Genomic DNA, 69,796 nt, shown 5'->3' on the forward strand with positions numbered 1-69,796 from the left:
TAAGATGTGCTCTTCCCTGGGCATATGCCAGGCCTTTGGGGACTGGAGGACAGAGGGCTCATCCATACAAGTTGTACAAGTGCAATTTGGAAAAGACTACCAGTTTCTTCATTGAGTAAAAAAGTCTGTTTTTCGGGGCTCTTTAGAGAGACAGAGTGTGTGTGCGAGCAGGGAGGAGTAGAAGGGAGGAGGAAAGAGAGAATTTCGAGCAGGCTCCATGCCCAGCACGGAGCCTGACACAGGACCTAATCCAACAATCCTGAGATCAAGACCCGAGCCAAAACCAAGAGCCAGACACTCAACTGATTGAGCCACCTGGTAGTCCCTCCAAAGTCTGATTTTTTTTTTCTTTTTTCTTTTTTTTTTTTTAGACTTTAATTTTTTTTATTTTTTATAAACATATATTTTTATCCCCAGGGGTACAGGTCTGTGAATCACCAGGTTTACACACTTCACAGCACTCACCAAATCACATACCCTCCCCAATGTCCATAATCCCACCCCCTTCTCCCAAACCCCCTCCCCCCGGCAACCCTCAGTTTGTTTTGTGAGATTAAGAGTCACTTATGATTTTTAATAATACACTGAACCCAGCTAAAAGGCTGTTTCCCAGCCTTCTTTACAGTTAGGTGTGGTCCTTTGCCTAAGTTCTTGCCACTGAGTTATTAGAAGTGTTGTGTGGAACTTCCAAGAAGTCTATTAAATTGAGAAGGGGTGAGCACTTCTTTTTCCTTTACTCTTATTCTGCTGACAGGAACACAGATGTGATGGCTGGTGCTTCAGCTTTTATACTGGGCCATGAGGACAAGGGCTACTCTAGGATTGGTACTAGAAGAGGACGGGTCTCTTAAGTCTTTCTGCAGCTGACAAAGACAATCCTGGCTACCTTGGACTACAAACCTTCAGGCTGCTCTTAGGCGACAGAGAAAGAGAATTCTGTCCTATTTATACAACTACTACCTAGAGTTGTTCTATTACACACAGTAGAATCCAGTCCTGACTAACTGGAGTTTCAGCTTGTATCAACTTTATAGCAAACTAAAATTTCTATTTTCAGTTTTTGATGACATTTTAAGAGGAAGTTTTTCAAACTGTAATTAGAGTAACTTAAGAGGCAAAGGAGAACAGCAATATTACAAAAGCAACCATTAATTTGGCCTTCTTCTTCCCTTTTGTTCCTCTCTATCCATCATGTTCTCCTTCCAAGATTTATGATGGTCAGTATCCCTCTTCTAGTGGTAGAAGTTGGAATAGTGGTTATCTCAGAGGTGAAAAGTTTGCTCTCTGAGCAGGGGCATAGACAGTTCTTGCAGAACATTGAAAATGGTCTATATCTTGACCCATATGGTGGTTACACAAATACACATGTTAATAGTCATTAAGTTGTACCTCTAAGATTAGTATTCTTCATTGTATGGAAGTTACACTTCAATAAAAACAATTTATTAAAAAAATACTTTCTAAAGTCCCACATCTTTTTTTGGAGTTTTTAAAAAAATATTTATTTTTTATAAGTATTAACACAGTTGACAAACAGTGTCATATTAGTTTCAGGAGTATAACATAGTGATCTGACAATTCTATATATATTACTTAGTACTCACCACGGTAAGGATAGTCACCATCTGTCACCGTACAACATTATTACAATATTAACTATATTCCCTGTGCTGTACTTTTCATCTCTATGACTTGTTTATTTTATAACTGGAAGTTTGTACCTCTTAATCTATTTTACCTATTTTGCCCATTGGCCCCCCCACCCACCTCCCCTCTGGCAACAATCAGTTTGTTCTCTGCATCTGAGTCTGTTTCTGTTTGCTTTTGTTTTTTAGATTCCACATATAAATGAAATCATATAATATTTTTCTCTGTCTGACTTATTTCACTTAGCATAATGCTTTCTAGGTTCATTCTTTTTGAATGCCTGAGTAACATTTCATTGTACACATATACCACACCTTTATCCATTCATCGTGACACTTGGGTTGCTCCCATATCTTGACCAGGGTAAATAATGCCTCAGTAAACATCAGCGTGCATGTATCTTTTTCAATTAGTGTTTTCAATTTTGGGGGGTAACTACCCAGAAAGGGAAATGCTGGATCATATGGTATTTCTATTCTTCATTTTTTTGGAGGAAACTCCATACTGTTTTCCATAGTGGTGGCTCCAATTTACACTCCCACCAATAGTGGATAAGGGCTCCCTTTTCTCCATATCCTCGCCAGTGCTTGTTTTTTTAATACCAGCCATTCTGACTGGTGTGAGGTGATATTTCATTGTGGTTTTGACTTGAATTTCTCTAATGATGAGTGATGTTGAGCATCTTTTCTTGTACCTCCTGGCCAGCTATATATCTTCTTTGGAAACCTGTCTGATCAGGTCTCTGCCCATTTTTTAATTGGATTCTTTGTTTTGTTTCTTTATGTATTTTGAAAATTAACCTTTTACCAAATATATCACTGCAAATATCTTCACCCATGCGCTAAGTTGCCTTTTTTGTTTTGTTGATGGTTTCCTTTGTTGTACAAAAGTTTTTTATTTTGGTGTGGTCCCCACAGTTTATTTTTTTATTTTATTTATTTGACAGAGACAGAGATCACAAGTAGGCAGAGAGGCAGGCAGAGAGAGAGGGGGAAGAAGGCTCCCTGCCAAGCAGAAAGTGGCTTGATCCCAGGACCCTAAGATCATGACCTGAGCCAAAGGCAGAGGCTTAACCCACTGAGCCACCCAGGTGCCCCTCTAATAGTTATTTTTTTCTCTCTTCCCTGGCCCAGCACAAATGCTGTGAAGCGTCATGTCCAAGAGATTACTGCCTATGTTTTATTTTAGGAGTTTTATGGTTTCAGGTCTCATAGTCAAGTCTTTCAACCCATTTTGAATTTATTTTTGTGTATGGTGTAAGAAAGTGGTCCAGTTTCATTCTTCTGCATGTAGCTGTCTATTTTCCCAGAACCATTTGTTGAAGAAACTGTCTTTTCCCCTTTGTATATTCTTGCCTCCTTTGTTCTAGGTTAACGAAGCATGTAAGTATGGATTTCTTTCTGGACTCTCCTGTTCCATTGATCCATTTGTCTTTTTTTGTGCCAGTGTCATACTATTCTGATTAGTACACCTTTGTAGCAGTCATGAAATATGGGATTGTGATACCTCCAACTTTTTCTTTTCTCAAGGTTACCTTAGTTATTCAGAGTCTTTTGTGGTTCCATACAAATTTTAGGACTATTTATTCTGTTCTGTGAAAAAATACTGTTGGTATTTTGATAGGGATTGCACTGAATCTGTAGATTGCTTTGTAAAATCTTACCCCTTTTTGTGGTCATCATAGATATTTTAGTTTTAGAATTACTTTTCCTCCATATGTGCTCTTCAAGATTTCTATAATTTTGGCATTCTCCCCTCCCTCCTTACCCAATTTTGTCAGGTTGGGAAAATGCCTGGTTAATAATCACTTTCCCAGACAGCCTTGTAGCCAGGAGTTGTCATGAGATACAAGACTAGTCAATAAGAAATGAGAAGTCTGCTGAATAGGGCTTCTAGAAAAGCTGTCATTATCTTGATTTATAAAGGGATAGATGTGGCTGATAATGATGTGTCAATTTCAGTTCATAGATAGTAACGAACATATCATTCTGGATGACGCAGGAGGCTATGTGTGCATGGGGTGTAAGAGAAATCTCTGTGCCTTCTGTGTAATCTTGTTGTGAACCTAAACCTGCTCTAAAAGCCTCTCAAGGTTTAGATTCAGCTCACATGCCGCTTTGCTCTTTCCACTCTCCACCCCATATTTTTCTGCTTAGAATGTAAATGCTTTGTAAGATCATGAAGCAGCAAGTCAAATCTAGGGATGGTGGAGAAGATAGCTAAAAGCCAGGGCTGCTGAGAGCTCCTTCTGAGAAGCTTCCCTGGCCCTGTCTCCTTCATGTGACGGACGAAAAGAAACCCGTGTATGTTTAAGCCCCTGTGGTTTGGGATTCTAGGCTCAGGTGAGATACAAGGCTTTTAGTTTTATATATGACAAAGACTTCTTGAGACACAAGGGGAGGCTAAGGTGTTAATTCACTGTGGCTTCCTATCATAGCAGAGCAAGGGCCCAGGGGAGAAGAGGGAAACCCCGAAAACCAAGACCCCATCTGCATGCTCCCAACCCGTTCTCTTCCCAACAGCCTCACTGCTTACTGAGGGACCTGAATTCCTCTGGAGAGGAATGGAAGGAGCTTAGGGTGGGTAGAGGGAGGGTGCTCAACATGCAGAAGATCTCAGTTCAAATAAACTTCTCTGAGAGCTAATAGTAAAGGATTACATCAACTGCATCACTGTTTCTCAATCTATTTTTAACCAATTTCCTCTTTTGATAAACAGAAATTCCACTTTCTACAGTTTGCATTAAGAAAACCAGGGCTTTCCCTTCTCCTGGGAAATTCCAACTATTAAACCACATGTACTACTGCTTTCCCCACCCAAGAGTTTCTGACACTTTCCCCCAAGCCTCTGGAGGATCAGTGGTGTAATCAGAGTTTTCCCGAGATTCTTCAAACTGGACGGAAACCCGGGCAGCTCCTGTGATGCCACATCTAGTAGGGGAAAGAGGAGTGGCCTATGTGACAGAGGCAGGCAAAGGGGAGGAAAGCAGAGGGAAGGCTGGGCTGGGAAAAGGAACATGGAGCATCAGTTTGGCCCCGAGTCAGCATAGCTTCTGCAAGATCAGCTACCACCAGATTGCAACCACATCCAGTTTTACAGAGGAAATCTGTACGACTTTCATTTCTGAAGACTCTCTGCTCTTCCTCCTTTGCTCAGGGCTAACACTGAAAGGCAGTCCGAGCCAGCTGCCTTCTGCTGTTTCGAAGGAGGCCTGTGCCCCTGAATGCTACCTGGTGTCTTGGCTAGAAGCTGTGTGGAGCCAAGGGGACAGAGGGTGGGGGGATTTTCAGTCCTGCTCTGGGTCTGAAGGTCAGTTTTGTAGGGACAGAGGATAGAGAAGGGGGCAGGGGGTCAGAACACCTCGTCAAGATTCCAGGAATAAAGGAACAGTCTCTTCCCAAGTTCTGAGTCCTATTTCACCATCAAATCCAGATCTTTATTAGTATTCATGCTCATAAGTGCTAGATGACACAGAAAATTAAGTAGAGAGCAACAGAAGATGCTCCCTCCCCTGTATTCTCCTGCGTTTCCAAAGTGGTTAAAGGCAGGGAAGGAGGAATGGATGAAAGACGACCACATCTGACAGGGGCGCCTGGGTGGCTCAGTTGCTTGAGCATCTGACTTGCGACTTCCGCTCAGGTATGATCTCAGGGTCCTGGGACAGAGCCCCACATCAGGTTCTGTGCTCAGCAGGGGAATCTGACCCTCTATCCTGCTTTTGCTTTCTCTCTCTCAAATAAACAAATAAAATCTTGGGGGGAAAAAAAAGAGAGAGAGAGAGATGACAGCATCCAGGATCCGGGGTGAGAGCATGAACTAGATCATGTGACAGGTTGAGAGTTGCCAGGATCCTAGGAAACTGGTGTGGAAGGTCATTTCCTCATGGGTTCAGGCAAAGAGTGAAGGCCAAAAGCAAGAAGCCTGGAAACCATGCAGACATTCCTTGCGGGAAGCAGATGACATGATCTTACACCCTTGCCTATGTCCTTGTATCCTCCTGTGTGGGATCTATAGGACTTTCAGGGGTTGTTGGGGGAGCCAGTTCTCACTTGGAACTCCCTCCCCTGGCACAAGGCAGAGCAGAGTCCAGTGGTGAAGATGGTCTGGCTCCCAATTTCATATTTCAGCTCTTCCATTTACCAGCTGACTTTAGGCAAATTATTTAACTCCATCACACCTCAGTTTTCTCATCTACAGAATGGGGATGAGTGTGCCAAACTCACAGAATTCTCTTTATTACCTATATTCCCTATGCTGCACCTTTCATCCCCGTGACTTATTTATTTTATAACCGCATGCTCCTACCCCTTAATCCCCTTCACCCATTTCATCCATCCCCACACATCCTCTCCCCTCCGGCAACCACTAGTTTGTTCTCTGTGTTCATGAGTCTGTTTCATAGAACGTCTTCAGGATTAAATGAGTTCATCTTTATAAACCTCTTAGCACAGTACCTGATACACAGACTCACAGAATGAGCAGAAAATGTTGGCTGGTGTGCCCATTTCCTATGTCCATTATAACACTTTATCACCAATGCAGTGGCTCAGCACAACATAAACTGAGCCTCTCACCGTTCTGGAGGCCAGATGTCCAAAACCAGTATCACTGGTCTGAGGAAGACCCATTCCTTGCCTCGTCCAACTCCTGGTGGCTGCTGACATTCCTTGCCTTGTGGCCACCTCATACCAGTCTCTGTCTGTTGATCATACCATCTTCCCCTCTGCTGTCCGAAATCCCCCTCTGCCTCCTTCTGGCAGAATATCTGTGATCACCTTTAAGGCCCACACAGATTATCCAGGAAAACCTCCCCATCAAAAGCTTCTTCACCACACTCAACAGATCTTTTTCACCATAAAGAGTGACAGTCACAGGTTCCAGAGATTAGGACGTGGATATCTTCTGGAGGGGGGGGGGACAATTACCCAGCCACCACAGCTGGCATTATTGACCAGAAGTGGGATCTGGTGAACAGCAAACGGCTGGACAGAGTGAAAGAAGGAGAGGCCTCTGCAGAGGGAGGTTGGGGCACGTTACAAGCAGTGAGCCGCAAAACCCACGCTGCCCACTGAGAAGGCCAACAGGGATAGGCCTGAAGAACATTCCCAAGGAGCTAGGCCTGGGCTACTCCTCCTTGTTCCTCCTCCTCAGTGGTGCAACAACGCTGGGGATGCAGGTGGCAAGGGTGTAGAACTGGAGGCCACTACTGTTGACTGGAACTGTGGGCAAGGCTGGGCCAGTGGCAACTAAAAGAGGACACACAAGGGGGTGGTGGTCATCAGCTGTCACCTCCACACCTTCATTAGGCCACTGAAGGAGCTCAAAAAGGGTAACACACAAATGGAAGGACAGTGAACTCTGCTGGCCCAGGAGAGTAGAGACATCCGAGTCCACCTGGATGCAGACTACTGGTCTACAACCATCTCTCTCACTCCCCAGAAGAGTTCCCTGTCTCTCTGGCATCCTGTGCTCTTCATGCAGTGGCATTTATTTAAAGTTACAGATCCCAAATCCCAGCCGATCTTCTCTGCCTACATTGCCACATTCTCCTGAATCCATGCCATCATCAGTCCTCCCCTGAATGGTCACAATGCATTTCTATTCTCTCTCTCTGCTTTCAACTTCTGGAGACCAGTCCTTCTGGAGACCACTCCCCACATCGTCCCAGTCTTCTCATATCATAAATCTCATCACGTCACTCTCCTCTTATGGCCCAGAAGGGGATTCTCATTGCTTATAGATGGAATCCCAAGTCCCTACTGAAACCCACCTAGTCTTCATGGTCACAGCCCTGGTTTACCACACTCCGGTCATACCTGCCTTTCTGTCCCCTTCCCCTCCCCCTCCAGAGGTGCTTTCTGCCTTCTTGCACACCTGCCAGCTCCACAGGCCAGATGACTCCTCTGCAGGAACTTCACAGTGGCCAGCCCCAGAATTCAGCCCAACCTCTCAGACGTCAGCTAACAGTAACCACCAAGATGACTTCTCCGATGCCTCTGGCCAAAGAAATCCCTGCCATGCGGTGACCACTCTCCCTGCCATTGCCTGGCTTCATTTCCTTCAATGTCTCTCTCTGCAAAATGACTCCCATCTTCGTATTTGCTCGCTTTTGCCCATCTTTCTCCATCAGCATATGCTGGTGAGTGTGAGACCATGTTTGTCTTTGTGACCCTGATATCCTGGCACAGATCCCACCACTTTCAAGGGAATAGACACATATTTGTTGAACGAATGAATGAAACAATAGCTCTTTATTTACCATTAGTGCCATTACTGCTGAAGTCCTGCATTCCCCTTCACTTACGAATATTTTTTTATCCACAATGCCCTTGTACCTGCCAAGCAGGATCTAGGTCATAAAGGTATATTATCCTGATTTATCAATACTGGCGATGAGGGAAGATCCTGGCAGCTTCCTGCAAAAGTAGGAGTGTCTTAATCTACGAAAGAGCTCTCAAGTGATTCCTGCCTGGGATTTCTTAGGACAGTCCCAAAAGACAATAAAATGAGGCAGCTGGAAACCAAGATCTCCGAGCTTTTGAAAATCGATTTCTCTCCATTACAATTCTTCCACTTATCCATCCACACATCCAGGAAATAATTATCAGGTGTCTAGTATGTGCCAGGCTCTCTGCCAGACCCTGGGAATACAATGGTGAGCAAAACAGCCATTTCCTCTGCCACCTTTGTGGAGAGCCTCCAAGGGAGATGCACATTAAGCAAATCCTCACACAATAAATGGATTATAACACTGCGATATGTGCTGTGAAGGAATTGTAAAAGATGCTACAATATAATAATTAGAAAACAAAATTAAAAAAAAAACTAAATCTGCAAGAGCACCAAAAATAAATTATTTAGGAATCAATGTAAGAAAAGATGTGTAAAAGCTCTCTCCTGCTGAGAGAAATTTAACACCTAAATCATGGAGCTATGTCATGTTCCCAGTCAGGAAGGCTCACTGTGATCCTGATGTCAACAGTTCCAAATTGATCTATGGATACAACACAATCCCAATCAAAATCCTAGCAGGCTTCTCTATAGAAACTGCTTTCTATGGCAATGCAAACGACCTGGAAGAGCCAAAGCAATCTTAGAAAAGAACAAAGCTAGAGAACTTACACCTTCTGATTTTGAGACATAAAACTACAGCTGTCAAGATGTGTGGAAATGAGGAAAGGAAAGACAAAGGATTGCTAGAACAGAACAGAAATTCAAGAAACAGTCCCACTAAGGGCACCTAGATGGCTCAGTTGATTAAGCGTCTGTCTTTAAGAGTTTGGGTCATGATCTCAGGGTCCTGGGATCAAGTCCTGCATCAGGCTCCTTGCTTGGTGGGGAGCCTGCTTCTCCCTCTCCTTCTGCCTGCCTGCCTGCCACTCCTCCTTCTTGTGCTCTCTTTCTCTGTCTCTCTGTGAAAAATAAATAAATAAATAAAATCTCTTAAAAAAAAAAAAAGAAGAAGAAGAAGAAGAAACAGATCCACTCAGATAAAATCAATTCATTTGTAGCAAACATATGAAGGTAATTCAGAAAGGAAAATAAAATCTGGAACTGGATAGGTAGGTAAAGATTTCTTAGGACATAAAAGCACAAAACATAAAAGGAAAACTAAATGAATTAGACTCTATCAAAGTTAGACTTCACCAAAATTCAAAATTTTTTTGTTCTTCAAGAAATAATTGAGAAAATGGAAACATAAGTCTTATAGTGGGAGAAAATAGAATACATATATCTAACAGATGAGCAGTACTCAGAACATAATAATGAACTTTCAGAGCTCAGTACTATGAAAATAATCTCATTTTTAAAAAATGGACAAAAGACTCAGTTCACAAAAGACACAGAGATGGCCAATAAGTACTTGAAAATACATTTAACATCAACAGTCATCAGGGAAATGCTAATGAAAACCACAATGAGGTACCATGCCACATGATAAGAATGCCAAAAACTCTAGACTAACAAATACCAAGCGTTGGCGACACTGTGGAGCAACTAGAAAGCTCATACACTGCCGGAGGAATAAAAATGGCACAGCCACCTTGGAAAACAGGCAGTTTCTTTTAAAAAATAAGCAAAAAGATGACCATAGAGCCCAGCTAATATAGGTATTTTCCCAAGAGAACTGAATACAGCTATCTTCACAAAGACTTAAACAACAATGTATGTAGCAGCTCTGTTCACACTAGACAAAAACTGAAAAACAAAAACAAAAACAAAACCCAAAAAACCAAATGTCTATTAACAGGTGAATGGATAAATAAACTATAAAATGGCTATGGAACAGAAAACTATTCAGCAACAGTGCTCTGAGAACATCCAAGAAGAGAATCTAAGTGAACCTAGGAGGTCAGGGACAGCTTTCTTAAGGAGAAGGTGGGTATCTGAAGAAAGGCTGGGGCCTGCCCAGGGAGGTGGAGTAGGTAATGAGAAATAAAGAGCACTGCAGGCAGCGGCTTGGTCAGGAGTCCCTGGCAGAGGGAAGGTGGCACATTCACGGAAGCAAGAGATGGTCTAGCTTAAAGAGCAAGGAGAGAGAAGAGAGATAGGAGTTGAGGCATGGAAGGGCCATGCCAGGAAGCCCTTATAGGCCTTGTTAAGAGTTTTGATGTTTATCCACAAGGCTATAAGAAACATCAGAAAGGGTTCTAAACAAGAGGGTGATATAACTGGCTTGACATTTTTAAGCCCACTAGCTACAGTATGGAGAATTAGCTGTCAGGGTGTGAGTGGCTGGGAAGGAGACAGTCACGGCCCCTGACAACCTCCTGGTAACAGACTGTGGCTTATATTGGGATAGGTGAGCTAGGATGATGGAGATGGGCAGGAATGGATGCCTTCAATGGGCTCTGAGAACTATGTGGGACTGTACTGAGGGGATAAGGCAGAAGACAGTATTGGCACTGACTCCAAGGTTATGGCTCAGGGGATGGAATGGGAATAGTCCATGGCCCAACACACAGAATGCTAGAAGGAGACCTCATTTGATGGAGGTCTTAAGTCAGCTCTGAACGCGCTGAATTTCATGTGCCTGGCAGACATCCGAATGACAATGTCTACGAGGCATTTGGACACATGAATGTTCAAGTTCACAGGAGCCCAGAATAGATTCAAAACTGGGCTTTATGAAGATGGTAATTAACACAGCAGGAATGCATAAAACAGATTAGAGAGAACATAGGACCAGAATAAGAGACAACATGGAGCCAAGTCTTAAGGGACTCAAGCATTTAGAGAATGACCAGGGAAATGTGGGCTAGTGAAGGTCACTAAGAAGTGACTTGGGAAAAGGCTAGGAAACCAGAAGAACATAATATAGGAGAACTCATGGAAGAAGAGTGTTTTCAAGAAGGCTATGGAAACTGTATTGAAGGCTAATAAGAGAGGAAGAAAATGTCCACTGAATTTAGGAGCATAGAGATCACTGCTAATCTTAGGAGGAAGAGATCCTATGGAAAAATAGGGATATAACCCAGATTAGAGTGGGCAGGGGACAAGAGCGTGAATAAGGAAGTAGAGAAAGTGATCATATATAATTTTAAATAATGGGCCCAACTTCCTATTTTAAAGCTGGGTTGTAATGATGATGATGAAAGAAAACAACTTGGACGAGATTGTGAAAGACATCGCCTTTGTGAAAGCTCAGCCCTTGAATTCAGCCCGAGAGGTTGCGTTTCCTTTTCCTGTGACATAGGTGGGTGTTGTGAGTCATGAGTTCAAAGTTTCCTTTATTATGTTACCTTCATAACTACCCCAAATGTGGAGGACGGGGTTCACTGGCCCCTTCAACACAGGTGACATGCCAGTGACAGGAGGAAGGCACAGAGCAGGGGAAGGACATACAGAAATAAAACAGTGGTCCTACTCCTCAGCACCTGTGTGCCAGAAGTTTCTGCTGGGCCATTCAATCCAGATCCTCAAGAATAGTTGCAGAAAATCATAAAGGCAAAATGACACAAATATTTTTGGTAGCAAGCAACAGAGAACGGTCTCTTCCTTAGTTCCCATTTATCTGGGAAGTGCACGTGTGTGCCGGGAGAAGGAGATAAATGCAAAGATCAAACTCCTTGGTTCTAGAGGAGGGTAGAGCTGAAGAGAAACAAAAGCTAAATATTAAGATCTCTGGACCCCAGGGTTCTAGGCTACAAAACTAATGACTGACTGAGGAAATGACTGAACAAACAACAGGGGCGAGTATAAGTGCTGGGGAAAGAATTCTGAGAGCAGGGATCAAGCCACAGATGGCAAAACAGACAGCCATTCCCTAAATCAAGAGGAAAACGTGTTCTGACTTGGTTTCCTCAGATGTGTGTATTTGGACAGGAATTGAGGAGCTTCTAACCTGGATCTCCACAGAGGGGGAAAAGTAAGGAAGGAGCAAGGGTGGCTCAGAGGCTGGACCCAGCCTACAGGGAGAGGGAACACCTGGGGGAAAGACACGGGAGCCTGAGTCCAACTCCCCTGTAGAAAGCCACACAGGCACATCCTGCCTCCTGAATCCCTGACACTCCCCCAAGTCAGACAGCACATCAGTGCCCTCAACCTCTGGATATTTTAGCAAGTGGCTCATTCTCTCTAAGGCTGCCAGCAGGCTTCCAGTTACCGGCACCCACTAAGCACTCAGCGCTGGCCCATATGCTTCATACATGCTATCTCATCTACGCCTCACTGAAACCCTGGGAGGTAAGTATTCCCATCCTCACTTGACCGAAAAGGAAGCTAAAATTCAGAAAAGTCCTCTGCCCCAAGGCCCCAGGAAAGGGACTTGGATTTGAGCCCACACCTGCATGACTCTAAAACCCATGCTATTTCCACCAGAACAAGACTCAGGCTAGGCGAAACCCATCTGTCTCAATCAGGAGAGCAAAAGAAACCTGTTGGGGAGCAGAGGATAAGAGACCACATAAAAAAGAAAAAAACTGAAGACTAAAAGGGAAAGAGGAGACTTCTTTTCTGAAAATGAGAAGAATTACAAAAGAAATTGCCTAGAAAAGAGAATATAAGATCATCTGACTTGAGAAATAGGAAAAATGCCTGGGAATGAAAAAATAGTTCAGGACCCAGAGACAGAGAAGCTGGGTTTGGAAGTCAGAGCGAGGATCTCTAGGGGGAGACTGAAGATGCTGGCGGGTGCCCCATCCTTCAGGTTTGAGAGAAGACAGCGTTCAATTACTGACCTTCCTCTCTCTGGTCACATGACTTGTGCTAGTATAAAAGCTTTCTACCAGCAGGTTCCTTACAATTTTTTCCTGTGTGAAATGGGCAGTAGCAGTGGCTAGAGCGCTATTCCTCTTTCCCAGAAGATTTCAGACTTCCCTTCAGGACTAACCCCAAGAAGCCATCTCTCTGGACTGAAGACAAGGCAAGGTGGCTGGCTCAGTGCTTGTGCTCTGGGAAGTGATGCTAGGATCTGGAGTGGAGGGGGAGGTACTGGGGGGGCTGCTGGAAGCCTGTGAGAAACTGGATGTGAGGCTCATACCTAGAGACAGGAGCCAGTGTAGGTGGGGTTGAGGAAACAGACGGGGACCTCAAGCCCAGAGAGAGGATGGAGGGGCCGGGCTGTGTTTGGGCAGCAAGGGTTACAAGCCAAGTGGAACCTGAGTGACCCCGTTAAGAGTTCTTCTGTTGAGAGTCAAAACACTGGACTTTCATGAATATGCTCTAAAGTCTTTGAGGGGACAAGCCCCAAAAGATAACACAGGTTCACCCTTCCTTCCCTCTGCCCCTCCCTTACACCTCCTTAGCTTCCTCTTTTCAGTACTAGTCCCAGAGTCTGGCATTGGTCAGGGGAGAAAAAGGCGGAGGAGAATCTGTGTTCTGCAAAAGGAGAGGAAGAGGAGGTAGGGGGATGGGTTGGGGGGGGCAAGGCACCTGCTTCCTGGGCATGTGGCAGGATCCGGTGGAGAGCTGGCACTGGGTCTCACGGCCTGGATTCTCCCAAGAGGTAGCTCACGGCCCTCCCCTCGTGAGATGAGGCTTGCCTTTTCTCTCTGCAGATCTCTAGTAAAGAACTTAAGGAAAGGTGGAAGCTGATAACTGTAGCTTCCTGTATCTGTGAGGAGAGGAGAAAGCCAAGGGTTGGTCCCCCCCAGAGACACATGATGGCAAACGTAATAACTACTGCTTAATATCCCGCCCCAGGCAAAGTCAATAATTGCTCTGGGCAGTTCTGGCAGGTGGTGTGAGCAAGCGGTGGTGGGAGCAGAAAGCTTTGGTCTGGGAAGGGAGAGCACCAGGGAGGATGTCTCCATCCTGAACCAGAGCTGGGAGAGGGGGACCGCAGGCTGGGAGTGGGACCTCCTGACCCTGCCCTTTTCCAACCTCTTCCAGAGCCATCATGACCTCCTGGCGCAACCCCCTCATCCTCACGGCCTACATCGTCATCTTCCTCACCGGTCTCCCTGCCAACCTCCTGGCCCTGCGGGCCTTCATTGGACGCGTCCGCCAGCCCCACCCTGCCCCCATCCACATCCTCCTGCTCAGCCTGACACTGGCGGACCTCCTGCTGCTGCTGCTGCTGCCCTTCAAAATGACTGAGGCCGCGTATAACTTCCGCTGGTATCTGCCTGAGTTGCTCTGTGCCCTCACGGGCTTCGGCTTCTACAGCAGCATCTACTGCAGCACATGGCTCCTGGCGGGCATTAGCATCGAGCGCTACCTGGGAGTGGCTTTCCCTGTGCAGTACAAGCTGTCCCGCAAGCCTGTGTATGGAGTGATTGCTGCCCTGGTGGCCTGGATCATGTCCTTTGGTCACTGTACCATTGTGATCATCGGTCAGTACTGGAACTCAACCCGGAATAGCACGAATGAGGACGGCATCACTTGCTACGAGGACTTCAACAGCTCTCAGCTGGATCTGGTGCTCCCAGTGCGGCTGGAGCTGTGCCTCTTCCTCTTCTTCGTCCCCATGGTGATCACCATCTTCTGCTACTGGCGCTTCGTGTGGATCATGCTCACCCAGCCGCATGTGGGGGCCCAGAGGCGGCGCAGAGCTGTAGGGCTGGCTGTCGTGACGCTCCTCAATTTCCTGGTGTGCTTCGGGCCTTACAACATATCCCACCTGGTGGGGTTTTTCACGAAGAAGAGCCCCCTGTGGAGGGCTGAAGCCGTGGTGCTCAGTTCCCTCAATGCCAGTCTGGACCCGCTGCTTTTCTATTTCTCTTCGTCAGCTGTGCGCAGAGCCTTTGGAAAGGGGCTGCAGATCCTGCGGCATCAGGGCTCTTCCCTGCTGGGACGCAGAGGCCAAGAGACAGCAGAGGGGACAAATGTGGACAGGGGTGTGAGTCAAGCAGAGGGAGCTCCGAGTTCTGACTTCACCACAGACTAAGGGTGCTCTAGACCTTTGGAGGCACTCTGGGTGACACAGGCATTGAACAGGCTAGGAGAGGGGGAAACAGCAGGGTTCCCGTCCCAGGGTCAGAAATCCACAGACCAAGCCACTGCTGGGGCTGTAAAAAAATCTCTCTCTGAGGCTTGGTATCCTTTTCTGACTGAAGTTTTCTTCCCAAAGGAGCACAGCTCCAGGACAAGAGGAGAAATGGTTGGGCCTAGAAGCACTCTCAGATTGGGGTTTCGGAAGCAATGTAGCTAACACAAAGGCAGTCCTTGTGAGATAGCTGGGAACTGAGGATGATCAGGCTGAAGCAGAGTCCTAATGGAATCTTGCTACACACCTTGAAACACCACCCAGACACTGGTCTAGCTGTGGATAGTAGAAAGGAGACAACAGGGACGAGATGGATGAGAACACCAAATGAGGTCAAGGAAGACTCAGGAAGACTATGAGTCAAGAGGACTAAGCGGGAGGACTGAGGACTGTGCCTGCTAACGATCTAGGTTTGCACTGTATTGCTTTGACCTGCCGCTTTGTAAGTATGCTCCAGTCATCATGTGTATATCTTGTCTCCCCGTATTAAACCTGCCTGAAGTCTGGGTCTCGTCTTCTCCCTCTGTGGCACCTCCACACAGGTCAGGACACAGCCTGGCCAGTCAGAGGTCAACACAGACTAGCACAGGAGTAGACAAGCTGGACTGGCAGATTGAAAATAAAGATGGCAAAACGCTGAAGCAAGTGTTCACAATTTCTGTGCTTTTCTACAGGTTTGGGGAGGGTGAACATGCAAAGAAGAAGCCGACTCAGCAGCACAGGGGGAGGGTGATGCATGTGAAACCACAGAAGTATTTTAAGGTCAGGGTGTAATGAGTGGAGTTGGGGGGGGGGTTAGAATCCTGTTTCCATTGGTGAACAGAGACGGGACTTAGAAAGAGAGTGGGGGGGGGCGGTGAATCCTAACTTAACATTATCAGGTGGACAGGGGCCTAACCACGTGATTCTCCCACTTAGAAACCTGCAATGTTTTCCTATTGTCCAAAGTTTTGGTCCCAGGAACTCTTATCCTATCATTCCATTGCCTACTTCTATCCAGTCTCCCCACCCAATCCCATCTTCCATTTCTCCACAATAAGGACCCCTCGGGCACTCTCTTGTTAACTGCCCCTAGCCCCAGTCTAGTGGTCTGCAAGAGAGGTCATACAGCAGAATTGCATGCAGACCTACAAAAATAGTACACATGGCCCCCTACAATCTACTGGCTCTTTAAGGGTGGGACAGCAGATGAGCTTTGAAAAGCTTCCCAGTGAGTATGCTAGACAGCTCAGGAAAGGAATCACTGGCCCAGCTCGGAGGCCCAATCTGTCCAAGAAAGCATCCTTCAGAGAGACCCTTCCTGCTTCTAAGTCCCTCCCAGTACAACCCCTTACTCCCTCAACTTCTGCTTACTTTTTCCACTTTCATAAAACCCCACTCAATAGTCATTTTCTCCAGAAGGATTTTCTTTATTATTCCCACCCAACAGAGAGTTCACTTTCGCTGTTTTCCTTCCTCAAACACCACTGGACTTGTGTAAGAGCCCTGACTTCACTGTTGGTCCTGCTTCCTAGCTGGATGGCCTTGAGCAAGTCCCGACCTCCAGCCTCTATTTCCAAACCATAATCACGAGGATGACGGACGCCTCTCAGGGTTACTCTGCAGTGCCAGTCAGACTGTGTATTTAAAATTGCTGAAAAACTTTATAGTAACACTTAGCTTTAAGATAGCGACCCAAGTGAAATACAGTTATACCCCTGCTTAGAAAAAATATAGTAAGCAGAAATTTATTTTTTTAAGATTTATTTATTTGACAGAAAGAGATTGATCACAAGTAGGCAGAGAGGCAGGCAGAGAGAGGGGGAAGCAGGCTCCCCGCTGAGCAAGAGAGCCCAATGTGGGGCTCGATCCCAGGACCCTGAGACCATGATCTGAGCCAAAGGCAGAGGATTGAACTACTGAGCCACCCAGGCACCCCTATAGTAAGTAGAAATTAAAAATGATGGAAATCACATATTAGAGAGCCAACTATATAGGCTGCTTTAACTTAAAAATGTGTGAGAAAGAAATCTGGGATTTCCTGCTGATGTATCTGGGATGTATTACACCTTCCAAAAAAGCTAATTTGATTTTGGATGCCATTAAAAGAAATAGAGTCTAAACAAGTTGAAGATAATCCCACTTCACTAAGGTCTTAAATCAGTAGCATGTTCAGCATCTGAGCAGCACATTTTTAAAGAAGATTTATTTATTTATTTGGGGGGGGCAAGTGGAGGTAGGGGCAAAGGGAGAGAATCTTTCAAGCAGACTCCTCACTGAGTGAGGAGTCCGAGGACCCCACATCCCATGAAATCACAACCTGGCTGAAACCAAGAGTCAGGCACCCAACCGACTGAGCCACTCAGGTGCCCCATGAGCAGCACATTTTTAAAAGACATTAACTCAGGGGTGCTTGGCCTTCTCAGTCCGTACAGCATGTGACTCTTGATCTCAGAGTTGTGAGTTTGAGCCCCATGTTGGGTGCAGACATAACTTAAAAATAAAATCCTTAAAAAAGAAAAAAGGACATTAATGCAAGGAATCAAGCCCAGAAGAATTAATCAAAATGTTTCGGATTTAAAACCATATAATGACAATGACGATTGATGACAGTGACATGTAATAAAAGCCAGACACTGTTCCAGAGAAGTAGCCTGAGATGATTAAGGGAGCTTCTCAAGGTCAGCAAGTGAGAAGAAGCATGAATCCAGGTCTGCCTTTCTCCAAAGTGCCTGCAATTTTCATTGACTCATGAGAAGCAAGTAAGAGAATTCTGGATATGTGGCTGAACCAAGATGAGGTCCATCACACGGAAGACATGTTCTAAGTAGCTCCATGGGGAAGAACAACAACCACCGGCAAAAGAAGCATGGAGCTGCCTCTCAAACAGTCAGGGCTGTTTAAAAGATTTTATTTATTTATTTGACAGAGAGAGAGAGAGATCACAAGTAGACAGACAGGCAGGCAGAGAGAGAGGGGGAAGCAGGCTCCCCGCTGAGCAGAGAGCCCAATGCAGGGCTTGATCCCAGGACCCTGGGACCATGACCTAAGCCGAAGGCAGAGGCTTAACCCACTGAGCCACCCAGGTGCACCCCCCTGCCCCTCCCCCCCCCCGTCAGGGCTGTTTAAATGGAACTGAGCTAACTCAACAAGGAAGTCATCCCCCAGTTCCAGCAATACTGAAATGGAAGATAGAAAACACCCATCTTGGGACATTGAGGAAACACACATCTGGTAAGAGTAGAACCAGTTAACTGCTAACCCCCTTCCAGCTCAGCGATTCCCAGGGTTTCAGAGACACAGCTGCTCTTCCCAATCATAAAAGTGAAAGAAAATTTCCTGACCTGGTTTGAGATTTTCTGGATTAAGTTTTTGCTACTCACTAACAAGTAGTTGGTCTGTAAAAAAGTCACTTGATATACAGCCCATTTCTGGTAAATTAATAATTCATTTGTTCGACAAATATATATTGGTACCTACTATGAGCCAGATACTTTTCCAAGGGCTAGGGATACAGTACATAACAGACAAGGGATCTGCCCTCTTGGGGCTTCCATTCCAGTATGAAAAAATTGTTAATAAGCAAGTAAAAAATAAGGTAATTTCAGAATATGCCAAATGGTATTTACAACTGGACTAAAATAGGAACATGGGAGAAAGTCTAACGAGAGGTTAAGGGAGTTTAGCAGATTCTCCTGAGTCAGTGATGTTCAGCAGAGAGCTGAATGATGAGAAGTTGCCATACAAAGGCCCACGGAAAGAGCATTCCAGAAACAGGAACTGCTGATGCAAAGGGAAGGAGGAGGGAGAAAACTGTAGCTTCCTAAAGGCTGACAGAAGGCTAGTGTGGGGCTCAAGCCATGGTCTACAAACTTGGGCATATATGAGAATCATGTGGAGAGTTCACATCCCTACAGTTTCAGAATGAGTAGGTCTGGGAAGGGACCCAAGAGACTATAGTTCCAACCATCCTAGGTGATACTGATGCTGGTGGCCATGACCACACTTAGAGAACCAGTGCGCTGGAACACAGTAACTTAGGCAGAGAGCTATGGAAGATGAGGTCAAGGAGGTCAGCACGGACCAGACCATGCAAACCTTTTAGGCCATATATAGAAGTCTGAATTTATTCTAAGAGCTTTGGAAGCCATTTAAAAGTTTTTAAGCAAGAAAGCAGAATGATCTAATTTCTGTCTTAAGTCAGTCACTCTGGTATCTGTGCCCACCACTGAATGGAGATGTTTATTAGGATCAAGGAGAGAATGTGCATGCCAGAGCTAAGAACCATACCACACCACAGCGAGCATGCAGGCTTTGCATCAGAGTGGTAGCTCCCTGACAGTAGGGACTGTTTCTTCCTTCACTAGAATTGGCTGTCCAAGGACGAAACGGCCAAGAGGAGGCCCTTCTAAGTTATTATAAATCTATTTGATAAACAGATGTCCCTAGCGTGTGCTAGAACATGTTTAACAACTAGGTTTCAGGATTGGTGGGGAGGGGTTTGGTAGAATGGGTAACAGCAGGGTGGGGGGTGGTGAAGCCCTGATTTGTAGCACTTGCCAGTTTCCGTGGTCTATATACTCCCCTGAGGGCTGGTTTCTACCAACATCGAGATGCTGAATGTGGGTCTGGCAAGTGAGGTTTATTATCAGTTCTTGCAAGCCAGCATCACTGGACGTACCTCCCGGCACGTATGCTCAAGTGGCAGACGGAACACATCCTGTTTGAGAACATTTTCTCTCTCCCTGGCTACCTATAGTACAAGGCTCTGGCATAGGACTTTTGAGATAATAAACACTGGCTAAATGTGGCTCGCTGGGCCTGATCCAAGAGGATCTGGGTGGCTGTGTGATTGTGAGACTTCTCTGAATCCGCTGTAGGATGACAGATGGGTAAACAGAAATATTAGTGCCTGGTTAATGAATAACACAGACGGCAGCCTAGAGCCGCTACCAGGAAACAGGAGTGTAGGGAGCTGGCTTAGCCTGACTTGGGGGCCTGACCAGCAGGAAAGGGGAACCTGGCATTGACTATTTCACTTCCTCTTTCTGGAAAAGATGCTGTTGTGCCCCTTCCTCAGAAAGTCTCATCTGACCACACAGCCAGAGCTCTCCTATAGTAGTGTTGTGTGTGGCGATCGCTGTGGTTCAAGAAGGTGGGGGTGGTCAAGCTGGAGAGTGTCTGAAGGAAAACATACAGCCAAGATTCTAATCACTCCCTTAGACTTCCCTGCCCTTTACCTCCAGGTTTTTGTCAGTTCTCCCTCCCCTTTTTCTTTTTTCAGCTTTCTCTACCTTCTGCGGTTAAATACTTTGGCCCCATTTTTTTTTTTCATTTTTTTTCTCTAGTCACAGGAAATGAGGACATTTCTCATCTACAAATTGCACATTCGACCAGGAAATTGGGCCAAAGATCTCTAAGTCCTCAGTACTGGCAGTCCAGTAACCTACTTGGCAAAGGTTTCAATGTCTAGTAAAGATGAAGATGGGAGGTCAGAGAGGGAAGGGGGTGTGGCGTGGGCAGCTGGCCACCAGCAGCTAACCCAAGGAGGGGCTGCCCCAAGCTCCAGTAAAATCTCAGGCTCCCTCTCCCCAGAAGTTGTCCATTGCCATCTGGGAGGCCGCATTAGGATCAGCCTCAAAGAGACAGGGTTAGGAAAGTTAATATACTGCTCTCGGATCTAGATTTTTTAAAAAATATTTATTTATTTATTTATTTATTTATTTGACAGAGATCACAAGTAGGCAGAGAGGCAGGCAGGGGCGGGGTGGCAGGGGGTGGGGGGAGTAGACTCTCTGTTGAGCAGAGAGCCTGATGCAGGGCTGGATCCCAGGACCCTGAGATCATGACCTGAGCCGAAAGCAGAGGCTTAACCCACTGAGCCACCCAGGCGCCCCTCAAATCTAGATGTTTTCAATAAAAAGCCAGTAAGCACGTACTGTAGTCTAGAGTCTCTAGTGTCACAGCAGACATTACATTGTTACATTACACTGTTCAATTCAACCTTCCACAGGTGTAAGCATTTGTTAACCCACAAAAGTTTGCTGAGACCTACTATGTGTCAGGCCCTGCTCCGGGTGCTAAAAACACAGCAGTGAAGAAGAAGATTCCTGCTCTCATGCAGCTCACACTCCAGTGGGAAAGTGGAACAGGAAGACTAATACAAAGATACTCTGAGGCAGGGCTAAGAGCTGTGAAGACACTAAGACAGATTCAGGGATAGAGAATGACCTCAGGAAAGGGAAGAGGTGGCTACTTTTGAATGAATGGCTTGGAAAGTCCTCTCCAAAGTGACCATCTGAGTTGCAACCAGAATGCCAAGAAGGGATCATGTATGCCAAGCACTGGCGTGCGAAGGTTGGGGAGGGGGGATGACGAATGCTCCAAAGTGTTCAACACAGTGCAAGGCTTGAATAAGCTGAACGTGCACAAAGAACACAAAGGCCAGGGTGACTGGGGCTTAGTGACTGCTAGAAGAGCCAGCAAGAGTCAGATCACAGGGATTCACAAAGGTTTTTGATTAAGCAGCGCCACAGGGGACCACGTGGGTGGCTCCGTCAGTTAAGCATCTGCTTTCGGCTCAGGTCATAATCTCGGGGTCCTGGGATGGAGCCCCGCATCGGGCTCCCTGCTCAGTGGGGAGCCTGCTTCTCCCTCTCCCTCTGCTTGTGCACTTTCTCTCTGTCAAATAAATAAAATCTTTAAGCAGCAGCAGCACAGCAGATGCCTTCTCCCTACTTCACAACAAGAAATGCTGAGGGCCAGAGGGGCTAAGTGTCATGTGTCAACCCCCATCGAGATGGGTGTTCTGACCCCAGCTCTAGGACCCCAGAAATGAGAAGCACACACTCTCTTTCATTCTCTCAATCTGTTACCCCACTGCGGAAGAGAAAGGTGGGCAGGACACACGATCCATGCCGTGGGCTTTTTGGGAGGAATAGAAAGTTGTGGAGGGAGGGAAAGACTGATTGGCAAGATTCTGAGGAAAGATAGGAAGCAGAGGCAGAACAGACACCTAAGTGTGAGAGCAGAGACCGGCATGGAGAGCCAGCTTCTGGGATGGAGCAGTGGCCAAGGAGAGGTGGGATCCCTGGGCTCTGAGGAAGAGATAGAGGTAAAGAGACATCTCATGCTGTCCTCATGTCTGCTGGCCTGGAACAGAAACAGCAGTGTGAGGACAGAATCGTGACACCTTGGGGAATCGTAGAAAGCCTCCAGTCCAGTGATTTTCAACCCAGGCTGCACACTGGAGCCACCTGAGGAACATCTAAAAATGCCAGTGCATTTGGGTGTTTTATTTAGTTAAAGGTCCCCAGGTGCTCAGGAAGCTCAGAGGGTCACGAATCACCGTATCTGGCCCTGATGTTCTGCTGGACAAGCCAGCCGGCTTTCCAGGAAGGCAGCAGGGCACGTGACGGGGTCTGAATTCAGGCTTACACTGTGCACCTCAGCTTCTCCAGGCTGTAGTTTTCTAACTGAGAAGAGTGGGGCTCATAAGTTATTGCAATACCGCAAGGACTGAATGAGTTTAATGTTGTACATAGAAAACAGTTTGAAAAGCGTCTGACAGATGTTCCCACAGTAGGTGTCCACACACGTTTATCTAAGGCCATCTTTTTAAAAGGTTAAGGCCATGTTTCTGCAGAGAAGGATGCTTCTGCCTCCAAATGCTTCTCCTGGCTCGAAGAATCAATCTCCAGCTCTCTCTACGGCCGGCAAGGCCCTGCAGGATGTGATACTCATCCATCTGCCCAAGCTCTTCTCCCTCTCCCATGCCCCCTCCCTCCCACTTCAGCTTTCTGGCTTCAGAGCCTTTGCAGGGATGTTCCCTTTTCCTGAGGTCCCCTTCCCCCAGTTCTCACAGTGGCAGAAACTTCATCTTTCAGGCTACCTGGGACTTACACTTCATTTACTCGCTGGATTTTTTTCCCCAACCCACTCCAAAGGTGCCTCCCTCTGATAGATACCCTCACTCACATTATCCTGAGTTCCTGATTTTACTGCCTTTACCACAATCTAAGATCATCTATTTTTGTCTTACCCGCTACTTTCATGAAAGACACATGTACACTTACTTTAATGAGTCAAATGGTTTGCTATGAAAAACAGTATCCCTCACCCTCTTGCCTCTCCCAGGGCATCTACCCCTTCCTGGAGGCAAGGGCTTTCACCTCTTTTCAGCTAATGACCTATCCCTTGTGTCTCTAAGAAAAACTTGCTTATGTTACTATACTTCTTCATTTTTTTCGTATCAGGTTTTATCTGTGAACTTCCCCTGATGGCAGATAAGGATTAGCACCTTTTAGCACATGCACATTTCTACTCGGTATCTCAGTTAAGTCATAACTGTGTTAGAACAGGGCACCTGGGTGGCTCAGTCGGCTAAGTGTCCACCTCGTGATTTTGGCTAGGTCACGATCTCAGGGTCATGAGATTGAGCTCTGCATCAGGCTCCAGGCAAAGTCTGCTTGTTCCTTTCCCTCTGTTCCTTCCTCCGACCCCCACACTTGCTCTTTCTCAAATAAATAAATAAATTCTTTAAAAATAAACAACAACAAAGTAACTGTGTTAGAATATTCAATGCTTCTATTATTGTGACTACATAAATAGTGGAGCTCTACAAGACACCGGGATTACTCTTCTACCCCACACAACTTTTTCCCAACCCCTATAATTAATAATTACCTCATTTTTCATTTGCTTCCTTTTCTACATGCATATCACTAATTCTAACCAAATTCTTTGCCAATACCTTCAGAGGTATTAGCAAGATATGGATTTCATTTTCCTGAAGAAATCTTTTCCAGAACTTTCTGACCTGCTCCTATGCAGACTGGCGGCTGTTTATGTCAGGTATACAGCTGGTCCCTGGATACTCTTGGAAAGGCTTTTTGCTTTACTGCTCTTCTTTCTCTTCCTTGGTTTATGCTCTCTAACAGCTTCTTTAAATAGTAAATGTTTTAGGGCTCTGCATGTCAGAAATTATTCTACCTTCATGCTTAATTGGTAAGGGCTACGTAAGGAATTCTAGATTGGAAATATTTTTGTTCAGAATTTTCAAGGCATCACGATATTGCCTTCTAGCTTCTGGTCCTGTGGATAATTCCCAAAACACTTTTGATTCCTTGTTTCTGTCCTTTTTCTCATTGGAAGCCTGTAGGTGCCTTATATTTCTGACAACTATTTGAAAATTTCATCTTTTTGTGCTAGGCATTCAATGGGCTCTTTCCATCTGTAAAATAATACCCCTCAGTTTGGGGAATTTCTCTTAAAACATGTTGTCATTTTTTCCTTTCTTTCATCTCTCTTTCTGGAAGACCCATTATTTGGGGCATATTGGACCTCCTAGGCTGGCCTGCTAATTTTCCCTTCTCTCCTATTTTCCACCTCTCCACTTTTTTCTAGAGACAGAGTGAGTGTGTGTGAGAGGGCTGCAGATGGATAAAGAGAGACTCTCTTTCTCGGGCAGACTCCCTGTTGAGTGTGGAGCCCACTATAGGACTTGATCTCATGACCTGAGCCAAAATGAAAAGTCGGACACTTAAGTGGAGCCACCCAGGCACCCCAATCTCTCCACTTCTTTGCCCCACTTTCCGTGGGGGATGTCAAGTCTATCTTCCAAGCCGTTCCATATAATTTTTTCCTTTTTGCTACCCCTTTTCATTTCCAAGCACTCTCCTTTATTCTTGACCTTGTTTCATGGTTGTAATATCCACTCTGATCTTCCTGAGGAATTTTCATCTCCCTGCTCCAAGCTGCTTTTTTGGCATGGGTCTCTATTCCTTTATGTTAGAAGTTTTCATCAGGTATCTGGTAATTCTTGTTTGTCTATTCATCTTAAAGGGAAAGAAATCTTTTTTTAAGATTATTTATTTATTTGACAGAGAGAGATCACAAGGAGGCAGAGAGGCAGGCAGAGAGAGAGAGGGGGAAGCAGGCTCCCCACTGAGCAGAGAGCCTGATGCGGGGCTTGATCCCAGGACCCTGGGATCATGACCTGAGCCAAAGACAGAGGCTTAACCCACCGAGCCACCCAGGTGTCCCTAGGTTACTAATTTCTTTGAAGTATATAAAAAGCATAAAAAGGTAATAGGACATGATTCCATGGTTTACTTGAAAAGCAGAGAAAAAGAGAAGGAAAGAAAGGAAGTGAAGAAGCCAATATAGTAAAATCTCAATGACTCCTGAATCCAGGTGATGGATAAATTAGGTTCTATAGTATTATTCCCTGTACTTTCTATCATCTTTGAAAATATTCAAAGTAACAATGTGATTGTTGACAGGATTCAGTTCCTTGAAGGCTATTAAACTGAGGGCCTTAGTTCCTTACTGGCTGTGGCCTGGAGGCCTCCCTCAGTTCCATACCACGTGGGCCTCTCCACAGAGCTGACTTCCACCATAGCAAATAAGCAAGAGTGGACAAGACAGAAAGCAGCCTTCTTATAAACCTAATCGTCAGCGTGCTCTTCCACCATTTTTTCTCAGCCCTTTCTGAAAGGGAGAAAGAATTACACAAGAGTGTGAATACTAGAAGGTGAGATCACTGGGGCCATCTTGGAGGCTGCCTTCCATAGATACAAAAAAATGAATGAAAGCTATGAGCACATGAATTAGGCTTCACCACAGGGTGATTCTACTGGGTCATCTAGGTGGGGAACCTCCAACATCAACACTAAGGGTTTTTACTCTTGGGCTGATCAAATTTCCCAGAAAAACAAAAAAATTAACAAATGAGTCTTCTAATCTCCGGCCTGGAGGATGAAAGTTGCACTACCAGTCAGTTAGAAGCAAGAGGAGAAGAGGGCTGGGGGTGTCAACATCCAGCATTCCTTTAATTTCCTTTTTACCTGCTGATCCCTCTTTCAATTGTCTGGTGTCCCATGTTCCAAAGACGCTCTGTGTTATCCTCTCCAGAGAATAAAATGTAGGTCTTTTCCTGGGTGAGGAGAACTGAGGAAGAAATCTGGGGATTTTTTAAAAATAAATTTTCAACGAATCTTTATGTTAGTTTTCAAGGTTTTGTTGCCATCCATTCATGAGCTTTATGTGGACTGTGTGGTAAAAATTTGGTTGAGTCCTGGCTTTTCCTGCCATTGGCTTAGGATTCCACTTCCATGGGTCTACTAAATCAGTTTCCACTTACCACTCATTCATCATCTTTCCAGCTTCCAAAATTTTGTTGGCATTGCATCCTATATTATTCTCCCTGTCCTTGTGGCTCTAGGGCCTTTCTTTTTTTTTTTTTTTAATTTTTTAATTAGCATATAATGTATTATTTGCCCCAGGGGTACAGGTCTGTGAGTCATCAGGCTTACACATTTTATAGCATTCACCATAGCACATACCCTCGCCAATGTCCATCACCCAACCACCTTCCCCATACCCCCTCCCCCTGGCAACCCTCAGTTTGTTTTGTGAGATTAAGAGTCTTTTATGGTTTGTCTCCCTCCCGATCTCATCTTGTTTCATTTTTTTCCTTCCCTACCCCCCAAACCCCAACTCTGCCTCTCAGATTCCTCACATCAGGGAGATCATGTGATAATTGTCTTTCTCTGATTGACTTATTTCACTCAGCATAATACTCTCTAGTTCCATCCACATCATTGCAAATGGCAAGATTTCATTTCTTTTGATGGCTGCATAGTTTTCCAGTGTGTGTGTGTGTGTGTGTGTGTGTGTGTGTGTGTGTGTGTGTATCCCACATCTTCTTTATCCATTCATCTGTTGATGGACATCTAGGTTCTTTCTATAGTTTGGCTATTGTGGACATTGCTGCTATAAACATTCGGGTGCACGTGCCCCTTCAGATCACTCCATTTGTATCTTTAGGGTGAATACTCAGTACTGCAGTTGCTGGGTCATAGGGTAGCTCTATTTTCAACTCTCTGAGGAACCTCCAGGCTGTTTTCCAGAATGGCTGCACCAGCTTGCACTCCCACCAACAACGTAGGAAGGCTCCCCTTTCTTCGCATCCTTGCCAGCATCTGCCGTTTCCTGACTTGTTAATTTTAGCCATTCTGACTGGTGTGAGGTGGTATCTCATTGTGGTTTTGATTTGTATTCTCTAGGGCCTTTCTAAAAAATATCTTTACTGTCATTGTAGTGTGATTTCAGGAGAGAGCCAAAGGACTAGGATATGTTCAATCCACCATCATTAGCCTCAAGTATTTCTTCTTTATTATTATTTATCCACTTGTTTGTTGTCTGTCTCCCCTCTTGAATGTAAGTTCCAGGATACCTTATCTATTTCATTCACCTCTGCATCCCAAGAACCATTCATAACACAGGTAGATGTTCAACAAATGACTGAGCCAATTTGCCGAAGACAGAACCCTGCTACTCTCTATCAAAAAGCTGGCAGCAGACCCATGGCTCCTGCCTTCTGTCCAGTGCATTTCCTGCCACAGCATGTGTGGGATGTAGGTAATTTTGCTAACTAATGATACCTAACAGGTTATAAAGTGCTTTACATGTTACAAAGTGGTTTCAGAATGTTATCTCACTTGTTCTGGACAATAGCCCAAGAGCCAGATAGGAAAAGGATTATTACTGGCCCTAATATAGTTATAATCCTTGCCAAGAACTACCCTATGTCAAAGAAATCACCAACCTTGTTCCTGACTTTTAACCTCAGGCTTGTTGCCATTTGGCTTGGTCTCTCCCATAACTACCTCTGCAAATGGAAACTTTAAGGCCTGTCATCTCTCAAGGAAATAGTCCTCAAGGACCAGAACCAGCTCTCTCATAAAGAAGGAAACAGGTGCACACATGGGTAAATAATCCAAGGGCCTTGGGCAAAAAAGATGTCTGAGTTTTGTGACATGATTGGAGCAGGAAAAAAAAGAAAAGTGGGTCTCTCTCCATTTTAGTAGAGCATAGAGAAGAGGTTGGTCCTCCTTAGGTCCTGAAAGGAATGGGAATAAGTCCCAGAATTAATGAGCAGTATATGTACAGTGGGGAGAGAAGGGGAAGGAAATAACCATCTACCATAACCAGAGGACTCCCTTTTTAAAAAAAAGTAATGACAGGGGCGCCTGGGTGGCTCAGTGGGTTGGGCCTCTGCCTTCGGCTCAGATCATGATCCCAGGGTCCTGGGATGGAGCCCCGAATAGGGCTTTCTGCTCAGCGGGGAGCCTGCTCGCTCTCTCTCGCTCTCTCTCTCTCTGCCTTCTTGTGATCTCTGTCTGTCAAATAAATAAATAATCTTTTTTTAAAAAAGGCAATGACAAACTATAATATAACATAAAGCCATCAAAAAACACTCAAAGACAGCAGGTTTTATAAAACGATGACATGAAGATCTTGGGTTCTAAGACTAGCTTGGACTCTGGGGAATCTGAACTCTGTCTGAGGACCCCCAGGGAAAAGTAAAAGCAGGGTACAGGGACCCTTGATGGAAACAAGACGCAACCTCAGAAGTCACACTAAATCCCAAGGAAGGGCACAGGTCTCAAACCCCACACCTTCCCTGTTGTCCTCTCTTGGAATCTGCCTGCCACCTCCTGGGTAGATAACGTTATTACCTGCCTCCAGAGCCTGGTAGGCCCAGGCAGAACAGAGGGTGTGACCCCTGTTACTCACGTGCCGCCAGGAATCTCTCAGAAGGGATGAGGAATTGGAAGTCTGTACCAAATCAAGTCTTGAGTGGAAAGAGGTTCAAGACATCTTATTAAGCTACAAGAGCAGTTGCAGACGGGTGTAAAGAAAACAGTGTTATCTATAATATTAAAATAAATACAGAGGTATACCTCAGAGATGTTTTGGCCTTCGTTCCAGACCACTGCAATAAAGGAAGTCAATTGAATTTTTTGGCTTCCCAGCAGATATAGAAAGAATATTGTAGTTTATTAAGTGTGCAATAGCATTATGTTTAAAAAAGAAAAGCAGCAGCAATGTACATATCTTCATTCAAAAATACTGCATTGTTAACAAATGCTAATCATCATCTGAGCTTCCGGTGAGTCATAATCACTAATAACAGATTGCCATAACAAATATAATTATAAAAAGTTAACGAACCATGAGAAACTATGGATCCCAGGAAACAAACTGCGGGTTTCAGAGCGGAGGGGCGTCGGGGGATGGGGTTAACGGGGTGATGGGTACTAAGGATGGCCCATGTTGTAATGAGCACTGGATGTTATACACAACTCATGAATCATTGAACACTACATCAAAAACTAATAATGTACTAACACAATGGCTAACTGAACATAATAAAAAAAAAGAAAAAGTTACAAATATTACAAGAATGACCAAAATGTGACACAGAGACACAAAGTGAGCAAATGGTGTTGGAAAAATGGCCCTGAGAGATCTGCTTGACACAAGGTAGCCATAAACCTTGAATGTGTAAAAATAAATGCAGTTTATCTCCATGGCACAATAAAAAAGCAAAGAACAGATGAAGTATATGCCTGTATAGAGTAACAGCACCTACGTGTTCAGAGACCTTCGTCCATGCGGACAGTGCTTCCACACACACCATTCAGCTACTCCTTACCAAAGCACAACACTGGTACTGCCTGACTTTTCCACTTACAGAAAGGGAAATTGAGACTTAAGAGTGAACATTAAATCACTTGCCCAGTATCTCACAGCAACTAAGTGGCATGGGTAAGACTAGAACCTGGGCCTGTGTGACTTGGGAATCTGAACTCTCAGCCATTATCTTACACCACCTCCTCAAACAGAGCGTGACCATACACACACATATGCGTGTGTATGTGGAATTCTGAAAGGTTCTGCAACAGTCAACAGTGGTTACTTAAAAAGTTAGGGGAAGGAGAAGTAGGTCAACTTGCATCTGCTACTTAACATAATTCTGCACTGTTTATATTTTTTCAGGGGACAGGCATTATTTTGTGATTAAAAATACAAAGACTTATTTTAAGTGATATTTCTTCTCCCCAAAAACACACAGAGAAGAAAATTCAAATTAGTCTAGCATTTAGGCCCTGTTTACTGAGCAGTTATCATGTCCTACACTGAGGGTTAAGGACTCCACATTTAAGACTTCACTGAATTCTCACAACTGTGTCTGCAAGGAGGTTATTATCGTTCACCCGCTTTACAGAAAAGGAACCTAAGGCTCAGGCATGTGAATTGACCTCACCAAGGTCACGTAACAACACAGGGACTCAACTCAAGTCCGACTGGTTTTAGAGTCCATGCTTTCACCTACTAAGTATGCTAGTCTTGCAGGAATGATCACGATGAAAATAATAACACTTTAAGTGCTTACCATGGGCCAGACCCATGTTCTTCATGCATAATGTCATCAACCCTCCATGGTGGGGCACCTGGGTGGCACAGTTGGTTAGGCAGCTGAATCCTGGTTTCAGCTTAGGTCGTGATCTCAGAGTTGTGAGCTCAAGCCCCGAGTTAGGCTCCTTGCTTAGCTTGGAGTCTGCTTAGGGTTTTTTCTCCCTCTCCCTCTAACACCCGCCCCCCAATTCTCTCTCTCTCTCAAATAAATAAACCTTTAAAAAATCTCCATGGCAATCCCAATTTTATAGATGAGGAAACTGAGGCTCAACAGAGAAGAAGGCACCTATTTGCGCATGGCCACCCAACAGAATTGGGACCGGAATCCATATCACTGTACACATATCCACCAAGAAAAGAGAGAGTGCAAAAATAAAACAAATCACTTAGGGGTGCCTGGGTGGCTCAGTCAGTTAAGCACCTACCTCTTGATTTCCACTCAGACCACGATCTCAGGGTCATGAGACAGAGACCCACAGCAGGCTCTGCACTCAGTTTGTTTGTTTGGGATTCTCTCTCTCCCTTGCCCCTCTCCCACCTTGTAGGCACGCATGTGCACACTCTCTCTCTTTCTGAAACAAACAAAAAACCAAAAACAACAAAAAAGCACTTATTTGCAATTCAGGGATCACAGATTTGGATAGCAACCAAAATTGTGTCCCTCTCCAGGGAACAAAAGTCAAGGGACTAATATATACAAGCATATATTGTTTACAAAAAATTTTGATTGGTTTTCATGACAAAAAACTAGCTGAACTGAATATAATTGCTTGGTAAGGCTATCATTAAGCAAAGCCTCTTACTGTTGCAGGTGTTCAGGCTGTGTCCTTGCAATATTCGCTGTTTGACCCAATTCAGAATTTCACGGGTTTCACCAGTGGGAGTGCATAAGGCCCATCCATTTAATGGCTTCCCAGCTCCATCTTAAAGCCCCTTGACACAAGTGACCCCATGTCACTTCACCTTTCACACATGACACTGGTACCCACCCAGTTGCTCAGGCCCAAAACTCAGTAGTTATCCTTGATTCCTTCCTTTCCTTCCTTTCCCTCCCCATGTCCAATCCTCTACCTCCAGTTGGTTCTAGCTGCCAAGGTACAAGCTCACTTCTCACTATCCAGCTATTTCAGCCCCAGTGGAAGACACGACCAGCAATCATCTGGGCCACTGTGAAGACTCCCCACTGATCTCCATGCTTCCATTCCTTCCTCTCGGTCCCTATCCCATTTACCATCTATACTATGGTCAACATGGTCTTTTTCAACTCTCTTGATAAATATCCTCTCACGCAGCCTTTCTCAGGGTCTTAGAAGAGAATTAAGCCCCCCAGAGAATGGTATGAGTGACTGTTTTCTCAATTTTCCTAAGGATGATACTAGCTAATAGCCTTTTCTCTCTAATCTAATAGATGACCTACTTCATTGTGTGTAATGGATTCCTCAGAGTGTCAGGGCTTGATTCTCTGCAAGAACTGGGTGGAGAAGGCTGCAAAAGTTTCCTGTCACGTTTCAAATACCAATGGCTAGAGCCTACTGGGCCTTGATGACCTACAGGACACCACATTCCCACCTCTGCAGGCTCATCCTACTACTTTTTTCCTGCGAACGAGAGCTGTTTTCCATTTCTCACTTACAGAAGCCTCATTCCTGCTTCAGGGCTTTTGGAGATTCGGCTCCTTCTGGCTGGAGATCCTATGCCCCTGGTCTTCCAGGGTCAGCTCCTTCTGTTAGTCATTTAGGTCTCCGCTCAACTATTACCAGCTCAGAGAAGCCCTCCCTGACACCTTAAAGAGACACTGTCAGTCCTGGCTATTCCACTGCCCTTGTTTTCTTTCTTTTACAGCACTTAATTAATCATGATCAGAAAGTGCCTTCTTTCTGTAATCACTTTCCAATTGTGTGTCTCCCCAGTTAGAGCTGAGTGCCACAGGGCAGTTCTGTTTTCCTCAGGGCTGCATCCTCAATGACCACCAGAAAGCTTTTTCACAGGGGAGCAATCTGCAAAAAAAAAAAAAAAAAAAAAATGCTCAGAGAATTTGTCAGACTTTCATTATGTGCCAGTCACTGGTCTAGGCGCTTTGCAATGTGTCCTATCAACCCAGCACTATCCAATGAAAATATAACGTAAGCTATTTTTAATTTTCTAGTAACCACCTTAAAAGAGAAAAGAAACAGAATTAATAATAACATATTTAATTTAATCTAACATGTTCAAAGTACAACCTGTAACAGACTACAAGAGAGAAAACATTTTTGGTACTCCTCCATCCCTCCTCTCTGCCTTTGGGGTCATGAGGATTTCTGCGCTGTCTCAAAGTATGGGGACTCATAGGCTCCCTCTTCAGGACCGAACCCCCAGTGGCCCGCAGCCAAAAAACGGGGGCTCAGCTTTCCCGCCATTTTTGTACTTTTCCGTGTGCACTCACCCTTCAGGGCCTATATCCCGAGAAAGAGGGCAGGCAGTCCTCAAGTGAAGTCTGAAGACGCCTTCCCGTGGCAGATGCTAAACCCAGACCGGTACAAAACCCGGCCAGTGGAGAGCTCTGGGCCAGCAGCACTCTTAACCGGAAGTGGGCCTGAAGGACTGGGAGCAGGGACTCCAGAACCAGGGAGCATGCGCAGGATAGCTCCAAACGGAAGTGCACCAGGAAAGAAGGGAAGCATCCAGTGAGCTGACTGAAAGCTGTGGTGTTCCTCCCGACAAGAAGCGAATGGGCCCGCATGGCAAAGCTCAAGGCCCAGGCCAGCTAGCAGGGCGAGTGGAAGAGAAGGTAGTGGTGGTGTCCGAAGCCAAGTTGAAACGGGAAATTGACTTCTCCACAGGGAATAGAAGAACTGTAAGTTTGGGTCTTAATGGGAGGGAGCTGGACCTCAGGGATTCTCCGAGGTCGGGAGAGACCGGGGGAGGGGGGGGCATTTATATGGAGAAATGAAGCAATACCAAAGCAAAGTTTGTTAAAACATTGCGCCGTGTTTTAAAAGTTTACATGGAACGAATTACACAAAAGTGTATCTAGGGCAATACGATTGTGAAGTCGATTTTAGTTGTAAGAATTAACAAGGTGGCTTGGTGATGGGACATAGTTTTTATTTTTATTTTTTTAAATAATTTTTTAAAGATTTTATTTATTTATTTGAGAGAGACAGTGAGAGAGAGCATGAGCGAGGAGAAGGTCAGAGAGAGAAGCGGAATCCCCGTGCAGCTGGGAGCCCGATGCGGGGCTCGATTCCGGGACTCCGGGATCATGACCTGAGCCGAAGGCAGTTGTCCAACCAACTGAGCCACCCAGGCGTCCCAGCACATAGTTTTTAAGTAGTACAGTGATGAGATCCCGATCTCTCAATATGGTCAGCCTGCCTCTCAAAATAATCTCATCTGGAGATAATATAAGGCGTCAAAAGTTAGTCTTCCTGTCACTTGTTTGCTTCCAAAGGGGCGGGACCCCAGGTGTCCTGTTAGGAGTTCGTGAGGAGGTCTTTCCTGAGAATAAGATGTAAAGGGGAATCTGTGGCTGGTTGGAGCCCCTGAAGGGTCTTCTCATCAGGTCGCCAGGGCTGGACGGACATTGATCCCTGATGTTATGTTAGGAATGAGTGATGAGCACTGTGTGTGGAAGTGAGGTATGTCATGGTGAGAGAGGGTCTCCAAGACTGTCACAGTGACTCCGTGACCACATATCCTATCAGGAGTTTGGGACATCATGGGGGAGAGACACTCTGGAATTTTAAGGTAGAGATCCTTGCCTATTGGAGAGGGAGTGAGAGAATCATATGAAGGGAGGTTCTTGCTGTGGGAGATGTTTGAGCCCTTATTGTAGGGGCCAGGGTTGAGTGGTACCTTGGAGAGGGGCTCTCCGCAGGAACAGGTGAAGGGAAGTTACTGTTTGGCAGTCTGTTTGACAGAGGCTAGATTGCGTGTGCCCAGATATGGGCATAGGCTTGGACAATAGAGCCAGTCCATTCAATCCACAAGTGTTTTTGAGTGCCTGCTCTCCGCCAGGCACTATGTGCTGGGCATACAATGGGAAAGAATAGAGTTCCCATGAACTTCATGGGACTGATCTTCTAGGCCAGCTCTACTGGAAATGTAATGTGTGCCACATCAGTAATTTAAAATTTTCCTATAGCCAAATTTTGGAAAAGTAAGAAGAAACAGGTGAAATTAATTTGAAGTTTAATATATTTTATTGAACCTAATAGATCCGAAATATTATTTCCATATATAATGCAAAAAATATTAGTGAGATACTTACATTCTTTCTTCTTTTTGTAATGTCTAGAATTTGGTGTGTGCATATTATACTCACACATATCTCAGTTATGGTTAGTCACATTTCAGGTGCTTAGTAGCCACATGTGGCTTGTTGCTGCTGCATTAGACAGTGAAACTCTAGAGTAATATAAAAATAACAAACTGTAGATGTTGTTAGTAATGGTAAATGTGCTGAAGGGGTAGCCTGAGGAGTGCTCTGTCAGCCACAGAATCCCCTCATGGCTGAAATGGCTTTGGGCAGGTTGAAATTAAAGTGTCTTTACTGTCATTGCTTTAAAATAATTGATTATGAGATACTTAATACATAGTAAAAATATGATAAACTGTACTGACAAAGCCTGGTGTACACATTACCTTTATCCATCATAACATTTTGCATAACCTATTTGCTTCAGATTGTTTTAAGAATTCAAACATTGCAGGGGTTCCTATCTGGCTCAGTGGGTAGGGCATCTGACTCTTGATCTTGGGGTTGTGAGTTTGAGCCCTGAGTTGGGCATAGAGATTACTTAAAAAATAAAATAAAATAAAATATTTAAGATTTTATTTATTTATTTAACTGACAGTGAGAGAGAGGGAACACAAACAGGGGAAGTGGGAGAGTGAGAAGCAGGCTTCCCACGGAGCAGGCAGCCCAATGCGGGGCTCCATCCCAGAACCCTGGGATCATGACCTGAGCCGAAGGCAGACACTTAATGACAGAGCCACCCAGGCACCCCTAAAATAAAACTTTTCCCAAAGATTTATTTATTTATATTGGGGAGAGAGAATATGCATGGAAGAGAGAAGCAGAGGAAGAGGGAGAATCCCAAGCACACTCTCCCTGCTGAGTACAAAGCCAGACATGGGGCTCCATCCCATGACCCTGAGATCATGACCTAAACCAAAATCAAGAGTCAGATGCCCAACTGACTGAACTATCCAGGTGCCCCAACTGTATCTCATTTTTACCTCTGAATACCTACCATCCCACTGGATGGATGTACCATATTTTAGTTTTCCATTCTCTTCTTGATGAACATATAGCTGGTTTCCAACTTTAAGCTCCTATAAGCGTTGCTACTGTGAGAATCATTATACCTACTTCTTTGTGTATACATGCAAGAGTTTCTAGCATATCACTAGGAGGATACTGGCGGCACATATCCACAACTTTGTGCCTCACTCTTGGTTTCCTCATTCAGGACTCTGATGAGAAACTTCAGTGACAGCAAAGTAAACCCAGCCATGCTTTGCCCTTTGTTTTACTTTCCTTTGTGTAAAATGAACAAGATAATAGTACTTACTTCATAAAGTTGTAAGAATTAAATAAGAGCAAGAGGTAAAGTCCCTAACACAGTAGCTTACACTTGGTGGGCCCTCAATACCTGGGAGCTATTTATGTCTTATGGAGACAGGGGGTTAAAATGGTTAAAGGTCTGTGGCTTTGGAGTCTAACAACCTGGGTATAAAACTTGGCTCTGCTGTGTCCTCCCAGGCTGTCCTGGGAAAGGCACTTCATTTTTCTGAGCTGCCTTTTCTTTATCTGTTGGAAGAAAGCAAATGAATATAGACATGAATATCAGTTCTGCAAGTATGAATCTGTCTGGGTCCTGATCTGACTGGAGATGTATAGCATAATAAGAATAGCTGCCGGGGTGCCTGAGTGGCTCAGTGGGTTAAAGCCTCTGCCTTCGGCTCAGGTCATGATCCCAGGGTCCTGGGATCAAGCCCCGCTTCTCCCTTCAGTTCTCTCTGCCTGCCTCCCTGCCTACTTGTGATCTCTGTCTGTCAAATAAATAAATAAAATCTTTGAAAAAAAAAAAAAAAAGAGCAGCTGCCATTCGCTAATATGAATAAAGTTGGGCTTATCTTTACTGAATGTTTCTTAACTCCTATAAAGTATTATTCCCACATTACAAATGAAGAAACTGAGGGCCTTGACAGCATGGCCACACGGAAGTCACATAGCTAATAAAGTGGTAGGAATGGAATTTGAACCAGGTCAGACTGATTTTTTAAAAAGCAAACAAAATAAAAACAAAACAACAACAACAATGAAAAAAAACCCAAACCCTGTAATTTAATCACTAGACAGTATTGCCTTAATGTTTTCAGCAGCTGCCTATCATTCATAGCGGCGATTTCCAAATCTTTTTTTAGGGAATGGAAGCATTTTGTCCAATAAATCTTATATGGAACCCTAGTAGGTAGAGCAAATGAAGTTAGAACTAGTGCAGTTAAAGTAGGGGTGATATTCTAGGCATGGGCGAGTTTAATCCTGACTCTGCCAGGTACTGCTGTGTGAGCCTAAGCAAATCATTTTATCTCTCTGAGATTCAGTTTCTTCATTTGTAAAATGGGGAAGTGATGCCAACCTACCAGCGTTGTTATGTGGATCAACTGAGATAATATATGCAAAACACTGGCATACAGTGCGGCTCATGATAATAGCCAAATAAGGGTGGCTATTGCAGTTGTGGCTGTGGCCATGACCACCTTCACTGACCACAGGATGGAGTGGAAATTTCTCAGCCTTGCATTCATGCCCTTCATCATCTGACCCAACCTGCATTTCTAGCCTTCAACACCTACACCATAGCCAAGCTGAATTACAACATCCCAGGCCAGGATCCTGTACTACCAGTTCTGTGTGTATAGCTTTGCCCATGAAGGGGGACCATCTTTTGTCTTTTGTCCTCTCCCTTGCTCCTAAAGTATGAAGATATGCTTTTTGTTTTAAATTTTTTTAAACTGTTATAAGGGAAATTTTCAAAATATTCAAAAGTTAGAAAAGCTAATATAATGAACCCCCATGTATCCATCACTTAGCTTTAGTAGTTACCAACTTTATTTCCTGTATGTACCCCAGCCTACTCATCCCATCCAGATTAAATCCCAGTTTATCACTGTATCTGTAAATTCATCATTATGTTTCTCTAAGGTAAAGATTCTTTTTTAAAAATATAACTACAATACCATTTCACATCAGAGAATGATGAGTAATTTCTCAGTATCAACCCTATCAATGTTCAGTTTATCATTTCATAAATTTTTTGTAGTTGATTTGTTTAAATCAGGATACAAAATCTATACATTGCATTTACATGATTTCTCCTTAAATTTGTTTTTATTTTTAAGGTCCTTCCCCCTTTTCTCTTTTTTACTTACAATGTTTTTTTGTTTTTGTTTTTTTTAAGATTTTATTTATTTGCTAGAGATAGAGAGAGAGAGAGTACACACAGGCAGGCAGAGACGCAGGCAGAGGCAGTGAGAGAAGCACACTCCCTGCTGGGCAAGGAGCCCGATGCGGGACTTGATCCCAGGACCTTGGGATCATGACCTGAGCTGAAGGCAGCAGCTTAACCAACTGAGCCACCCAGGTGTCCCTACCTACAGTGTTTTTGTTAAGGAAACAGAGTTAGTAGGCCTCTAGAATTTCCCTTAGGAAATGCAGGCCTTGGGAGAGGAGAGGGTTTGCTAATTTCTCCCCAGAACCCTTTACCAGGTTCCTCTGTACCCTTTTCCCCCCTGCAAACCGGTGGTTAGATCTAGATTCCAGAGGTTTAATCAGTTTTGGGGTTGACTTGTGGCCAGAATACTTCACAATGGTAATCCATCCCCGCTCTTGTATCAGATCTGCAGAGACAGGTCTCCTCCTAAGTCTTAGTGTTGGGTGGCTCCATGGGTTCACAGAGGGTCAGCCTGACCCACCACTCTAAATGTCCCTGTCAGCCTTGTCAGCCTTGCCTCAGTCCATTATTTTATTAAGTCTTGCAGAAAATGATAGTATTATAATTCTGTTATTCCATCAGCATTTATTAGCTACAAATCCTTGTATAAAGAAAACTTGTTAGTTTGCCCTGAGGCACATTTACATAAGAAAGAGAATAAATGCTTGAGCCATTCCCTTTATTTATCAGTTCTCAAAATCATGAATTGGTTCCTGGCAACCTCTGAAGTTAACCAAAGAGGTTGTTGTTGTTATCATTTTTTTAAGTTTTTGTTAAATTCCAGTTTGTCAACATACAGGGTAGTATTAGTTGCAGGTGTACAATTAAGTGATTCAACACTTCCATGCAACACCTTTGCTTGTCACAAGTGCCCTCCTTAATCCCTATCACGCATCCCACCCACCTCTATTCTCACTACCCTCAGTGTGTTCACTATAGCTAAGTCTGTTTCTTGGTTTGATTCTCTCTTTTTTCCCCCTATGATCATTTGTTTTGTTTCTTAAATTCCACAGATCATGAAATCATTGTTTTTTAGTCCTATCTTGAATACCTGGCTCAAAAGTTACTTCTCCTGGTGCTCTTACCCTGACTCAAGAGGGATTTCTCCCTTCTGCTGAAATTAAACACATCTTTTCTAGTGGCATCCACCACTCTCCATCTGTGTACTTCCTTTATCTTCAGCTGGATCATAAGCTCTTAGAAAGCATTTCTACACAGCACCAAACATAATGCCTCAGGCAGTGCTTCTCAAACTTCTCTGTGCATCTGAACCGTGGGAGGGGGCAAGTCTTGTTAAAATGCGCATTCTGATTCCTTAGCTCTGGTGTGGGCTGAATTTCTCCCTTGCCAGGTAATGTTAATACTACTGGTCTAAGGACTGCACTTAAGAAAAAAAAAAAAAAAAAAAAAAGGGCAGGGTGCCTGGGTGGCTCAGTGGGTTAAAGCCTCTGCCTTCAGCTCAGGTCCTGATCCCAGGGTCCTGGGATCGAGTCTCACATTGGGCTCTCTGTTCAGCAGGGAGCCTGCTTCCCTCTCTCTCTGCCTGCTTCTCTGCCTACTTGTGAACTCTGTCTGTCAAATGAATAAATAAAATCTTTTTTAAAAAAAATCATTTGGTTACCATACAGTGTAATATTAGTTTCAGAGGTAGAATTTAGTGATTCGTCGTTTGCATGTAACACCCGGGCTCATTACGTCAAGTGCCCTCCTTAATGCCCATCACCCAGTTTCCCCATCCTCCCACCCACCGCCCCTCCAGAAACCCTCAGTTTGTTTCCTGGAATTTAGTATCTCTTATGGTTTGTCTCCCTCTCTGAATTCATCTTATTTTATATTTCCTTCCCTTCCTTTATGTTCATCTGTTTTGTTTCTTAAATCCCACATATGAATGGAATCATATGTTTGTCTTTCTCTGACTGATTTATTTCACTAAGCATAATGCCCTCTAGTTCCATCCACATCATTGCAAATGGCAAGATGGCATTTTTTTCATGGCTGAGTAATATTCCACTGCCTATATCTATATTTTTATATGTACATGTACACACCCCACATCTTCTTTATCTGTTCATTTGTCAATGGACATCTGGGTTCTTTCCATAGTTGGGCTACCGTGGACATTGCTGCTATAAATATTGGGGTGCAGGTACCCCTTCGGATCACTACATTTATATCTTTGGGGAAGATACCTAGTAGTGCAATTGCTGGATCATAGGGCAGCTCTATTTTCAACTTTTTGAGGAACCTCCATACTGTTTCCACAGTGGCTGCACCAGTTTGGATTCCCACCAATAGTGTAAGAGGGTTTCCTTTTCTTCACATCCTCACCACCATCTGTTGTTTCCTGAGTTTTTAATTTTAGACACTCTGACTGGTGTGAGGTGGTATCTCATTGCGGTGTAGACCCCACCAATAAGGACCACACTTTAAGTAGCAAAGAGGGGGGTGCCTTGGTTGCTCAGTTGGTTAAGCATCTGCCTTCGGCTTGAGTCATGATCACAGGGTCCTGGGATTGAGCCCTGTGTCAGTCTACCTCCTCAACCAGGAGCATGTTTCTCCCTTTGCCTGTCACTCCTGCTGTTTGTGCACATGCTCGTGCTCTCTCTTTGTATGTCAAATAAATAAATAAAATCCTTTTAAAAAAAGTAGCAAAGAAGTATAGTGAATATATGGGAAATTGATTTCATTCATTCAGTAAGAAGTACCCAATCTGGGGTGCCTGGGTGACCCAGTTGGTTAAGCATCTGCCTTCAGCTCAGGTCATGATCTCAGGCTCCTGGGGTCAAGTCCCGCATTCGGCTTCCTGCTCAGTGAAGAGCCGGCTTCTCCCTTTCCTTCTGTCCCCCCACTCATGCTCTCTCGCTCTCTCCCACTCTCTATTTCAAATAAATAAATCTTTTTTTTTTTTTAAAGATTTTATTTATTTATTTTTCAGAGGGAGAGCGAGAGCGAGCACAGGCAGACAGAGTGGAAGGCAGAGTCAGAGGGAAAAGCAGACTCCCCGTGGAGCAAGGAGCCTGATGTGGGACTCGATCCCAGGACGCTGGGATCATGACCTGAGCCGAAGGCAGCTGCTTAACCAACTGAGCCACCCAGGCGTCCCTCAAATAAATAAATCTTTAATAAAAAAAAAAGTGCACAGTCTCAGCTAGTTCATGGGCTCTGCCCTATTACCTTAAAATGCAAAGTGTTGTTTTACGTTTGTTTGTCTTATTAGAGAGTTTTAGTTTTTTAACAAATTCTTTTGAATATGTAAGAGTGCACAGAATGAAAAAAAATTTTTCATAAAATCCAGAAAGACTCACAATGAAAGTGCATCAGTCCCTAGAGGTGAAAGCTGTTACTCCTTGAGTTTTATTCTAGAGTTGTTCTATGCGTGTCAGAACATCTATTTGTATCATCTCTCTCTTTTTTTTTTTTTTCAACATATTGTTCACACTGCTCCACTGCTTCTTTTTTCATTTTACTATATCTTAGAGACTTTGTTCCATATCTCAACATATATCTCTACATCCCATTTATTGGGTGGCATAGTATCTGCCCAAGATGCATTTGTGGCTTGTGTGAAGTATCCAGTGAAGTGTGACTCCATCCTGACTTCTTCCTCATCCAACACATTTCACAGGGAATAGGGAGTCTCGTCTTCCATTCTTTGAATCCTCTGAATTACCTGGCCCATGTTGGTATGTTTCTGTCAGTTTTATTTGATCTTAAGTATATCCATCACTCACTTACACAAACATATCTATACTTCTTTTTTCCCACAGGATTCCCGTCTTCATAAACTCAAATTATTACTTTTCTCTGTAATTCCCTTATTACTCACAAGTTACTCAAAGATATTCTCTTGTTTTAGTAATATCTTATTGTGAAATGTTACATACATAAGTGTGTATAAAACATATTGACAGAGTTCAGGACATGCTACCCCGTAATATGGTGCCTAGGCATACTCAATATTTCAAGCTGAAGGAATTTGAGAAAACAGGTACAGGAGGGACTCTTTGACCTTCTCCTGAAGCAGGTCCTAAGACCTTCCTGTGAGAAATGCCATCCCTATACACTGAGGAAACGATCATTTTTATCTCCAGGAGGGAGGACACCCCCTCCCAAGAGGAATTTGAATGAACAGGTCTTGCTGAATTTCCCCGTTTACCACACTGAGTTTTTACCTGCCTTGTCCTATCACATTTCTCCATGACTTTCCACTCTTCGTCAAACCCAGCACAAAAACACACAGTTTTAACTACTTCTTCAGGTCTTCATTTCCTTATGAAGGCTCCCGTGTCATATAAAATTTATATTAAATAAATTTGTATACCTTTCTCTTGTTAATCTGTCTTTTGTTACATAGACCTATCCAAAACCTAGGATAGAAGAAGACATTTTTTCCTACACTATGATATATTTAAGGAAAAAATTAAAACATAAACACTAGAAGCCTTCTGTTACCACTCCCCTCCAGGGGCCCTTCCCCTATCACATGATGGTCTCTCCCCCAGAAGTAACTGTGGTCCCAAATTTTACAGTAATCATTAGCTGGCTTTCCTTTTGTCAGTGGTTCTGAAGCTGTAGTGCATCCGAATCATCTAGAGAGCCTGTTAAAATACAGATTGCTGTGCCCACCCCCAGCTTCTGATTTAATAGATGTGGGCTAGTGCCCAAGGATTTGTGCTTCTTACAAATTCCCATGTAATGCTGATGCTGCTGACCTCAGTTCTACACTTCAAGAACTATTGCTTTGAGATAAAAAATGCTCCTGACTTGTGTATGCTGACTCTTGGCTTCCCCTAGAACCTAGGCACTCAATACATACATCTTAAGCATCTCCCTACCTTCTTCCTCTACTCTAGTTCCTATACCAAAATTATGAGCTAAATATTTTAATTGATTATGGTACATGGGCACCCTCCATTTTTTTCTTTTCTGTCAGTGATCCCATTTATAAGTTGCTTCTCATTAGTGTTGTGTGTCTATGATTTTTAGTTACCAAAATAAAGGGATATAAGCAGCATGTACATGTCTTATTTGTCTAGTCTGGAAGCTCTTTAGAAGCAGAAGCCAAGTGAAGGTTCCGAGCATGCCACCCCAAAATACACTGCTTTTTGCATATTCATTATTATTCATATTCATTATTCATTATTTTAAGTTGAAGGCAGTTGAGAAATAGAAGATGCAGGAAGGATTCTGTGACATTGCCCTTTCTACCTAAAAGCAAGTCATAGAATTTTCCTTGAGAAAGGTGCCCTCCCTGTACCAGGAAGAGAAGACCGTTCTTTTTTTTTTTTTTTTATATATATATATTTTTTTATTTTTTATAAACATATATTTTTATCCCCAGGGGTACAGGTCTGTGAATCACCAGGTTTACACACTTCACAGCACTCACCAAAACACATACCCTCCCCAATGTCCATAATACCACCCCCTTCTCCCAAACCCCCTCCCCCCAGCAACCCTCAGTTTGTTTTGTGAGATTAAGAGTCACTTATGGTTTGTCTCCCTCCCAATCCCATCTTCTTTCATTTATTCTTCTCGTACCCACTTAAGCCCCCATGTTGCATCACCACTTCCTCATATCAGGGAGATCATATGATAGTTGTCTTTCTCCGCTTGACTTATTTCGCTAAGCATGATACGCTCTAGTTCCATCCATGTTGTCGCAAATGGCAAGATTTCATTTCGAGAAGACCGTTCTTATCAGCAGAGCCTGGGAGTCAACTCCAGTCTGTACAAACAAGCATACTAAAACAACCCTTATCTCCCATTAGTTTCCCCCATGTATGTCCTAATCACTCCCACAGCTTCTTGTCCCCAGTCCAAGCCCTTTTGTCTTGTCAGATCTCTACAATCTGTCATTCGTTGCGTTAAAAGGTGTATTAGCTTTGGCGCCTAATAGCCCCTTTGAGTCTTCCTTTTCCCTCTGAAGACTCCTGTGTATGTGTAAAAATATATTAAATAACTTTGTATGTTTTTCTCCTGTTAATCTGTCTTATTATGTCAGTTTAATTCTTAGGCCAGCCACAGAATTTCAGAGGGTAGAAGGAAGTTTTTGCTTCCCTACACAAGTTTAATTTCCCTTTGTAGTCCACTTCCTCAAGTAAGCTACAGGCCACAGTTTGCACACTCAGCCACTGATAGAGGCCACAAGGCAGTGTAAATAAGTGAAACTTGCCGAGGGAAATTTTACTGATCTGGAGACCACATCCTGTAAAAAGGGCAGCTGTTGCTTGGATTTAAGCCAATCTCAAGTTCATTGCTCTCCAATTTTCCCAGTTTCCCAGTTGAGAAACCAGAAATAATCTTAACTAAGTCAACATTTTAAGTACCCAGAATAAACACAGAGATTCCGTATAGAGCATACATATAGAACCAAGATGGAATCCATTCCATGTTTCAAGACCTTTGCAGTGGGTGGACGGATGGATGGATGGATGGATGGATGGATGGATGGATGGATGGATTGGTGATGATGTGAGATGGATTAATACCCACATTAATGAATGTGGGTATTGGGGCAGCTCTCTGGGGGAATAAGGGAACATATCATTGCTGAGCATACCTACTGTATGCCCAGCCCTGTGCAAGGGGCTTTACCTACCTTATCTTATTTGACTTTCATAACAATACCACAGAGTAATAACAGGGTAGTTATTATCATTCTTGTTTATTTCCACTCTCCTCACACAGATAAAGAATCAGAGGTTGAGAAAGGCCCAGGATTACATCACTAGTTTTCTTTATTTATAACCTACCTAATTCTTTTTTTTTAAGATTTTATTTATTTACCAGATAGAGATCACAAGTATGCAGAGAGGCAGACAGAGAGAAGGGGGGAAGCAGGCTCCCTACTAAGCAGAGAGCCTGATGCAGGGCTCGATCCCAGGACCCTGAGATCATGACCAGAGCCGAAGGCAGAGGCTTTAACCCACTGAGCCACCCAGGTGCCCCTAACCTACCTAATTCTTTAAAAAAAGGATTTTAGATGAGCTCATATGATTTCAGGTAGCTTGTGAGCCTTGAATTCCAGATAGCTCTCTTATACCAAATTGCCCCCACCAAGGGAATCAGGTTCTCAGAAGGCAGGTGGGGAAGGCACCAGTAGTTCAGGGAAGAGGTCTGATTCCTTGAATATCTTAGTAAACAACTCACAGCATTGTGCCCTCCAAGAATGTCAGCCAGTACCGAGGAATTAAGACACACTGCCATCTTGATAAGCTCTCCCCACTTCCTCCTACGTCACTGCTTACTACCCTCTTAGAATTCAAGATTTCTGCCTACCAGCCTTGGAACCTACTTCATCCTAATTCCCTTCTAGAGCCCAGTGGGATAAGGACAGGCACAGATACAGGAGCTGGTAGGTTGGAAAACATTTTATTGGTGTTACTGAGCCCCAAGAGAGTGCTTATAGAGTGGTGACCAGAGAGCACACTAGCCCCTCTTCCAGTGGCTGTCAGCAGTACTTGGTCTTGAAGGGAACAGTCACTGGGCGTCAGGAGTTGCACTCCTCAAACCCTTCAGCTGGAGGGAGAGAGGATGTGGTCAGATGGGGGACCCTTGGGTGCAGGGAGCTGGAGTCTCCCATGAGTAAGCCCAGGACAGCGTGGGGCAGAGATAGGAATCCCTGCCTTGCTCTGAGTTCTCATTCTCTAAATACAGTAGCTGATACTTCCCGTAGCTCTAGTGAGAGGACAGCTTATCCTCTGTTACCCATCCTCACCCTTCCTCCCACATCATTGGCTTCTTCCCTCCTCACCAACTTCTGTCCTATTGCCTGTCGTCTCTTACCTTAGGAAAGGCATCCCAGTTGAGGAAAGGAAGTTTCCTTTTGATAGACTAAAAGAGGAAAAAAGAACGAGAGTGATGTGATACCGGGCAGGTGAGCGCAGATCAGTGAGTGAGCTCTCCGGAGTGGCAATGGTGTTATCATTTATAATTAGAGGAAGGACGAGTATTTCCTGAGCCTTTACTCTCTGTCTGCCTTATACTAACTGCTCCATAGGCATGCTTTCATTTGGTCTGCACAGCTACCTTTTGAGGTAGGTCCTGTCAAGCCCACATCAAAGACGAGGAAGCTGAGGCTCAGAGGCAGTTGTGTGAAGACACGTAGCGAGCATGTGCTGAGTCATGTGACACAGGCTCCAATGCCCTTGCCCATGTCTGACTTCGCCTTCTAAGTGTGACCAAGACACCCAACCTAGGACCTCAGTTTCTTCATAGATGATAAAAGGACTCAACTAAACTCCTGTCTGGTTAGCTTCTGTCTTTTCTGGAATTGTCTTTGTGGCTCTGCTCCCCCACTGCTGCATTAGGAAAATAGGTGTGGCCATGTCAGTGTTCGGAAGGAACTTTTCTTCTGTCAAGCAGGGCAGTTACTACCTCCTAGAACTTGGGAAAGAACCGAAAGGGCTAGAACTAGAAGATGTTGACCGTCCATTGGAGAGACCGCAGTCAAGGAGAAGAAGGGGTGCCCACACGCTTACCTCAAAGAGGGCATGCCAGTTCAGGAATTCATCGGGCTTAAAAGCCTGTGGAGACAGGGAGACAAGAAGAGGGTCAGTGCCAGGGGAGGGCAGAGCTCATCCCCCAGGCCCTGGAAAAGGTGAGGGGTCCAGGCGGCTTTGCAAGCTATCTACTAAGGCATTGGTCTCCTTTATGGTGTGGCTGTTGGGGTCGGGGCAGCCCTGGAGAATGGTACTTACAGAGCGCAACTTGTCGATGTTCAGGAAGTTCGCGTTAAAGGCCTAGGCAAAAAGACGGGGTGTTAAGAAAATGGTGAAGGAGCACAGAAAGGAGCACAGACATAGGCTGGAGTGTGGGAAAACAGGTTGTTTACCTCAGGGCCTGCTGCATAATTACCAATGGTGGTTTCTTCCTGGAAAGTGAAGGGGAAAAAAAGGATCACATAATGGCAAGTCCTTGTCCCAGACCCTCTCTGCCAGCCCTGCCTTCCTCCCCAGGCCAGTCCCCAAGATTGTAGCCCATTCTCCACTATAGGGCCTCAGATAGCCTGCTCTGTTCCAGTAAGACAGATGGTGGACAGCAAGGCGAAGAGGAGGGATGGCATGTGTGAGACAGAGAAGCTAAAAGTCCAGGCCTGCATCCTTGGTAGGCAGCAGGTACATGGGGTGGGGAAGAGAAGACTCCTCCCAAGAAAATCAGGCTACTGTTGCTGTGCAGTTGACTTGGGGTGTTCTCGAGACTCCTACGCTTAGCGCATAGAGCTGGGTGGGGGAGATTGGCATGCATGTAGGAGCCAGGCGCTGAGGTGCCCTGCCTGCCTTTAATTGATTGAGGTTGGCTTGCTTTGTGACTTTATTGCCACCAAAATCAGAGTCACCATTTCCCTCTCCTGTATAGTCACTGCCCTGGACCTCAGTGCCCTGGACCTCAGTGCACCCCATCTTGTCCCTCTCCCTGCTTTAGTTGCCCAGTTTCATTGTCCCTTATTTCTTCCTTTCCACAACAAAGTTCACAATAGGCTATCCTATAGGCTAGACCCAAGTTTTTAACTCTCAGTAGTTTGGCTTGTTTTTAAGTTTGAGTGAAACATTTTAAATTAGTATTAAATTAATATTAGTATTTAAATTAGAATTTATGTATTCTATAAATCAGATTTCTGGTTTCTCCCAAAAACTTTAAAAAATTAAAAATTAAATAACTTAAAAATTCTGGCCACACTGGGTACATTTTCTGCTTAGCTGCGTCCGATGTACACAGACTGTCCCTTTTTAGATCAGGCAGGTTCGCTCCACCAGCCCTCCTGCTCGTTGACTTCATTTGTTTGGATCCCAAGCAATTGTGTATGTGACCCCATCTCAGACTTTTAAATCTAGCACGGATGCTCTCCCCCAACCTTGGGAGAAGATGGGGTCTCCAGCTTCCTCCTGACTGGAGACTGCCTCCTAAGGGTCCTTGCTATGGCCTAGGCTCCAGAGACAGTAGGGAGCTCCCAGTCACCTGGAAGCCATTTCCTGGGAGACAGACGAAACACAGGTGAAGCTGAGCCCAGATGACGACCTCAGCCTCTCTTGTCTCCTCCCTGGATTCAGTAGTCTAGCCTCCGCCTATACACTCATCAACCCCTCCAGAAATAAAGCATCTCCGTCTACATGTCTTCCTGGGAATGCTTTATTTCCTTCCTCCTTTCTTCCTTTCCTCAGAGCCCCTGCTTTTTTGTTCAGCCTCTGATAATCTCCAAAAATAGGAGCCATGCATCCAGTAATGCATTGAAGGTAAAGAAATGGAGGACTCAGCGAGGTAATAAGTAAGAGAAAGAGAATTTAGGTGATGTGCTCACCTCGGGACTACCCAGGGAAGCCCCCTGAGCAGAGTGGAGCGCCAGAAGAGAGAGAAGAACCACAGCAGGAAGAACTGGGATCTTCATGGTGTCAAGTTTGGGGTGCTCTGAGGCGGGGCCTCACTACTTGCCCTTTATATTCCCAAGGAGGTGGATGTGAGCAGAAGTGGGGTCCCCACCCCACTGACTCACCCCCAGATCCCATCGCCCACCCCCGGGGCTCTGGGAAGGGGAGGTGGAGACTGTTCCCCACTTACTTTGGATTTCTCAATTCACATTCTGCCCCAGGCACTAGGAAGGTGAGATGGCAATGGGGTGCTTCATGCCAATGGAGCTGGGATGGAGACAGGTCGAACCTGTCCCTCCAAAGGGTTGGCAGTGACACCCAAGCAACCTCTCCTTTTCCCTTTGTCTCTTTCCCTTATATCCTTCAATCTACTGTTATAATTTGGACTTTTTCCCCACCCTACCCAATTCTGTATAAACTTCTTAGACTGGCATCGAAGGCTTTCCATGCTCTGGCCTTGACCTGCCTTTCTGACTTATTTTACTCCTTTGCACGTGACACTGCATTCTAGCCAAACTGGACTCCCTACCAAATAAACCCTTCTTGGTCCTCCAAGCATCTTCCCGTGCCCTTGCTTATTCCTAAAATGCCCTTCTGTCATCTCCTGTTTTCAGAACCCAACATCCATCTTGGATGAATCTTCCCTAATTTTTCCCATCATCCCTCACCACCACCCCCACTCCCCATACTGTTCCCTTCTTGGAGTTGCCATGACAATTCATTTGTTTATCTCTGGAGTTGTACCTGGGATAACTTATGCTCTTATTTCTCTCTTAGAATAGTAAGTTCCTTGAAGCCGAGAACTCTCTCTCTCTCTCTCTTTTTTTTTTTTTAAAGATTTTATTTATTTATTTATTTGACAGAGAGAAATCACAAGTAGATGGAGAGGCAGGCAGAGAGAGAGGGAAGCAGGCTCCCTGCTGAGCAGAGAGCCCGATGCGGGACTCAATCCCAGGATCCCGGGATCATGACCCGAGCCAAAGGCAGTGGCCTAACCCACTGAGCCACCCAGGCGCCCCCCAAGAACTCTCTCTTAATCACCTTTATATGCCCCTACACTTTGCCTTAGACAGAGTGCAGGTGGAGCGAGCATTTTTTTGATTGGGTAAGTTAGGGTTTGAACATCCTTCCACCAAGTTGTACACTTTCCTCCTTTGGGGCTGGACCTCTCCCGTTTTCCAGCTGCCCGTCTTTTACTCTTGGGTCTTCAGAGAGATGATTATCTTGAACTACAAAGACAAGGAATAGAGCACATGAGGGTGGAGGGGGAAACTACACAAAAAACACAAAGCAGGTCTTAGAGATGCCCAGGTGGAGATAGGATCTAGGTCCTGAACTTCGAGTGCCTTCTCCATTTCATGGAGTTTATCCCACCCTCTGCCCCATCCCCCAACTCATGAGTTGGTTCACCTCAAAGTGACAAAATATTCTAATCAAGTCACCTTCCCCACCATGAGGTTCAGGTGGCCCAGCCGGTTCCTGGTGTCATAGGGAGGGGCCGGGACGTAGACTGGAGCAGCCAGGACAAAGCAAGACCTTACTTGAGAGCAGGCCTCTTTACCCCGACCTGATGCGGTGCACACAGGTGGCAGGCGTGGGGTGGAGGGGCTAGATGGCACTCATGAACAATCTTCGGGAACTTCAGAAGTTTGTGCTTCCGTTCAGTTCCCCATGCTACCCTCACACCCTACATGTGGCCCCTCTGTTGGCTCAGGAAGCCTCCTCTGTCTTTGTAACAGCACCTCCCACTTGGCAGGGCTACCTGAGGAGACAGAGCTCGAGGAACACTCACTAGCACAAATGGCCAGGTGGCAGGGGCTATCGTGCAGTCACGCTGCTGGAGGGGATGAGCGACAAAATGCCTCTCAAAAGGTTTTCTGGAGGAATGTTTTTATGTGTAATGGATTCTAACTGATTAATGAGCAGTGGCTGAAGGAGCTCATTAGCCACCATTCTGTCAGCATAGGGTCAGCTCTGGGAGCAGAAGAAGAGGAGAATGGACAAAGGAGAACGGATACTGTATAATCACTCCACTTAGGCATGCTAATGGGGGAGCACTTTGGCCTGGAGGATCCAAAGCACCAGATGAGCCAAACACCATCATCTGATTTGCTCTAGAGTTCTTTTGTAACAAATTGACTTCCCAGTGTTTTCCTCTCCACCAAATGCTAATGCTGCTGATAATGTTAGCCAATTTATTGATATGTTATTATGTGGCAGGCGTTGTGCTAAGTGCTCTACATGAACGATCTCATTGAAATAGCACAATGATTCTATGAGGTAGATATTATAATTATCCACATTCTGTAGGCAGGGGAACCGCAGCATGTAGAAAGGTTAAGTGACTCACCCAAGGTCACACAGCCTGTGTGTGGCAAGGCCAGCATGAGAACCCTGGGATTCTAGGGCCTGCACCTGGATTGCACCCATGCTGTACTGTGGCGTCGTGTCCTCCAAAGGACCTCGCCAGCCCACGTAGCACATTGCATGAGTCAGGCCCACGCCCTGAGAGTTGGGGGGCAGGCTGCACTTAGCCCCCATTCGTCCCGTGGCTCAGGTATCCCTTCACAGCATGCCGCCTGCATAGCCAGAGGTGGCAGCTCCCTGCATACATGCATTAATTTCAGTAAGTTAACCTTTACATGTTGGGCAGAATGAACACAGAAAATTAAGAGATTAATGGCCCTCCACGAGCATATGCCCCAGAATGAACCTGCAATTGTCTCGGACTCCAGGTGTTTCTTGGAGTAGGAGCACCTTGGTGCACCAAGTGTGTGTTTAAAGACCGCCGACCCATTCCAGTTCTGGATTTACAGTTCGGGTGTTTAAAAATAAGTACTTCTGTATAATGCCTCTGAATACAATGTGCACAACTGAAGAAATCCATTCTCCCTCTGGAGAAGAGAACTGGCCGTGCTCGACAGCTGTGTTTCCACTTGGTACCTTCCTGATGGACCCTCAAGGGCAATCTTGGCTTTACAAGATTTATGCTTAAAGCGCTAACTTTAGAATGTAGCATCTCTGTGCTGCCTCAGTGGATTGGTTTCCCGAGTGCCTGGTCCCGTGGTTGGGCAAGTAGGGGAAGAAAAGGAGAGGGGAGTCTCACCATTCCAGCAGTTTGGGTAACGGGTGGCAGGAGAATCACTGGATTTCAGCAATGCGTTGGATGCATCTCATAGGGTTAATGGTGTCAGGCAGAGTCACACGGCCTGGCTCTGCATCAACCCATCTCCAAGCCCAGTTAATCTTCTAGTCCCTCCTCGGAGACTACCAGTAAACCCCTGTTTTCCCACAGGCCTGCCCCCACCCCACCCCATATTTGCCAGAACTTGAGTGTGGGTAGGAGACAAGGCCCATCCCTGATTGCTACATTACAGACACACCTAGGGGCTAGGAGCCAGACTCTTGGGTTCAGAAAGGGAATGTGGGATTTTAAGGGATGCACACCAGGGCCTTGGGACCTTGGTGAACACGTAGGTGAAAAGCCTAAAATCTTTGAAGAGAAAAGGTGCTGGGGTGTGGGGTATTGGGAGGCAGAATTCGGGGCATCCTGTCCCTTCCTTTCCTGTGCCTCTCCCAATGTTGCTATCACACCCAAAAAAGCAGCCATGTTGTCCAGCAGGTCTGGTTTCTTCCTTTGCCACCCACTTTTTGTCCCTATGTACCCTTTGCTTATTGAACTTCTCCCAGGAAGACTTCCTGGATCAATCCCACTGAATTCTGATCCCTCCTCCCATTTTCTCATTCACAGATATTGAGCAGCCACTTTGGCTCTTGGTGCTAGGCATTCAAGATTGATAAGGTACCTGTCCTGTGGAACTTGTGTTCCAGTGGAGAAGACAGATCATAGTCTAAATAAAAAAAAGAAAGAAATAGGGAACACTGTAACTTCAGAGAAGGGCAAGTTGTGGGGAGAAAATAAAACAGGTGCAATATGATTGCAATCAGGTAGGTATCCTTGGTTCCACTGGCTGTTGGGGGGACATTTTAATGTAGACTGAAAGCAGTTAAAGCTCCTGTCTTCTGAAGACCTTGAGTTGCGGGGACAGGAAGCAGCAGCATTCCTTGAGAGCGTCTCCCAACAGGTCTGAGTTGACAGGAAGAGGGAGGCCAGAGCCGTATCATCCCCAAGCCACAGTGAGGAGTTGGACTTGATTCTAGGGCTACTAAAAAACTTATGGAGAATTCTGAGCATGGATCCTTCCTGGGTGGCATGGGAGAATGGATTTTAGGGAAAAGTGAAAGTCAGAGGCTGCTTCAGAAGTCCAGGAAGGAGAAAGGGAGATCCTACCCTTTTATTAAATAGTCCTTTACACCAGAGGGCCTTTGCCTGCATCAAGTGGCACTTTGAACTTTAAAGGGCTGGTTCGAGCCCTTTGGACCAGGAATACCCTGAGAGTCTAGAACCATGTTGACCATCTCAGCTTCTCCCACCGTCCCTCAGGGACAGGCTGCAGGAGACCTGAGTTCCAGCTCTTTTTGATTCATCACCCACACTCTTGGCAACCGGCTGTCAGTCAGCCATAGAATTGACGGACTACCCTGGGAGAGCTTGGTTCTCCTCCCTGTGGCTTCCAGGAGGTACTGCAAGGCCCTCCCTACACAGCTGAAACCCAGGACAAGGAGGAGCACACCTTGGAGATACGGCAGGTTGGGTTCCAGACCACCACAATAAAGCAAGTCCAGTGAATTTTTTAGTTTATTTTTTAAATAATTTTTAAAGATTTACTTATTTGTTTTAAAGAGAGAAAGAGAAAGCACAAGCATGGGGAGGGGCAGAAGGAGAGGAAGACAGAATCCTCAAGCAGACTCCCTGCTCAGGGGGGAGCCTGTCATGAGACTCAGTCCCTGAGATCATGACCTGAGCCAGAAACCAAGAATCGGATGCTCAACCAGGCACTCCATTGAGGCAAATGAATTTTTCGTTTCCCAGTGCACATAAAAATTATGTTTATTACTATCCTGTTGTCTAGTAAGTGTGCAATAGCACTATGCCTTAAAAAAAAAAAAAGTACAACACTTTATTGGGCGTCTGGGTGGCTCAGTCGGTTAAGCATCTACCTTCGGCTCAAGTCGGGATCCTAGAGTCCTGGGATTGAGCCGCATAACGGGCTCCCTACTCAATGGGAAGCCTGCTTTTCCCCCCTTCTCTGCCGCTCCCCCTGCTTGTGCTCTGTCTCTGTCAACTAAATAAATAGAATATTTTTTAAAAATATGTTTAAAAAACCACTTTATTGCTAAAGAATGCTCACCATCAAGTGAGCTTTCGGCAAAGTGTAATCTTTTTGCTGGTGGACGGTCTCACCTCAATGTCCATGGCTGCTCACTGATCAGGATGGTAGTTGCTGAAGGCTGGGGTGACTGTGGCAGTTTCTTAAGACAAGCTGAAGTTTGCCACATCAGTTGACTCTTCCTTTCATGAACAGTTTCTCTGTAATATGTGATGCTGTCAGGTAGCATTTTTTTTTTAAAGATTTTATTTATTTATTTGACAGAGAGAGATCACAGTAGACAGAGAGGCAGGCAGAGAGAGAGAGAGGGAAGCAGGTTCCCCGCTGAGCAGAGAGCCCGATGCGGGACTCGATCCCAGGACCCTGAGATCATGACCTGAGCCGGAGGCAGCGGCTTAACCCACTGAGCCACCCAGGCGCCCTGTCAGGTAGCATTTTACCCACAGTAGAACTTCCTTCAGAACTGGAGTCAGGCCTCTCAGATTCTGTTGCTGCTTTATCAACTATAAGTCTAAATCTTTTGTTGTCATTTCAACAGTCTTCACAGCATCTTCACCAGGAGTAGATTCCATCCCAAGAAACCGCTTTCTTTGCTCATTCATGAGAAGCAGCCCCTTATCCCTTCAGTTCAATCATAAAGTCACAGCAATTCAGCCCAATGCTCAGGCTCCACTTCTAATTCGAGTTCTCTTGCTATTTCCCCCACATCTGCAGTGACTTCCTCCACTGAAGTCCTGAACCCCTCAAAGTTATCCTTGAGGGCTGGAATCACAGTCTTCCTAACTCCTGCACATGTTCATATTTTGACCTCCTCCCATGAATCACAAATATTCTTAATGGTATGTAGAGCAGGGCATCTCTTCAAAAAGTTTTCAATTTATTTTGCCCAGCTCCATCAGAGGAACCATTATCTATGGCAGCCATTGCCTTACAAAATGGATTTCTTAAATAATAAGCCTTGAAAGTCACAATGACTCCTTGATCCTTGGGCTGCAGAATGGGTGTTGTGTCAGCAGGCAGGAAACCCTAATCTCACTGTCCACCTCCATCAGAGATCTTGGGTGACCAGGTGCCTTGTACATGAGCAGTAATATTTTGAATCTTTTTTTTTTTTTTTTTTCTGGGCAGCAGGTCTCAGCAGTGGTCTTAAAACATTCTGCAGACCGTGCTGTAAACAGATGTGCTGCCATCCAGGCTTTGTGATTCCAGGTATAGAGCACAAGCAGAGTAAATGGAGCATAATTCTTTTGAGCCCTAGGATTTTCAGAATGGTCAGTGAACAATGGCTTCAACTCAGTTACCAGCTAACAAGAGGGTCAGCCTGTGCTTTGAAGCTGAGAAGTCAGGCATTGACTTGTCGCCATCTTTCCAAGTCCTAGACAGCATCCCCTTCCAATAGATGGCTGTTTCATCTGTACTGAAAATCTGTTGCTTAAGTCCTATAGGAACGGCCTTGACTTGATCTTCTGGGTCACTGGCTACAGCTTCTACATTAGCACTTGCTACTTTACTTTACGATTTTGTTATGTCATGGTGATGGCTTCTCTCCTTAAACCTCATGAACCCCCACTCTGCTAGCAGCTTTTCTTCTGCACCTTCCTTACCTCTCTCAGCCTTCACAGAATTGAAGAGAGCCAGGGCCTAACTCTGGATCAGGCTTTGGCTGAAGGGAATGTTGCAGCTGGTTTGAACTTCCATCCAGACCACTGAAATGTTTTCCCTATCAGCATCAAGGCTGTTTGCTTTCTGATCAATCATGTGCTTACTAAAGTAGCACTTTTCATTTCCTTCATTTACTTTTCTTTTGCATTCTCAAATGGCCAGGGAGCAAGAGGCCTAGCTGTCGGCCTGTCTCAGCTTTCCACATGGTTTCCTCACCAAGCTTAGTCATTTATAGCTCTTGATTTAGAGTGAGAGACACACAAATCTTCCTTTCACTTAAACACTTAGAGGGCCAGTGTAGGGTTATTAATTAGCCTAATGTCCTTTCTTAAAAAAAAAAAAAAAAATTAGAGATGGGAGGAGCAGAGGGAGAGAGAGAGAGAATCCTTAGCAGACTCCCTGCTGAGCATGGAAGCCGACAGCGGGCTCCATCTCCCGACGCTGAGATGGGGATCCAAGCCAAAACCAAGAGTCAGATGCTTAAGCAGCTGCATCACCCAAACACCACAATTTCAATTTGGCCTAATTTCAATACTGTTGTCTCAGGGACTAGAGAGGCCCAAGGAGAGGAGAAAGATGGGAGAACATCCAGTCAGTGGAATAGTCAACACACACAACATCTATGGATGAAGTTTGCTATCTTATATGGATGGCATATAAGGCCGTCCTTATATGGATATATAAGGTGGTGCCCCACAATAATTACGATAGTAACATCAAAGATCAGGGACCGCAGACCACCGTAACAGATATAATAATAATAAAGTTTGAAATATTGAGACAATTACCAAAATGTAACACAGAGACACGAAGCAAGCAAATACTATTGGAAAACTGGTGCTAATAGACTTGCCTGTTGCAGGGTTGCCACAAACCTTCAGTTTGTAAAAGACGTTAATATCCACAAAATGCAATAGAGCAAAGCACAATAAAATGGAGGTATGTCCACGAAGTGGTAGCCCCAATTTAAGGACAAAACTGAGAGGGGAATGCAGGGCAAAGGAATGGTCTTCATCTTTCTCTCGCCCAGATGGGTTTAATCAAGACAGTTTCCCCAAGTCCATTTTGGACCAGGTTTTTTTTCATTTATTCGCCAACTATTTGAGGCCCACCCTTTGTCAGGTACTGTGGTCAGTGCTGAGGATGGAGCGATGATGACCAAGGCAGACAGGAGCTATGCCCTCGGGGAACCTGCAATCTCAGAGAGAATTGCCTAGGCTGGCAGGGTGCTTCCTGCCCTCCTTTTTCTTCCTGGGTCCCTGCAGGGATGTCAGGGATGAGTGATGGGGACTCCCTAATTTGGAGACATTTTATGGCCTTGACGGGATTTTGACTTGGAGACTCTCAGTGCGGACTCTCCAGGCCTGTCTGCAGCGTTGCTAGGCTTGGGATAAGCCTGGGCTCAGCCTGTGCCAAGAACCTCTGCCTGTTTCCTTGGCACATTCATAGAGTAGAAGTCTCCGCCACCCCCTCTGTATTCCAGAGACGCAGAGCCACTGCATACAACAAGGCACTGGGCTGGTTATGAGCCGCTTGCCCACATCTTCCTAAGCACACAGTCTCATCCACGCCTCCATGTGTTTACAAGGCTGGGGCATGTGCTGTGCTAGCCCCTGGCCCCTGTTCTTGCACCTTCCTGACCCTCTGGGACTGGCCTCCTCACTTGAAAACCCTCTTTACTTCCACTTCCTGATGTGGATGACTCCCCTCTTGCCTTTTCAGGCTAGCAGAACACCTTTTAACGCCTCAGCGGGGGGGCATGGCATTCGGATGTAGGCTGGGCCGAGATGATGTCTTACAATGAAGAAACTGAGGCACAGGGAGAGCAGCTAACTACTGCTTGTCAGGACCACCCAGGTCTTACCTCTCTCAATTCCCCTTTTTGGTTTACCACTCTCAGCAGGAAGGCAAATTATCTGCCCCCAGATCACTTCCATCCTCCCTGATCAGGCCATCAGCCTAACATTAAAGAACACAGTGTGGGAAATTGTAAGGAAACAAGATTCATATTTTATTTCCACAAAGAAACTCAAAAGTAGGAAGCTTCTCCTGAAGAATTGTTACAGTGACTTGAGGTCACAAAACGGAGTAGGTGAACAAAGTGGCAGGTTTATCCGATGAGGTTGCTGGACAAGGAGACCTCACAGTTAGAAGAAACGAGGGACAGACAGACCAAGTCCCCAACCTAGAAAAAGCAGGTGTCAGCACCCAGGCCAGGTCTGACACAGGGAGAGAGTTGGGGGCAGGGCACAGATGGTCTCCTTGACAGCTGATGTTCAGGGCATCGGTCCTGATTGGAAGTAATTTTCTAGAAGAAAAGACAAGACCGAATGGTAGAATTCAGCTATTCCTGAACGTGCTGAAACCAGGTATCCTTTCATCCAGCCTCTGCTCTCCCAGTTTTTTGGTGTCCTATCTGTTTCACCTGCGTGTCCCCTTACTCTTGCTTCTCCCTGAAACAGATTTTGTGGTTCTGCCAAGCTAATCTATTGCCCTTCCCCACTGGCTACTCACTTCCTCCTGCAGTTCTCCCAGAACCTTCTGTCCCGTCCCTCCCCTCCACCTTCCCTCTGGCTGTCCCTGCATGGCAGGGGCCTCTGGCAGGCCTTCCATCGGTACTCAGAGGGTGCTTTCCGAGTGTCCTCACTGGTTTCCTAATGAGTCTTTCTCCATTGGGGTCTCCTTCTCCATGCCTTTAGAGCATCCACCCAAAGCAAAGCAAATGCCAAGACCCCAGCCCTGCCCCCTGGGGTGGCTGCTTCTCAGCTCCTGGATGGAGGCCTGCACCACTTGCTCTGACACTCACCTACCAGAACTTCACCCACTGCAGCAGGCCAGGGCGCACCCGGGAAGCCTGTGGGACATAGAGAACATTTGAGTGGTCATGGCCCTGACCCTGGCCCTGCATGCCCTCTGGACCCAGATCCCTTCTCTCAGGAGCCTGATTTTCTTTTTTTCTTTTCTTTTTTTTTTTTTTTTTTAAAGATTTTATTTGTTTATCTGACAGACAGAGATCACAGTAGACAGAGAGGCAGGCAGAGAGAGAGAGGGAAGCAGGCTCCCTGCTGAGCAGAAAGCCCAATGCGGGACTCGATCCCAGGACCCTGAGATCACGACCTGAGCCGAAGGCAGCGGTTCAACCCACTGAGCCACCCAGGCGCCCAGGAGCCCGATTTTCTCGGCCTCACTACTCACCGAGGAAGAAGGCGTGGTTATCCCCTGGAAAGAGATCAGAGGAGGTGATGTGGGGCTACAGTGACCTCTGCCTTGTTCTCGGGGCCCAGGAGGGACCTGATGGCAGGGGCAGGCTCAGACCCAGTTTATCTCGGAGGCCTTTGGGTCTGACTGTGGACATTCAGCCCATGGACTTCTTTTCAAAGCAGATTTATCATCCTAAGTACATTTACCCAAGATGAGCACACACTGGCCAAGCAGAGTGAACAGAAGGTAGATAGGGAGATAGATGGATGGAAATTAGCGAGTGGATACCCACGGACAGCATTAACTACTACTTCACCCATTCCCAGTCAGGAGGTGACTCCTGATCTCTCAGTATAAGTCCCGTCCCTGAGGCCAGGGGCTTCCTTGTTCTCCTTGTTCTGAGAGATGGCGGGAAATAGCACCTGTTTTTTCTTCACCAGTCTAATTAGTATTTAGCGTGTTCATTTATTGAATATATAAGGTTGCTTTCTTTGCATCTGAATGAAACAAAATTCTCAGGGTTGGGTTTTTTTTTTCCCCCCCGTTATTCCCTTTGTGGAACAAAACATTAATTTTCCCACCAACCACAAGTTTCTGGGCAAGCCTCCCCTAAGTGTTAGCGTGCCCTCCTCTCGCCTTCCACGCATCCCATGAACAAATGTCAGCAGTTACAGAGGCAGAGGGAGCAGACTCTACTACATGGGAAGGCTACTTGTTTTGCTGTGTGTCATGTGAGGGTTTTTTTAGAGCTGTATATCCCTCTTTGAGAGGATGCTGGTTCCCAGTTTTCTCCAGGGCATGCGACACAGCTGCTGCCCCCTTGTAACCTTTTCTGAGTGGGTGGGAGTGAAGAACATTGAACCTCCCACCCTCCACTTCCAAATGGCTCTCAAGGAGCCTGAGTCTCCCTACGCAGGGGCGGAGAGACATGACTGTCAAAATGAACAGGATTCTGCCTCGGCCTCAGCTCAGCCTGGCCATGAAAGCCCCTCAATGCCCCCCCCCCACCCCATGCAGAGACCCCAGTGGGGAAATAAGGCAGTTGGGAGTCTTACCTTAGAGGGGATCTTGGCTGAGTACTGCCCACCAGAAGAAGTAGGGTATGCCTGCTGGTTATAGGTATTCTGTGGAAGAAAGCACGGGGGTAGAGAGAGAAGGGATGAGGGCATTTTGCTGTGGAATAAACACACCGGTTCCTGGCCTGGACCAGACCTGTTTCCAAACCCTGCCTTCCTTCCTTGTGTCATGCATTTTTTTTCTATAGAATCTCCTTCAGCCAGCCAGAGCCCATAGCCTCACCTCCCTTATAGTGTGAGTGGCCCTGCCTCCTCCTTCCCTGGTACCTCTCGCATCTCCTCAAGTATCACTTTGGGAAGTGAAGGCAGGAGACCAGGGAAATGAGCATGGTTTGAATCAGGTGGTCCGGTGGCAGATGTCTTACCTTAGAAGTCACAGCGGCCACTTCTTGCCATCCTCCGCCAGACTGAGAAAACAACAGCATGAGGGTGTGGAGGAGAGAGAATTTCAGATTGGCCAGCCCCGAGAACCAGACCGAGAGGGACCTGGGACCGTCAACGTCAGTCTGAGGGCAGAGAGACTCACCTGACCGGCACCGCCCGACCTCTTCTGGAGCGATGCATCGGCACCCTTGAAGGGAGAGAGTCTCCGTGAAGGGGTCTTTGTCCAAGGTCCCTGGAGCCCTGCCGGACTCGCAGGGCTCCAGCAGCCTGTCACCCAGGCCCTGTCCTCCCGCGCAAGCACCAAGCACCAGCACCCACGCATCCCGCTGCACCCCTCTCCATGGTCCAGGATCAGCAGTGCTTCCGGAGAAGCCAGTGAGCCTGAGGACACTGATGACCCCAATAGATACAGGACAGATTTCTACACTCAGTGTGGGGGAGTGAGGCAATTGCCCCCACCCACGCACTTGGAGCTCTGGCAGGCCAGCCTCGGACGGATCAGGAATGGCAAGTGAGCTGTGCCTACATAGGCACCTTTGGGGCAGACACGGCCCCTCAGCCCCAACCCACCTTCTACGGACACCAAACCCTGTTCCCTTCTTAGCCCTGTAATTCCTATTCACAAACACTGTTCCCACAGGGCTTCTGGAAGAATGGGATGCTATCCTCAGCAAACAGAGGCAGAGTGAGGTGATTAGATTCACACTGAGCCAAAGGAGAGCGAAAGGGGAGAAATGCAAGAAAACCCATGAGGCCACGTGAGACACAGCGCAGGTGCATGGGCCCTTCCCCTCTGCAGTCGAGGCAAGAGGAAAATTCTCAGCAGCAGGAGAGAAGTTTAGCTTCTGTGATTACCACCTCTCCACTTGGAACCCCCTCTCCCACCCTCCCCCTCCCCCACAGAGTTAGGGTGTTCCTCCTAACTCCAACTTAACTCCTACTGAATTGTAGCCCCACTCTTAGCCCTAACACCGAGGTCTTGACCACAAACGGCTTGACCACAGGCCTCCAGAGATTTTTTGCGTGGTCTGCATTTTTAAATAGTTGTGAACACCTAAATTCAGATTTCCCTCAGACAACAAGGCACATTGGTCATTCATGAGTGCATGACAACACGCACCTGGAGGGCCCTGACCTCCCCCTTTGCATGGCCCCACCTGTCCAGCCTCGGGTACCTGGCCCACACGGATGAGTGAGTGGGCAACCTTAACCTCTGTGCCCAAAGGCCACTGGCCAGGAAGAATCAAGATGCGGCCTTCTGCAGGACCCCTCCTTCCCAGAACCCAGATATTCAGACCTTCTGCACCTGCTCACACTTGACCACTGCCTGACCTGCTCCCCTCATGCCTCCTGTTTCCTTTCAGCTTTCCTCCTTAACACCCCTTTTCCAGTCCTGAGAGTTGGCCCCAGCTCCAGGCCCCTCTCTCTTCCCCACCTCACGTCCCCTCCCCTGCTCACCCTGCAGTACCCACCCAGCTGTGGCTCCCCCTGAGCCAGGCCACGCCCAGCAGGAACAGCAGCAGAGCAGAGAGGGTGGCGGGCTTCATGTTCCTGCGCCTGTGAAGGCCCCTGTCCTTGGCTTCAGTTTTTATCCCAAGGAGGACCGCCCACCCTACTCCTTCAGTAGTGACTCACTGGCTTCTCTCTCCTACCCCACCCCCACTTAGCAGAAAGGGAGGAGAGTGGGAAGAGAGGGAGGAGCTCCCTCAGCAGGGAAGGTAAGCCAAAGGGACTGAATGCAAGCCATTGCCAAGAGCCCAGGTCCCATGTCCCCAGAGCTGGGCTTCCAGAACGAGCAGTTCTGCCACCCTTACCTCAATAATGGCTTTCCAGTTCAGGAAAGGGGTGTTGTGTTTGAAATCCTAGAGGGAGGAGAAGAGGTGAGTGGGGCTCAGAGCGAGGAGTATGGCAGCTTGTTGGAAAGGTGCAAGAATGGGTTTTGGCACCTGGGTGTGGTTTGGGGTTAGATGAAGATAAGCATACCGGAGCTTGAGGGTGTTAACACTTCTGATGGTATTTGGGCGCGTTTGCCCATCTCACAAGGAAAAAAAGGGCAAATTTTGTGACAGGTGGGCTGGAGCTTGAGGGAGGTGGGGAAAGGGACAGATGACCAGATCCCCAGTTCTCTGAAAAATGAGAGATCTCCTACCTCCCAGAGTCGGCTGAAGTAGAGCAGGGCGCGTGTGCTGGGGCGTGGGACTTGGCCCTGTGGAGGAAAGGTGGGGTAGGGGTGAGCAGGGAGCTTGGCCTCCTGCTCACCTATACCCCTATTCCCGCTACCACCATCACTCAGCCTTCAGAATTTCATCATGACTAAGGTTTGGAGGGAAGCTGGGGTGTCTTAGGAACACTAGTAAATTGCTTTTGGAAGCAGAGGGGGAAAGAGAGACTAGATCTCGGGAGCCGCTAACCAGCCTCCCTCCCCCCTACACACACCACGCTCTTCACTCTCCCTGCTTCCCCGGCCTCTGACAGAACCTCACTGCAGCCAAACCTCAGGACAGGACCAGGACCCCCAGCCCATTGCCCAAAGCTGCAGGGCTGTGGATGACCCTTCCAACCCCCCTGGAATGACAATGGAGACGTAAGAAAGGAGCAGAGACCAGGAGTGTGGGGCAACTACGGTTTATTTCAAGGATAAGGGTTGAGATTAGTGGTGGAGTAGTGGGGTTTTAAGAAGGGCTTGGGGGCTTCCATCCATCTGGTAGCTCCTTGTCTGGAAGTCATGGGGTGCGAAAGCTCTCATCCTGGGCAAAGAAATAAGTTCTAAGAGGAAGCTCAAGGAGTAAGAATTCAGGACCTAATGGGCCAAGTCGGGTGGATCAGGCCTCTGCTCCTGAAATCGGCAAGGATCTTTTTGCCCAGGGTGGCTGTCATCCAGCCAAATCCAGAAATTCCAGTTTGGGATGGAACAACTCTTACTTGCCAAGAACTGTTACGTATAGTCTCCCTGTTGTCACTGCTCAGTCTGGCCCCAGTGCTCAGCTCCCTCCCTGTTAAGGAGATGGGACTTCTGTTCTCCTCTCTGCCAATCTCTGTCCTGCTCCCCTTCTTAGATCTGCTTCTGGGGAAGCTGCCCCAAATGGATCCTGCCTAACTGTGAGCACTCCCTTTACTGCCCACCTTACCCCCCGATGTTCACTGCCTTTCTGGCCCCTGGGGAAGTATCCATCTGTGCCTCTGACCCTAAGCTCCTCACGTTTGGGGGCCTGGTCTCCCCGAGATCCACAGTAAGGAGTCTCGCCCCTCTCAGACACCGTTTCCTTTAAAACAGAAAAGTCCATTTGGCTCTTTTAGTTCATCCAAAACTGCACTGCCCTGCACCTGGGAACTTCTGCCTCCCACATCTTTCGCTCTCCCACCTTCTTCCCCAAGGCGCAGACTTGACCTTGCCTGAGTTTGGGGTTTTCTCTTCACCTCCCTGCATACCACCACCAGTATCCCCCACGAGTTTTAGAGGGCAGGGATCCTTGTCTTCCTTCTTCTACTGTAAGGGTCAGAAGCTCAGCTGCTGGGGTGACTGCTGGGCAGCAGGCATGTGGCTGCAGGAGAGAAACAGCCGCTATTCATTAGAGCAGCTGTCCATTAGAGCTCGAGGAAAGAGGGGCCCAGTGTTGCCTCATTTTCCAAGAGAAGTCAGAATTTCAAGTCACTTTGTAGAACCTCTCAATTTTTAAACTTTGGCAACTAATTCATAGTATTTTTAAAATTTAAAAAAAAAAAAAAAACAGAACAGTGGCTCAAACAAAGCACATCCGTTGGCTGTCACTTGCAACTTCTGCCTTTGGAGTTTGTTCGGATTATCGGCCTGCCTCTGCTCTGGAGGCATGTCTGCTATTTAGGCGTCAGATCAGCCTGGCCAAGGGATCCCTGAATGTGGAAGGGGTGGGCAGGGGGGAAGGAGAAGAGGGTTCTGGGCTCCAAGTGCCTCTTCAACCTATGCACACCCAGGGCCCAGAATACCTGGCACCCAGCAGGCACTGGGCACATAATCATTTTCCTTCCCTTCTTTCTCAGTGTCATTCCTCCTGGGGCCTCTAGCTCCTCCGGACTGTTAAGTCCTTCCCCTGCAAGGACTAGGCCTCCTCACTCTCCCCTTAACCTTCCAGGTCTCAAAGGAGAAACTGAGGTTGACACCTGTTCAGTTTGTGTGTTGAGACATAAAAGAGGCCCATTCCTTCCTCTTCCCGGACTCCTAGCTGTTTCCAAACTACCCTCTTCTTGCCTCTGCCTCCTTCCTCTTTGTTTTTGTCCTCTTTTTAAGCCCTGGACAGAACGCCCCTTCCACTGCCATCGTCACTTCCCCAGCTCCCCAGGTTAGGGGGTAGCAGTTCGCTTTGTTCTCTCTCCCTCTCCCACAAAGATCGAATGACACGGCCTTCTAGCCCTTACCTTGTTTATGGCATCCCAGTTAATGAAACCCAGCTTGGATTTAAAATTCTGCAGAGATAAAAAAAAAAAGAGGAAAATGGCAAATTGAGTTGTAATGTGATGTAATGTTGTCTCAGGACCTCAGGGCAAGAGGTCAAGGACCACCACTGACAGTCGGTCTTTCTGGAAAGAGGGCTTCAAGCCCACAGGGCAGAGGGACAGAACTTCGATTTTCCACGAGAGAGTGGCTAGAGAGATCTTGTTGAACTCACCTTCCAGAAAGTGTCAAAATTGAAGATCCCAGGAGATGTCTGAGAGTTCTAAGGAACCAAAGAGAAAGGGGATAAGAGTAGGAACCCACCCTGTGAGCAAGAGGCAGGGGCGGGTGCTCTGAGGGTCCGGAGGGGAGGCAAGGGATCACTTGATGCCATGGTCCCAGCCAAAGGTGGGGTTATGCCTCCACTCACCAAGGTATTGATCCCACTGACAGCTTCACCTCTTCCGCTGGGCCCTTGCCACTGGGTAGGAAGGGGGGACTACTGTTCAAGGCCTGTGCCTCCTGTCACGCATGCCCGCTATTAGCCTGCTCCGGGCCCACCAGCTCTGCCTTTGCTCAGGCTCTGTGTACTCTGGGTAAAGTCACCTCCTCTCTTTTCTCACACAGCAATAGGAATTCCCACCTTCTTGGAATGTTCTGCCACTTATTTCTAGAATAGCCCTGCCCATTCCTTTGAATCATATTCTTATTCTGCCTCCCCCCAAAGCCTGTCCCAAAAAGACTGCTGGGAGCTCATGTGTAGTCCCATCACGTGCCTAGCACAGTGCCTTATCCTGCCATATTCCTGTGTGGAGACGTCTCCACTTAACAGAGGAGCGAAGCAAACTCAGAGCTGTCCAGCCACATGCCTCAGGTTCTTTTTCCTTGTCGGACTCCCGTGTCCAGATCCTGAATCACTTTGCTCTGGTCACGATGCAGAAAGCTCTGCAGTAACTGTGGCGTGGAGCTAGTTAGGTTTTGCCATCCCCATTTTACCCGAGAGGAAGCCCAGGCTCAGAGAGGCCAACTGCCCTGCCTGAAGATGCACAGATGACAGACAGGTGGGACAGCTGTCCTCTGAAGCCCCGTCTTCTAACTGAGAGGTCACTGCTTTCTAACTCAGAGGTTAACACTTCTAAAGTATGGTTTCCAAAAATAGCCCCTTGACCATTCTCCTGTTACTTTTGGCTGTGTTTCCCTCTCAGTGATAATACACAGTGATGATCGTAGTTTGTAGAAGGGAGAGGAATGGATGAACCAAGGAGACGGGGATCACAGACCCCTGTCTAGTCTCCTGGTGGTCACTCAACACAGAGTCAGGGCAGCTTGCAAGAAGGTACTGGTGTTTCTCTTTCTTTTCCCCATCCCTTAGTGTTCTGTCCCCACACTTTACCAGCCCTTCTCCTAAAACCATCTGTGCTCACCTGATAATTGTCTTGGGGACCCCCAACTAGACGACTGCCCTCTTTGCTTATTTCCTACAGAGAGAAAATGGAAGAGAGTCTGTGGAGGGCTCATGTAGGATGAGAGGGCAAGATAGCAGGATGTGGGCAAGGGACTCCTGAATCAGGGCACAAACCCAGCAGATTTCCCAGATCCCCAAGAGAGGCTCTTCTCCCTGGCAAATCTTGCTTCAGCTTCCTGTGGATTGGGTTATTACTCAATTGGCAACATAACCATCTCTTTATATTCACTTCCGCAACTTCCCAAAATCTAACGGGAAGGGCCTTTGCCACCAAAGTATCTGAACTGTCCCCTGGTTTTGAGGCAGAAGCCAGCCAGACTGTTGGACTAAACTGATGCAAACTGTAAGCCATGGTCTGGGCAGATGTGTCACATTGGTCAGAAAGGGGCCACTGGCTGGAGAGTCAGTGGGAGCCTAGTGGCACAGAAGTCCTCTAGCTCCTCTCCTCCTAAGTTAGAGGGAGGCACTTCTTCAGTCCCACTTTCCCGGTGCTGAGATGAATTCCCTGAGCTAAGATCAAGACCAGCTTGGGTGCAAGACTATCAGCTCTGTTAGCATTGCTGTTGCAAAGGAGACCTCCATCCCATCTCCCGCCACCGGTCTCTACTCTCAGTGCCGGTCATCTCCTTACCCTGATGTCGCCATAGCCGCCGGAACCTCCCTGTCCTCCAAAGCCCTGAGGGATGAGACAGTGCAACAGAGATCATTGTTTTAGATCTTAGGTCCCTCCCTGCACCTTTCTGTATTGATTTAGTACAGTTCCTCTAATAGTCCTCATGGAGTTCTCTTTTGGAATTGGCCAAAATAATCTTGGAATTCATCTGGAAGAATAAATGTTTAAGAATAGGTGAGGGTGCCTGGGTGGCTCAGTGGGTTAAGCCTCTGCCTCGGGCTCAGGTCATGATCTCAGGGTCCTGGGATCAAGCCCCACATCGGGCTCACTGCTCAGCAGGGAGCTTGCTTCCCCCTCTATCTGCCTGCCTCTCTGCCTACTTGTGATCTCTCTCTCTTTGTGTGTCAAATAAATAAATAAAATGTTTTTAAAATGTTAAAAAAAATGATAGGTGAAAAAACACTGGAAAAGATAGGCAACAAAGGATGACCTGTACTGGCGGATATTAATGTACCATAAAGAAAGCCTTGTCACGGAACAGATGGAGTCAGTTTGACCAGATAGAACCCAAAGTATGAAGGTATTTACAAGTGACATTTTACATCAATGGTGTAAATAATTCAATGTGTGTGGCTGGCAACACCAGGTAAATATTTGGAGGGTTCAAGGGGCACAAGTTATACCTAGCTGGTACCCCCCTTCTGTTTTTATCTGGTTTTCCCTTCATAAGAGAGCACGCAGCTCTGATCCAAAATGTGGGGCAAGTCTAGCCGAACTGAGGAATGGGACTAGATTGTATATAGCAAAGTAAAGCCCTGGTAGATTAAAGAGTTAAATATAAAAAATGAAAGTATAGATGTATTAGTAGTTCTAGAAGAAAATCGCGGCCTTTTTCTTTTCAAGAGCAGAAACCATAGAAGAGACTGGTATATTTGACTACATATTTAAGACTTTGGTATGCAAAGAGCTAGAAACAGTTACAAGCCGGGAAGTTAGTTAGTTAGGAAATCATTAGTTAAGAATCGTTAGTTAAGAAACTAACACCTAGGGGCGCCTGGGTGGCTCAATGGGTTAAGCCGCTGCCTTCGGCTCAGGTCATGATCTCAGGGTCCTGGGATCGAGTCCCGCATTGGGCTCTCTGCTTGGCAGGGAGCCTGCTTCCTCCTCTCTCTCTCTCTGCCTGCCTCTCCATCTACTTGTGATTTCTCTCTGTCAAATAAATAAATAAAATCTTTAAAAAAAAAAAAAAAAGAAACTAACACCTACCTACCCATATTAGTATCCTTAATATCCGAGGAGCCTAATATTCAGGGAGCCTTCTCCCCATCGGCTGTGCTCACACCAGTGCACATTGGCCTTGCCAGAACCTGGTAGAAACCAAAATCTCAGCCCCACCCCAGGCCTGCTGACTCAGAACCTGTGTTTTCACAAGACCTCTAGGCTCTTCGTGGGGATCTTAGCACAACACTTCCTCTTGTCAGTGCTGTAGATGCTGACAGAAAGCCCAGATTTCCAGAATAACTAGGAGGAAAGTCTGTGCATTCCAAACCCAGTTTCCAGATGCTGTCGAAGAGGTCATGGCATTCTGTTCAGGCCTTCTGTTTACTGGCCGGGTGGGTGTAGGTCACTTGAAGTGATTATGTTTCTAGAAGGACTGGTTTCTATGTGATTTTTCATAGCCTCCTCCATGGTATAAAGTGAGGCATATCATGTAAGGATTTGCAATTAATTATTACTTTGGAGATTTTTAATATTTGTAGGAGTATGCGTTTGGTTTCTTTCCCACGGACAGGGCTGGGATGAAGGTTAGCCTTAGGAGTGGCGCCAAGCAGGAGTGGGCACAGTCCCAAGTTTGGCTCTCACCTGACCCCCAGATCCTCCGGATATGCGGACTTCATTCCCTGGGTTGTCACACTGTGAGAGAGAGAGAGACAGCTTTCCCTCTGTTTCGGCCTAGACACCAGGGGCAGCCCTCACACTGCAGCACACATGAATCTGTTAACCCTGAGGCTAGCCAGCAGCCACCCCACCTCGGCCCCATTCCCAGCTCTGGCCAGCACTCTCCCAGCTCTCCCATCATCCAAGGAGCCTCAGCACCTGTTATCTCCCCTCCCCTCCAGGAAGAGGAGGCAGATCTGTGCACGAGTGCACTCAGCAGACACTCACCCCAGGTTTATTTCCACTGCCACTTCCGCCACCACTGCTACCCCAGGAAGAGCCGGTATTGTATCCCTACGAGGGGAACATGAGTCCACACAGGGTCTTAAAAGGATTCAGTGGGAACCAGATCGTTGTCTGAACATTATAATTTGTTTTACTCCCCTCTGCCAACCTCCATCTCTTCCCATCTTGAGCCAGCTGGCCAGTGAAGGAAGTTATTCAGAGCACAAAGGACAGGTATGACCAGGTGTATTCGGAAATGCAGGACAGTTTGGGGATTTTGAGCTGTCGTCCTCTCGCCCTACCACATGCCAGAAGCCAAAAAGCCTTTGGAGCCTAACATCTTAAGAGCCTTGATCCTGGCACCTAAGGGCTTGTCTGTCCTCCCCCTTCTTCTCCTTACCCCTCCCTCTCCTGGAACATAGGCAGAGGAAGGGACCCCAAGAGTCCTTACCTGTGAACCCGAGGAGCCGCTTTGAAAATTCCTAGAATTTTCTAAGGGACGGTCCTAGATTGGGAGGGAAAACAGATAGTATATGGAGCAGGAAGTTAAAGCAGCTTATGTGACCTGGCTTGTTCTCCTTACTTACCCCTGCTTGCCTCAGACCTTTCCCAGATACCCGGGGGAGCCAACTGTGCTCCCGCTTTTGCAGGACTCCTCTGGGAGAGTCACCCTAAGCCAGCTGCCAGGCTATAGTCCGCTCTTCCCCCAGTCCCCTCAGCCCTTTGGGAGGGGCCTCCTGGGCCCTGTATTTATCACCCCAGCTCTGTACGTGTCCTTGTCTCCGTGTGTGCGACGGGCCTGCCACCGTTCTCTTGGGAGCTTCCCAAGCCCGTTTCCTGCATCCACCTCTCTTCTCCCCTCTGCCACCCCCAGCTCTAGACCTATCCACCAAGCGGGCGCGGCCGCAGGAGTGGGTTAGACAGGAGGCAGGGCATCCCCACCCGCGCTGGGCGGAAGGGAACCGAATGAGCAGATGCAGCAGCGGGGGCACCTCTGCTGAGGCCCCAGAGAGCCGGCTGTGTAAGGAAGCCTGCCTGGGAGGCTGCAAAGGTGGGGAGCAGGAGCTGAGGAGACCTGGGATGGTGAGCAGCAGAGTAGAACTCACCCAGCTGGGTCCATAACTGCTGCCGCCGCTGTTGCTGCCACCGCTGCTGCCGCCACCGCTGTTGCTGCCACCGCTGCCGCCGCTGTTGCTGCCACCGCTGCCGCTGCTACCACTGCCACTGCTGCCACCATGGCCATTGCCTCCACCGCTGCCACCGCTGCCGCTGCCACTGTCACTGCCACTGCTGCCACCACTGCCTCCCTAAGGGGCAGGAAGGGACCAGAGTGAGAATATCAGGAGTGTTTGCTTCCCTCCCTCCCCTCCCTCTCTGGCTCTAGCATATTCCCCACAGCACGGTCTGAGGGGAGCCGATG

The 69,796-nt window shown here is 46.4% G+C and overlaps 3 protein-coding genes across 12 annotated transcripts in view; 1 reads left to right on the top strand and 2 right to left on the bottom strand.

The window, feature by feature from the left end:
- Positions 1–12,204: 12,204 nt before the first annotated feature.
- On the top strand, positions 12,205–15,717 carry FFAR2 (free fatty acid receptor 2). 5 transcript variants are annotated; one of them, XM_059151848.1, is made up of 2 exons: positions 12,205–12,333; positions 13,981–15,717. In XM_059151848.1, exon 2 carries the CDS (start codon positions 13,988–13,990, stop codon positions 14,975–14,977), a length of 990 nt encoding a protein of 329 aa, XP_059007831.1. In that variant the 5' UTR covers positions 12,205–12,333; positions 13,981–13,987; the 3' UTR covers positions 14,978–15,717. The 5 variants fall into 5 exon arrangements, with proteins under 5 accessions (XP_059007831.1, XP_059007828.1, XP_059007829.1 ...); XM_059151845.1 differs by lacking the exon at positions 12,205–12,333 and adding an exon at positions 12,879–13,017; XM_059151846.1 differs by lacking the exon at positions 12,205–12,333 and adding an exon at positions 12,882–13,012.
- Positions 15,718–45,175: 29,458 nt separating this feature from the next.
- Positions 45,176–48,193, bottom strand: KRTDAP (keratinocyte differentiation associated protein). Its single transcript, XM_059153572.1, has 6 exons — positions 48,107–48,193; positions 46,643–46,681; positions 46,509–46,550; positions 46,290–46,334; positions 45,595–45,642; positions 45,176–45,327 (listed from the first exon to the last, which is right to left on the bottom strand). Exons 1-6 carry the CDS (start codon positions 48,191–48,193, stop codon positions 45,289–45,291), a joined length of 300 nt encoding a protein of 99 aa, XP_059009555.1. The 3' UTR covers positions 45,176–45,288.
- An 8,860-nt stretch (positions 48,194–57,053) lies between these two features.
- Positions 57,054–69,796, bottom strand: part of DMKN (dermokine) — a 14,387-nt gene continuing 1,644 nt past the window's right edge. The window contains exons 5-22 of one of the 6 annotated variants that reach the window (XM_059152944.1): positions 69,576–69,683; positions 69,483–69,530; positions 68,828–68,881; positions 68,380–68,445; positions 68,077–68,127; positions 66,232–66,276; positions 65,560–65,613; positions 64,566–64,616; positions 64,371–64,418; positions 64,120–64,167; positions 61,877–61,933; positions 61,542–61,589; positions 59,870–59,914; positions 59,709–59,750; positions 59,323–59,391; positions 58,262–58,285; positions 57,873–57,920; positions 57,054–57,374 (exon numbers count right to left, since the gene is read on the bottom strand). In XM_059152944.1, coding sequence (XP_059008927.1) covers positions 57,873–57,920; positions 58,262–58,285; positions 59,323–59,391; positions 59,709–59,750; positions 59,870–59,914; positions 61,542–61,589; positions 61,877–61,933; positions 64,120–64,167; positions 64,371–64,418; positions 64,566–64,616; positions 65,560–65,613; positions 66,232–66,276; positions 68,077–68,127; positions 68,380–68,445; positions 68,828–68,881; positions 69,483–69,530; positions 69,576–69,683 — 906 coding nt within the window. In that variant the 3' untranslated portion in view covers positions 57,054–57,374. Of the gene's footprint in view, positions 57,375–57,872; positions 57,921–58,261; positions 58,286–59,322; positions 59,392–59,708; positions 59,751–59,869; positions 59,915–61,541; positions 61,590–61,876; positions 61,934–62,336; positions 62,475–64,119; positions 64,168–64,370; positions 64,419–64,565; positions 64,617–65,559; positions 65,614–66,231; positions 66,277–68,076; positions 68,128–68,379; positions 68,446–68,827; positions 68,882–69,482; positions 69,684–69,796 lie in introns of those variants that run through there. The other 5 variants (XM_059152943.1, XM_059152942.1, XM_059152945.1 and 2 more) reach the window with 5 other exon arrangements.

The sequence above is a fragment of the Mustela lutreola genome, chromosome 16 (genome assembly GCF_030435805.1).
Source record: "Mustela lutreola isolate mMusLut2 chromosome 16, mMusLut2.pri, whole genome shotgun sequence".
NCBI classification, from domain to species: Eukaryota; Metazoa; Chordata; class Mammalia; order Carnivora; family Mustelidae; genus Mustela; species Mustela lutreola.

Excerpts from the sequence above, each read along its gene's own strand:
- FFAR2 (XM_059151848.1), top strand. The coding sequence starts at position 13,988 with ATGACCTCCTGGCGCAACCCCCTCATCCTCACGGCCTACATCGTCATC.
- KRTDAP (XM_059153572.1), bottom strand. The coding sequence starts at position 48,193 with ATGAAGATCCCAGTTCTTCCTGCTGTGGTTCTTCTCTCTCTTCTGGCG. Across the intron at positions 46,335-46,508 it reads ACATCGACAAGTTGCGCTCT|GCTTTTAAGCCCGATGAATT; the intron begins GTAAGTACCATT and ends CTGTCTCCACAG. Across the intron at positions 45,328-45,594 it reads ACTGGGATGCCTTTCCTAAG|CTGAAGGGTTTGAGGAGTGC; the intron begins GTAAGAGACGAC and ends CTCTCCCTCCAG.